This window comes from Nicotiana sylvestris, chromosome 2 (assembly GCF_000393655.2).
Source record: "Nicotiana sylvestris chromosome 2, ASM39365v2, whole genome shotgun sequence".
NCBI lineage: Eukaryota > Viridiplantae > Streptophyta > Magnoliopsida > Solanales > Solanaceae > Nicotiana > Nicotiana sylvestris.
Window position 1 is genome coordinate 165,862,035 of NC_091058.1, and position 72,089 is coordinate 165,934,123.

At 40.8% G+C, this 72,089-nt stretch overlaps 1 protein-coding gene and 2 long non-coding RNA genes across 3 annotated transcripts; 1 reads left to right on the forward strand and 2 right to left on the reverse strand.

The window, feature by feature from the left end:
• Positions 1–8,243: 8,243 nt before the first annotated feature.
• On the forward strand, positions 8,244–8,819 carry LOC138885928 (uncharacterized). Its single transcript, XM_070166932.1, has one exon. The coding sequence runs from the start codon at positions 8,244–8,246 to the stop codon at positions 8,817–8,819; it is 576 nt and encodes a 191-aa protein (XP_070023033.1).
• Positions 8,820–28,664: 19,845 nt separating this feature from the next.
• LOC138886543 (uncharacterized) lies at positions 28,665–30,788 on the reverse strand. Its single transcript, XR_011405530.1, has 2 exons — positions 30,272–30,788; positions 28,665–29,310 (listed from the first exon to the last, which is right to left on the reverse strand). It is a non-coding gene; the product is annotated as an uncharacterized lncRNA (long non-coding RNA).
• Positions 30,789–37,175: 6,387 nt separating this feature from the next.
• Positions 37,176–40,470, reverse strand: LOC138886544 (uncharacterized). Its single transcript, XR_011405531.1, has 2 exons — positions 39,964–40,470; positions 37,176–37,464 (listed from the first exon to the last, which is right to left on the reverse strand). It is a non-coding gene; the product is annotated as an uncharacterized lncRNA (long non-coding RNA).
• Between the last annotated feature and the right edge of the window lie 31,619 nt (positions 40,471–72,089).

A 72,089-nucleotide genomic window follows, 5' to 3' on the forward strand; every position in this document is an offset into this window, starting at 1 on the left:
TACTCAAGTTGAGTTGATCACAACTTTCCACCCTCAGACGGACGGGCAGTCCGAGCGCACCATTCAGATATTGGAGGACATGTTCCATGCTTGTGTCATTGATTTTGGAGGGTCATGGGATTAGTTTCTACTGCTCGTGGAGTTTGCTTACAACAACAGCTATCAGTCGAGTATTTAGATGGCTCCATATGAGGCTTTATGTGGGAGACGGTGTAGATCTCCAGTTGGTTGGTTTGATCCAGGTAAGGCTAGGCTTTTGGGTACAGACTTGGTGCAGGATGCCTTGGACAAGGTAAAGGTGATTCGTGAGTGACTTCGTACAATGCAGTCGAGACAAAAGAGTTATGCTGACATGAAGGTCCGTGATGTGTCTTACATGGTTGGGGAGAAAGTTCTACTGAAGGTTTCACCCATGAAGGGTGTTATGAGATTTGGGAAAAAGGGTAAATTGAGTCCTCGATTTATTGGGCCTTTTGAGGTGCTTCAGAGGATTGGGGAGGTGGCTTATGAGCTTGCTTTTCCACCCAGCTTGTCGAGTGTGCAATCGATATTTCATGTTTCTATGCTCCGGAAGTATATTGGCGATCCGTCTCATGTTTTGGATTTCAGCACGGTTCAGTTAGATGATGATTTGACTTATGATGTTGAGCCAGTGGCTATTTTGGAGCGTCGGCTTCGGAAGTTGAGATCAAAGGATATAGCTTCAGTGAAAGTGCAGTGGAGAGGTCGGTCTATGGAGGAGGCTAACTGGGAGACCGAGCGGGAGATGCAGAAAAAATATCCTCACCTATTTGAGGCTTCAGGTATGTTTCTTGACTCGTTCGAGGACGAATATTTGTTTAAGAGGGGAGGATGTAATGACCCGGTCAGTCATTTCATGAGTTACCGCTCCGTTTCCCCCATTTTTGCTTCTTTATGTCTTGTTCAGCTATATTATGTGTTGTTATATTGGTTAGTTTGGGTCCGGAGTGGTTTAGTAGAGGAATGAGATACTTAGTCTCTTATGTTGGCCTTTTGTTAGAAAAGTCAACCGAAAGATGACTTGTGAGTACACGACCTCGGAATTTGATGTTCATGATTCAGATAGCTTCAGAAGGTGATCTGGGACTTAGGATCATGATCAGAATGTATTTTAGAGGTCCATGGTAGATTTAGGCTTGAATTGGCAAAATTGATATTTTAGCACTTTCCGGTTGGTAGTGGAAATTTTGATATAGGGATCGGAATGGAATTCCGGAAATTAGAGTAGGTCCGATGTGTCATTTGTGACGTGTGTGCAAACTTTCAGGTCTTTCGGACAAGGTTTGATAGACGTTTTGATCAAAAGCAGAATTTGGAAATCTTAGAAACCTTAGGCTTGAATCCGAGGGTGCTTTGATGATTCGATGTTGTTTTGAGTGTTCCAAAGGTTGGTGTAAGTTTGAATAGTATTATGTGACTTGTTCATACTTTTGGTTGAGGTCCGGGGGGCCTCGGGATGAATTCGGAAGATTTTTGAAAAGTTTGGCTTAGGAAATGAGCAGCCGAAGTTGTTGTCCCTATCATAACCGCACCTGTGGATTGGGGATCGCAGGTGCGTGATCGCAAAAGCGTTGGGGAAGCCGCAGAAGAGGCCAAGGTCTAGAGGACCAGAAGTCGCAGGTGCAAAAGCTTGAGCGCACCTGCGAGACCGCAGGTGCGGAAGGAGAGGCGCAGATGCGATCCCTGGAACTTAAGTGAAAACCGAAGAAGCGGTTGGTTTGACCGCAAAAGCAGTATCGCAAGAGCGGAAAGTGGACCGCAGGTGCGAAATCCCTAGTTCAGAAAGTATATAAGTTCGCCTTAGCGAATTTTGAGTTGTTGTCACCATTTTCATCTGGGGTTGGAACTTTTTGGGAGATTTGAAGTGGGAATTCAAGCGAACTTTGTGGAGGTAAGATTTTTGGAACTAACACTCGTTCTATGTTGATATTTGCTGATTAGATATGGAATCTATTGAGGTTAGTGGTTAAAATTGGGGGTTTAGGGTTTGAAATTGGAGACTTTTATTTGAGGATTTAAGGAGTCGTTTGTGGTCAGATTTTGATGTATTTGGTATGTATGAACTCGTGAGAGTGTAAGGATTCTAGTTTTGTGTTTTCTATCGGAATCCGAGACGTGGGCCCGGGGGTCGGGTTTTGCAAATTTCAGGATTTTTATGTAATTTGAATATTTTCTCATGGGCTTCATTCCTTTAGCGTATATTGATGTTATAATTCTGTTTTTGGATAGATTCGACGCGAGTTGAGGCCGAGTTGAAGGCAAGGGCGCCGCGGAGTAGTATTTCATTCGGTTTAAGGTAAGTAACTATTGTAAATCTAGACGTGAGGGTATGAAGCCCCAGAATTTCGTACTGTTTTGATAAATGTGGTGACACACATGCTAGGTGACGGGCGTGTGAGCGTGCACCCGTAGGGATTGTGACTTGGTCCATCCCGTGACGACTATATTGTTGATATTTTGATATATATTGTATATAATATCCATGTGTTTAGAAATTGGTTTATTAATTTGGGCTAAATGCCATGTTTGGGGCCTTTGTGCCAACCTGTTTAGACCCTTAGGGGTATTTTTACTACTTTCCTCACTCTATTGGATTTGAAAGCATATCCTCAGTCATGTTTTGCATGTTTATTGTTTAAATTCGGTTTCATCACTCTATTTCTTAATATATGAAAACTATTGGGCTGAGTTTCCCTAATTTTCACTGATATGCCCGAGTGGTCGTGAGGTTAATGACTGAGAGAGGTTAAGGACCTAATGGTGAGGATTATATATATATGTTATAGATCGAGCTGCATGCCACGACGATATTATATATATGGATCGGGCTACACGCCGCAACGATATACATATGGATCGGGCTGTATGCCGCAGCGATATATTTGGATCGGGTTGCACGCCGCAATAATATGACACTTACGCTGTAGGAGCCCCTCCGGAGTATGCACACCCCTAGTGAGCGCAACCGACTATAAACTATGGATCGGGCTGCATGCCGCAACGATTATTATTGTTATTATGGGATATCCATTGAGCTAGAGTGCTGAGTGTAAGTACTGATTGATGAGAACTGAGTCACGAGTGACTGAGAGGCTATACTCATGAGTGATACCTTGCGCGAGAGGCTTGTCTGTGACATTTTGATGTTTTCACTCTTCTTTTACACTGAGCCTCTTCTAAAAAATGTTGAATAAATGTTTTCAAAGGATTTGAATAGAAACTGGAGTTTTACTAGATAATGGGCTATTAAATTGCAGAATTTGACTTGATATTTCTGTTGAGACTTCTTATGTGATTTTAAATACTCGTCACTGCACTCAGACTCTATTTACTTTAGTTACTTACTGAGTTGGCATACTCACATTACTCCTTGCACCTTGTGTGCAGATCCAGGTGCCCGAGCATCAGAGTGAGAGCTTCCAGCACTCTTAGAGTTTTTCGGAGATTGCAAGGTAGCTGCACGACGTTCGCAGCTCTGCCTTCCTCCTTCCTATCTTAGTATTTTGTTATTTCAAACTATTTGTATTATTAGGACAGTATTTGGTTGTACTTAGAGGCTCATGACTAGTAACACCGGATTCGGGCTGTGTTCTTATATTTTATACTGATTTTCGCACATTTCTGTTGAGTTATATATTACATATTAAGATTTGAGACTTAATCGATTTTAGAAAATGATTTTTATAAAAAGAATTTGATGGGGTAAATGTTGGTTTAGCTTGCCTAGTACTGTGATAGGCGCCATCATGACCGGGGTATTTGGGGTCGTGACATCGATTTTACGTGCACAGTATGAGTCTTTTCCAGAAAGTTTTTATGTAAAAATTTGAAGAAAATAAAAGTTTTGGCTTTAAAAATAACTTGAGTTGACTACGGTCAACATTTTGTTTAAACGATCCCGGATTGGTATTCTGACAGTCCCGGTGGGTTCGTATCGTAATTTTGGACCTAGGGGTATGTCCGGAATTGAACTCGGAGGTCCCTAGGTTAATTTAACTTGTTTTGCAAAAAGTTAGTAACTAGAAGGTTTAGAAATTTCTTCGGTTTGACCGTAGGTTGACTTTATGGATACCGAATTCAGATTTTGATTTTTGGACTTGGTATATGTCCATTTTGCTATTTGAAAATTGTCTGCAAAATTTGGTGCAAATCGAAGTTGGTTTGATAGGATTCAGCATTCGGTTGTGCTTTTGGAAGTTCTTGAGTTTTCTTTGAAATTTCATGCATTTTAGTGTCAGATTCGTAGTTCTAGGTTTTATTTTGGAATTTTGAAGAAGAGAGCGAGTTCATATGATATTACACTTACGTGCATGTTCGGTTTGGAGCCCGAGGGACTCGGGTGAGTTTCGGATAGGCTATAGACCATTTTGGACTTAGAAGTTGTTGGTTTTAGCTTTTTTCTGATATCTGGTATTTTGTGCTTTGCGATCGTGAGGGGGAAATTGGGTTGGGGTAGAAATTCTTCTTCGCGAACACGGAGACATGGTCGCGAATCCGAATTAGTGGGGTGTTTACCTTCGCGAAGGCAACCTTCCTCTCGCGAACGTGACACACTGATCACCAATGTAGAGGCCAGGATGAGGATCTCTTCTCGAACGCGAGAAGGAGTTTGCAATCGTGATGGCCAGTTGGCTAGTGTTCTTCGTGAACGCGTTAGATGCTTTGCGATCGCAAAGGGCATCTGATGCCCAAGTATTATAACATTCCAAAAATCGGGATTTCACCATTTTTCACCATTTCCAAGTTAGAGCCCGGCCTAGAGGCTATTTTGAAGAGGATTTTCATGCCAACTTCATTGGTTAGTAGACTTTAACTTGTTTTATTACATTTTTCATAAGCACCCATTGATTTTAACCTTTAATCTAGAATTTTTCGTGGTAGAAAGCAGGAATTTAGGTAAAAATTAAGGATTTTGAGAAATTGAGATTTAGAACTCAAATTAAGGTCGGATTTCGAAAATATCACATAATCGGGCTCGGGCTGAATGGATAATTGGATTTTGATCTGAATCTCGAATTTTGACCAAGCGAGCCTGGGGTTGACTCTTGTTGGGTTTTTCCGAAGTCATTATTGATTGAACCTTTTTCACTGGGTAGTTTCTAAAGCCTAATTTGAATTATTTGAACTATATTTTGTTAGATTTGATTGGTTTGGAGGCTAATTCAAAAGGAAAAGCCACGGTTGTGCCTTGATTTGGTTGCGAAGTGAGGTAAGTGTTGTGATTAATCTTGACATGAGAGATTAGGACTTGTTGGTCTATTTGCTTCGTGTATTATGTGTGGGGATAATGTATATGTGAAGTGACGAGTTAAAGAATATTTCTTTGTATTGGAATGTGTCGTTGACTATGTTTTCATGCTTTGGTTAGATTACTACTTCTTTAATTATTCATCTTGTATTTATTGTTTATTTCAAAGATGTTGAAAATTTTGAAAGTTGAGTTTGTTATCATGACATTATAATTGAAGTGAATTTGCTTCCGGCCTCGCATTGTTAATTCGGATTTGTATTGTTGCTTGGTGAGGTAGAGTGAAAAGCACGAACGGTATTGCCATGCCTTATTTGCATATATTATTATCTATTGAGAGGTTGTGAGGATTAAAGCATGAAGGGTGATGCCGTACATTTGATTGCCTATCATTATTATCATATCATGTGAGGTTGAGAGTAAAAGCACGATGAGTGACATCGTGCTATTTTATTTATGATATTATAAGGCGAGGACGAGAGTAAACACACGAAGGATAAGGCCGTGCCATCTTTATTGTATTGTTTTATTTAATTCCCGGATTAGTGATTTACTTATTTACAATGTTGTTCATTTCGGAATAATATTATTTGGTCATTTCATACTTGTCGTTCTTATGATATTCCCCTTTCGCATGCCCCCCAGTTAATATTTTAATTGTTCTACTTGTTATTTTATTGCTTCATATATATATATATATATAGGAATTTACATAGGTGTTTTGTTATAGCCTATCTCATCAAGGTTAGGCTCGACACTTACGGAGTACATTGGGTTGGTTGTACTCATGTTACATTTCTGTACTTCTTGTGCAGATACTGGTTCTGGTCCTAGCAGCGTCTAGAGGTATTCTACTCGGACTCAGCTACATTCGCAGGCTTGAGGTATAGCTGCGCGAGGTCTACATCCCTCAAATCCCTTTCTTTATCTATTGTACTGTTTATCTAGTCTCAAATAGCTGTATTTGCTTCAGACCTTATGTGTAGTACTCTAGTTGCTCATGCATTCAAAACTCCGGATTCTGGGAGATGTTTAGATATTATCATTAGTATTCTATTGTTCCATTTCAGACAATTTCAAATTATTTTTTTAATGTTTTATTTTAAATGTAAAAATTGGCTAAGAAATCTAGCTAATGTTGGCTTGCCTAGCAAGTAAAATATTAGGCGTTATCACGGTCTCGAAGGTGGGATTCTGGGCAATGACAAGTTGCTATTAGAGAACTAGGTTGCTTAGGGCTCAGAGTCATGAACAAGCTTAGTAGAGTTTGGAGGATCGGTATGGAGACGTCTATACTTATCTCCTAGAGGCTATAGAGCTTTCGGAAAATTTCACTTATTATTTCTCTATCGCGCGGTTTAATTCAATTATTGATGTTTGAATTATTTCATTCTTGTTTTCTCATAGATGGTAAGAACTCGCACAACATCTACAGCCGGAAAGGAGCTGGAGCCTCTATTGCAACCACTACCAGAGGTAGGAGCGGAGCTGAGATAGGGGAGACAGAGGTAGAGCTCAGCCTAGATAATGTGAAGCAAGTCCAGACCACACCAGTCAGACCCGCTGAGGTCCGGAGGGATTTATAGCCAATCCCGTACTTCAGGATGCTCTAGTCCACTTAGTTGGTCTTATGGAGAGCGTGGCCCAAACTAGAGCATTACCAGTGGCACTTACTGTCTCTTAGGTCAGGGGACGAGCAAAGACTCCCACTACTCACACTTCGAAGTAGATGACTCCCATATATCAAACTCCAGCAGTTCCGCTAGTTGGGGTAGTTCAGCCTATTATTGCTACACAGACCGGGGAGAGGCCCACGATATCTTCTGAGGGATTGATGAGGTTGGATAAGTTCACAAAGCTCTTCCATATTCATTTCAGTGGTGAATCTTTTGAGGACCCACAAGATTATTTGGAATATTGCCACGAGGTGTTGCGCAACATCGGTATTATTGAGACTAATAGGGTTGACTTTGCAATGTTCCAGATGATCGCTATTCTACCAATATGTGGTGGCTGGATTTTGAGCGGGTAGGCCAGCAGGTTCACCACCCCTCACATGGGATTAGTTTTCTCAGCGATTTCTGGAGACATTTATTCCTTTCACTTTGAGAGGGGAGTAGCGCATATAGTTATCCTACTCCCTACTGAGAGGGGGAGAGTGAGTAGATTCATTGATGGACTTACTTTCGACATCAGGCTACCTATGGACAAGGAGACTGGAGATGATATTTCCTTCTAAAGGGGCGTAGAGAGTTCTAGAAGGATCGAGATGATTTGTAGTAAGGGTAGAGAGACGGTGTCTGAGAAAAGGCCTCGTCATTTCAGTGGTTCCTCATCCGGAGGTAGAGGTTCTTTAAGTAGAGGCCACCCTCCTAGGCCGATTCAATCAGCTCTCCAAGCATCCCACGATGCTTAAGGAAGTCGTGGTTTATATGGGAATAATTTGGAGCATCCAACCTACAGTCCAACTTTAGCTCCCATCCGTGCATCACCGGGTAAGAGCTATCACAATGAGTATTGGGGGTCGTCAGGGTCAGTTTTAGCTTCAGCAGCCATAACAGCCTAGGGCTTGCTATACATGTGGATATCTAAGGCATGTTGCTAGATTTTTCCCTAGGTCACAGGACGACATGCCACAATAGAATTCTTGTGCCATGATTCTGGCACCGATTTCTCCACTGCCCGCTCAACCAGCTAGAGGCATAGGTCAGGCTGCTAGAGGTGGAGTTTAGCTGTCTAGAGTTGGTGGTCAGGTCATTAGAGGTGTATTCCAACCAGTTAGAGGTCCCCCGAGGGGCGAAGGTTAGAGTGGTGTTGCTCAACCCCGTTTTTATGCATTCCCAGCCAGACTCGAGGTAAATTCATCTGATGCCATCATCACAGGTAATTGTTTTGTTTGCTATAGAGATGCCTCAATTCAATTTTATCCGGGATCTACTTATTCATACGTGTCATCCTATTTTTCTTCATAGTTATGCCTTGTGATTCTTTGAGTGCTCATGTCTATGTGTCCACACCTGTGGGAGATCTTCTAGTTATAGATCGTGTCTATCGCTCATGTGTGGTCTCCATAGGGAGCTATGAGACTAGTGTAGACCTTTTGCTTCTTGACATGGTAGACTTTGATGTTATATTGGGTATGGATTGGCTGTCACCTTATTATGCTATTTTGGATTATCACGCCAAGACAGTGACATTAGCCATGTGGGGGTTGCCTCAATTAGAGTGGAGAGAGACTCCTGGCCATTCTACTAGCAGGGTTATTTCTTATGTGAAGGGTCGGTGTATGGTCAAGAAGGGTTGTCTAGCATATTTGGCCTATATCCGTGATTTTAGTGCGCAGGTTCCTTCCATGAATTCAGTGCCAATTGTGCGCGAGTTTCTAGATATGTTTCCTACAGATTTGTCGGGGATGCCACCCGACAAAGATATCAACTTCTGTATTGACTTGACTCTGGGAGCTCAGCCTATTTCTAATCCACCATATTGTATAGACCCAGTTGAGTTTAAGGAATTGAAGGAGAAATTGCAGGATTTGCTTGACAAATGATTTATTAGACCTAGTGTCTCACCTTGGGGTGCACCAGTGTTGTTTGTGAAAAAGAATGATGGAATGATGAGGATGTGTACTGACTATCGGTAGTTGAACAAAGTCATTATTAAGAACAAATATTCTTTGTCGAGGATTGATGACTTATTTGATCAGCTTCAGGGTGCTAAAGTATTTTTGAAGATTTATTAGAGATCTGTCTACTATCAGTTGAAGATTAGGGCTTCAGATGTCCCTAAAACAGCTTTTTGGACTCGGTACGGTCACTATGAGTTCCTAGTGATGCCATTTGGCTTGATAAATTCCCAACAACATTTATGGATTTGATGAACTAGGGGTTCAAATCCTACTTGGATTCTTTTGTGATCATTTTCATTGATGATATCCTGGTTTACTCTCGCAGTCGAGAGGAGCACAAGTAGCATCTTCAGGTTGTACTTCACACCTTGAGGGATAGTCATCTATATGCTAAGTTTTCAAAGTGTGAGTTCTGGTTGGACTCGGTTGCCTTTTTGGGCTATGTGGTATCTTCCGAGGGCATTAAGGTGGATCCTAAGAAGATTGAGGCAATTCACAACTAGCCTAGACCCACTTCATCTATAGAGATTTAGAGCTTCTTGTGTTTGGCAAGTTATTATCGCCGCCTCATGGAGAGGTTTTCATCTATCTTAGTCCCAATGACTAAGTTGGCCCAAGAGGGTGCTTTACTCAAATGGTATAACGAGTGTGGGTTGAGCATTTAGAAGCTTAAGACTACTTTGACTATAGCCCCAGTATTGGTGTTGCCTACAGGTTTAGGATCTTACACCGTATATTGCAATACATCGAGTATTAGGCTTAGTGTAGTATTGATACAGGATGGCAGGGTGATTGCTTACGCGTCTCGGCAGTTGAAAGTTTCATAAGAAGAATTACCTTGTTCATGAATTAGAGTTGGCAGCCATTGTTCACGCGCTAAAGATTTGGAGGCACTATTTGTATGGCGTTCATTGTGAGGTGAATACCGACCATCGGAGTCTCTAGCACCTGTTCAAGTAGAAAGATCTTAATTTGTGGCAAAGAATATGGTTAGAGTTGTTAAAAACTATGATATCACCATATTGTATCATTCGGGAAAATCCATTATGGTGGCTGATGCATTGAGTTGAATAACGGAGAGTATGGGCAGTTTGACATATTTACTAGTATCAGAAAGGCCACTAGCCATGGTTGTTTAGGCTTTAGCCAACTGGTTTGTGAGATTAGATGTTTCATATCCCAATCGTATTCTAGCTTGTATGGTGGCACAATCTTTGTTATTGGAGCGTATTAAGGCTTGCCAATTTGATGATCCTCACTTGTTGGTATTGAAGGATACAATGAAGCAGGATGGTTCCAAGGATGTTGTGATTGGTGATGATGGTGTTATGGGGTTTCAAGGCCGGATTTTTGTTCCAAATGTTGATGGGTTGAGAGAATTGATTCTTGAGGAGGTGCACAATTCATGCTATTCTATTAACCCAGGTGTCACAAAGATGTACCGTGACTTGAAACAATACTATTGGTGGTGGAGAATGAAGAAAGACATCATTGCTTATGTATCTTAGTTCTTGAATTGTCAACAAGTGAAGTATGAACATCAAAAACTGGGTGGACTGACTCAAAGATTAGAGATACTAGAGTGGTAGTGGGAGCGCATCACTATGGATTTCGTGGTAGGCTAGCCACAAACCTTGAAGAAGTATGATGCAGTCTAGGTTATTGTGGATCGGTTGACTAAGCCACACTTTATTCTGGTGGCAGCCACCTATTCTTCAGAGAGGTTAGCTCAGATTTACATTCAAGGATTATTCTCCTACACAACGTGCCCATTCCATCATTTTTGACTGGGCACGCTATTCACATCGCATTTTTGGAGAGCCATGTAGCGTGAGTTGGGCACGCGGGTTGAGCCGAGCACAATATTTCATCCTCAAATGGATGTAGAGTTCGAGCGCACCATTTAGATCTTGGTGGACATGTTGCGTGATTGTCTTATGGATTTCGGAGGTTCATAGGACCAGTTCTTTCCTCTTGCAGAGTTCGCCTACAACAACAACAACTACCAATCGATTATTCAAATGATGCCATATTAGGCCTTATATTGGAGGCGATGTCGTTTGTCGATTGGTTGGTTTAAGCCCAAAGAGGCTAGGTTGTTGGGCACTGATTTGGTTCGTGATGATATGAAGAAGGTTAAGTTGATTCAGGATCGACTTCGTACAACTCAGTCTAGGCAGAAGATTTATGCGGATTGGAAGGTTCGGGATGTCACTTATATGGTGGGAGAGAGGGTTTTATTCAGATTTTGGCCTATGTAAGGCATGAATCGGTTTGGGAAGAAGCGCAAGTTTAGCCCTAGGTATATTGGGCCATTTGAGATTTTATAGAGTGTTGGGGAGGTTGCCTACAAGCTTGCATTGCCTCTTAGCCTAACTGCAGTACATCCTGTATTCCATGTTTCCATGCTTCAGAAGTATCATGAGGACAAGTCGCACGTTTTGGACTTTAGCACGATTCAACTTGACGAGAATTTAGCATACGAGGAGGATCCGGTAGCTATTCTAGCCTCGCAAGTCCGATAGTTCTAAGAGATTTCCTTCAGTGAAAGTGCAATGGAGGAGTCAGTCGATTGAGGCAGCTATATGGGAGTCCGAATTTGATATGCAGATTATATTACCCACATCATTTCACCAGTCCAAGTACTTTTCTACGTCCGTTCGAGGATGAACGTTTCTTTTAGAAGTGGAGAATATAATGACTGATAGGTCATTTTGAATACTGGCCTATATTTTCATGTTTCGAGACCTTTATTAGCTCTGTTTGATGTTTCTCGATTTTCATGCATAGCCCGAGTCTTTTTTCAAAAGGTTTTTACGTAAATATTTGAAGAAAATATAATTTTTGGCTTTAAAAACAACTTGAATTGACTACAATCAACATTTTGTGTAAACGACCTTGAATCAATATTTTAACGATCCTAGTGAGTCTGTATCGTAATTTTGGATTTGGGCGTATGCCCGGAATTTAATTCGGAGGTCCCTAGGTTAATTTAACTTGTTTTATAGAAAGCTAATAACTTGAAGGTCTAAAGGTTTTCTAGGTTTGACCGTAGGTTGACTTTATGGCTACCGGATTCGAATTTTGATTTTGGGAATTGGTATGGGTCCATTTTGCTATTTGAAATTTTGATGCAAAATTTGGTGCAAATCAGAGTTGGTTTGATAGGATTCAGACGCTCGATTGTAATTTTAAAAGTTCTTGAGTTTTCTTCAAAATTTCATATATTTTGATTTCTGATTTGTAGTTCTAGGTATTCTGGTATTTTGATCGCATGCGTAAGTTAGTATAATGTTCTTACATTTATGTGCATTTAATTTGGAGCCTGAGGGGCTTGGGTGAATTTTGGATAGGCCACAGACTATTTTAAACTTAGAAGTTGATGGTTTAGGCTATTTTATGATGTCTGGTGTTTTGTGCTTCATGATCGCGAAGCTACTCTCGCGATCGTGAAGCAGAAATTGGTTTGGGGCAGAAATTCTTCTTCGTAAATGGGGGAAAATGGTCGCGAACGCGAAGTAGTGGGGGGTTTACCCTTCGTGAATGCGACCGTCCTCTCGCGAACACGATGGGTGGTGAGATCTGGGGGCAGGCATTGGAATCCTTCTACGTGAATGCGACACACTGGTCATGAACGCGGAGGCCAGACTGAGGATCTTTTTGCGAACATGATGGCCAGTTGGCCAGTGTTCTTCTCGAACGCATTAGGTGCTTCGCGTTCACGAAGAGCATCTGATGCCCAGGTATTAAAACATTCCCAAAAATCGAGATTTCACCATTTTTCGCCTATGAAATGCACGAAGGGTGTTGTCGTGCCTTATTTGCATATGTTGTAATCTATTGAGAAGTTGTAAGGATTAAAGCACAAAGGGCAATGTCGTGCATTTAATTGCGTATCATTATTATCATATAATTTATGGTTGAGAGTAAAAGCATGAAGGGTGATGCCGTGCTATTTTGTTTACGATATTATATGATAAGGATGAGAGTAAAAGCATTAAAGATATTATCGTGCTATCTCTATTACATTGCCTTATTTAATTCCGGAATTGGTGATTTACTTGGTTAAAATTTTGCCCATTTCAGGAAGATATTATTTGGTGATTTCATACATGTCGTTCTTATGATATTCCTTTTTCTCATGTCCCCAATTAATAGTTTAATTGTTCTACTTATTATTTTGTTGCTTATATGTACATGATTTTACGTAGGTGTCTTGTCATAGCCTCGTTACTACCTCATCGAGATTATGCTCGATACTTACTGAGTACATTGGGTCGGTTATACTTATGATATACTTTTGCACTTCTTGTGCAGATATTGGTGTTGATCCTAGCGGCGTCTAGAGGTGTTATGCTCGGACTTGCTTGAGGTATAGCTGCATGGAGTCTGCCACTCTAAAGTCTTCTTCTTTATCTATTCTTCTGTTTATCTAGTCTCAAATAGTTGTATTTGCTTCAGACCTATTGTGTAGTACTCTAGTTGTTCATGTATTCGTGACTCCGGATTCTGGAAGATGTTTAGATATCGTCATTGGTATTTTATTGTTCCATTTCAGAAAATTTCAGTTATTTCTATTAATGTTTTATTTTGAATTGTTAAAATTGATTAAGAAATCTAGCTAATGTTGACTTGCCTAGCAAGTGAAATATTAGGCGTCATCACGGTCCCGATGGTGGGATTCGGATCGTGACAATGTAAAGTCTTTAAATTTCTATTATATTTAGCTTTGAATATTTTTATCAATTGTCTTACTTAGTTACTTCATAGCTTGAAATTATATCAAATAAATTGCTAGTCTTTTATATTTACTAAAGTATTTTGCTACAAATTTCTTAATATTTCATAATTTTTTACTTAGCTTCTTTATAAATTATTAAGTTTAAGTTTATTGAAAAACTAGTCATTGTCAACTTTAAAGATATTGTTAATTTAAAAACTTATTATAATCTTAAGTGCTTTAATATTTAAATTAATAAAAATCTTTTAAAAAATCCCACTAAGGGCCTGCGATCTGTTCCGCCCCGTCCATTTAGTTAGTGGAACAATCAGGCCTAATGGGTCATCTCATTTATTCTGGTTCAGATAGAGCCCAGTCTCTCTTATCCGTTTAAGTTTTTGCCCCGCCTGGTCCGCTGAAATCGTCCCATCCTGCTAAAATTGTTCCGTCCCATCCCGTCTCGTCCCATCCCGTCCTGATGGACATCCTTAAGAAAAATAGAAAGAGGTTAACTTGCAGAGTTTGAAACAAGTTATATTCATTTATATGATTATAAATCAAATCATTAAGGGTGAATGAGAATTTTAAAGAAAAATTATTTTTAAATATATAATGTGCCATTATTTTTTGGGATAGACTAACGAAGCAATTATTTCACATAAATTAAAGTTAATGAGTAAATCATATTAAGCGTAAAGCTGGAAGTATGAGGCACCAGGTAATTCAAATGCATTCAAGAATACATTCTTAGGAAGTTGGAACTTTTGATCCTAGTGTAATTTTACTTTGTAGCAATACTAGAAGTTACTCAGATGTGCTAAAGTTTCAGTAATAGACTTGGAAATGATATTATTTTGCTATTATCTTGGAATTAGAAAAATATAACGACCCGACCGATCATTTTGAGAATTTACGCCCCGATTCCATATTAACTACTTTTCTGTGCCTTTTCCTGCTATTGTGATTTGCCGGGATGGTGCATCTTGAGTTTGGGAGTGTTTTGGGACACTTACTCCCTAAATGTGAGTTTAAGTCTTAGAATTTGGGCCGTAGTCAGAGCAGTATGAAGAAGGCTCCGGAATGGAATTTCGTCAATTGCGTTAGCTCCGTTGGGTGATTTTGGGATTAGGGGTGTCACACCTCCTTTTTACCTACACCTCCGGGAAGGGAGTATAAGAGAGTTTTTTTCAACTTAAAGTGACAATCGAAACGAGATTTATTTGTTTAAGAATTAGAGTCACCACTTGGGATAATTTATGGTGTCCCAAGTCACTAGTTTTAAATCCTGAATCGAGGAAAGATAAACTCTGTATTACAGTCCGCGAACACAGAAATCCGGGTAAGGAATTCTGTTAACCCGGAAAAAGGTGTTAGGCATTCCCAAGTTCTGTAGTTCTAGCACGGTCTCTCAATTGTTATTCTTGGCCTATTATCTGATTTTAATACGTGTTTTAGCCTATGGTATATTTTAATTTGTTAACCGCTTTTAATCATTTTTAAGAAAGATTCAACATTATTTAAAACACGCCTTGAACCACGCCACATGAAATGCACTCGCGGTCCACGACATATTTTATTTAACGTTGTTGAGAATTAGATCACATGAAATGCACACCCGAGTTTAGGAAGGAGAAATATTAAAATAACGTGCTGATCGCAGCGGACTCAACCTAAGGAAGAGTGGACGCTAATACTTTTACCCAATAGCGGTATCGGGGTCAATTTTCCACAGGGAGCTTCAATTTGGAGTTGAGTGTTTGTATGACCTAGAACTATGTTTTAGCTCCTAATTGATCTTCTAACATTTTTGGTTTTCTTTTGATTATCAACTACAATTTATCAACTACAAGTTTAAAGCTAAGTTAGGCTAAGATATAGATTCTAAGTTGTATGCAATATAGAGAAAGGCACTAGGGTCATGGCATGTACCTAGGTGGTCAACTAACGGGTAAAGATTCCTAATGCAAGAATGATGAATATGGGACTTATGCTATAACCGTTGCACTTTTGTACCCACTCTCACACCTCTCGGTAGAGAGAGTGATTTTGTCCAATTGCCTCTCTCGAGACCAATTGGGTAGGCCAATTTGCCCAAGCAACTTATGGTTCAAGTTGGGTAATTACTCTCTCGAGGTTTAACCCGTTAATTGGGACTACCATTCTCATGGTGTCCATCCCAATTCCTTGTTGGAATTAATCTTGGGGTCATAGACTCTCTTTCTCAAGAAGAGTCAAAACTCACTAAGCTAGACTTAGTGTTTGCAACCACCAAATCTTAATGAAAACATAAGATTAATCCAAATAACAAATACCCAACATCATTCATGCACTAAACAATCACACCCATTAATTACCCACACTAGGGTTGAGCCACAACCCTAGCTAATGGGTTTAGCTAGCCATAATAGAAACAGAAATTGAAGAAATAGTAGATGAAATTGACATAATAATTAACTACAATGTTAATCTACTCAAATCCACGTTAATACTAGAAGAAATTGCCCAAAATGGACTAAAACTATGAAGTCTCGAGTTCAGCTGCTATCTGATAAAAAACCAAAACTGAAAAAAACTCCACCTAAAAAGTAAAATGTTCTATTTATACTACACAGGAAAAACCGGACAAAAATACCCCTAAGGGTCTGGCGCGGACTGCGCACAAATGACGCGCGGCCGCGTAGGGGTTTGGGTCTTCATATCTTGCTTCTGACACTTGGGGACGCGGATCGCGCAAATGCGACGCGCGGCCGCGTAGGGCGTTTCCACGTGGACCGCACTGATTAGGTGTGCGGCCGCGTAGGCTTTTCCCTTGAATGACCGAGTCTTTGACACTCTTGGGCGCGGACCGCGTGGAAAGGAGCGCGGACCGCGCATCTTGACTTGAAAATTGCATGGTCTCTGAACTATCCTGCGTGGCCGCGTGGCAAAGCAGTGCGGACCGCGCAGGTTGACTTGGAAATTGCCCAGCCTCTGAACTCTCTTGTGCGGCCGCGTGGCAAATCAGTGCGGACCGCATAGGTCATTTTGTTCCCCACTTCAGTTGTCTTTTGACACTTGGCATATTTCACTCCTTTTTGAGCCGATCTTTGGTATTTGTCATCTTGTCGCTCAAACCTGCAATCAAGCGCAACTTGTAAGCATTTTGGGACTAATTTATGGCAGTTAATGCACAAATCTTAGGTAAGAATGGGTATAAAATATGTAGAAATCACAGTTATCAACTCTCCCAAACTTAAACTTTTGCTTGTCCTCAAGCAAATAAAATGAGACATATCCCTCAATGGAAAACACCCAAGTAATTCCTGTTTATCCTAAAGTAACCTCAACAAGCATCAATTGGGACTAACAATTGCCCTCAATGCGAATGCATCATTAACACATTTAAACTTTGAAAACTTGTGGATCAAGTGTGACATAAGAGCATCAAGAGTTGACACATTTCATTAAGGAACCTTCTCAATTTCTTTGGTCATTGTGGAACCCAAACTCACACATCCTCGACTTTCCCTAAGTGGACCTCATCTTTTTAGAGTATTTGCACACAAATCGAGGTGAATGGACTTCTCTCTCATCTCTCACAAAGAAAAGGCCCTAAGTCCGACTCTAAGTACCATATGCTTGCCCCTTATGTAAGTATCTACTAATGTAGGCTTCTCTCAACTCAAGATCATATAGGGCTTTTGAGGAGTCATTGTGAAAGCTTTGGGTAAAGGTAGGACATGTTTTTGTTCAAATGGGTTTAATCTTCCCTTAAACGCTTCTTTTGATTTATTTTGGCACACTTTCTTAACTCAATTGAGTAATTCACTTCTTTCAAGGGGTTAGAGAGACACATTGTCACTCTTTCTTTTGCAATTCAAACATTTTTTCCTTTTTACCACTTTTCCACACCTTTTTCACTTTTTTGTTGTCCTTGGATTCCCTTTTTGGTTCTTATTCATTTTGGTCTTTCTTTTTGTCTTTTTCTCTTTTTCATTGCCTTCCTTTTATTTTGCATTTGCGCCTTTTTACCACATTGATGCCTTTCTTATCTATCCCCCCCAAACATAGACATTTGTCATTTACTCAAGGGAAGATTTGGGTTCCAAGAGAGGGCCTCATTAAGAACGGATATAGGCTTGTAGCTTGGTTTATGAAAGAAAAAGGTTTAAGGCTCAAAAGGGGTGAACTAGAGATTATTTCATTGGTAGGTCATGGAAATTGTTCAAGTTTTGCATTTTGGATCAAGGAGAGCCTATAATCACGTCTCAAGTCAAGTTCCACCTATGATTTCGCCTCAACAAACCTTCAGGGAAAGTTCTAGACCATCGGCTCGGTACTTGGGCTCACGAGTCGAATTCTCACTACACACACTCAAGGATTGCCAAAGACGGAGTCGAGGGCCCACAACGACCTTAGATATGATTCAAGCGCACAATGGACCAAAATGACCACATGATGATTGTTTGGTCAACACAAGAGTCTCAAGGCCACAACTTTCACCATCCTAAACACAACATAATGTCTTTGACCATAGGATCAAAGACAAATGTGCTAGGCCCAAGTGAAGCTTTGCCTGAGGTACCCTTAACTACAAAAACTTGAAAATCAAAAAGAAAAATCACAAACGGACTCAAACCCTTAACAAGGTTGTCACGCCATCTATCATTGGGAAGAGCCACCCGGTTCGCACAACACTCTACCCTTGGAAAGAACCGTGGCATTAAGAAAAACAAGGGCTTATTGCAAACGCCAAAACAAAACAAAAAGGCTACGAGCCTGACTTTGCAACTAAAACGAAATATTTTAACGAAAAATAGAAAACCAAAATGAAAAACGAATGAAAATGTACAAAAGGGGAGTAAAATATACAACCAGGGGGAATGAATATATACATAGAGTTTAAGAGCATCTAGAATGAACAGTTATATACAAGCCATCTACAACTACGAATGTGCTGAAAGTAAAAGAATATATACAGTAATCCAACAGTCAATCAAAATAGTAGGGCCACACCCCCACGAATAAAAGCTAGCATTGTCCCCAATGCTAACTATCAAAATAAGCACCAAAATGAAAGAAAGGATATAGAAAGTCCCCTCAAGCCTCATCCGTCACCCTGTGCTGGTCAGTGGCTCCTAAGTCCTCTGTACTGGCGGGGACCTCAGATTGGTCCCCGGCCTGCTGCTGCTGTGCTGCTGGGATAGGTGTCTGCTCAAGAACTGGCTCATCAACTGGTGGGGCAGTGGAGTGACTCTCCTGAACCGGTGCTACCTCAATCACAACTCCCTTAGTTCTAGGGAGTTTCCTCTTCTTTCTCGGCCTCTGCTCCTCATCCTGTGCTTGTGCTACTGCTGGCTCTACAGCTAGATCCCCAAATAGTAGGTCAATTAGCAACTGATCCGCCATGAGCTTGTCTACGTCCACTCTCAACTGTGTCACTGACTCCTTGGAAGCCTTCTGCTTCCTTAGCTTCTTGTGCTCCCGAGCCAATTTCTCCAATGCTTTGCTATGTGCCCCAACCGCCTTAGTCAAGGCATCCTGAGTCACCATCATCTTTTCCTGGTTGGCCAGGATCTTCTTCAGTGCATCCTCAATGGAGGAAGGAATCTCAACAGTAACTGGTGCTCCCTGTGCCTGTACAACAGTGGTCAATGTAGACAACTTGGAGTCGCAGTTGACATCCAGTTGTTCAAACTGGCAAGGGAATGGGTGAGCTGGTTTACGGTGAACCGGTGAGTCCTTGATAAAGGGACTACCAGGTCAGCTGCAATAGAAGGACCAGCTGCTGACGACGGACCTGGAGGCAATGCCTCATCAGTAGCAGGAATGGTGGAAGGCTCACTGGGCTGCTCAATGACCGCTGGATCCTCAGACTGGCCAGGTGCTGTGGAAGTGGATGCCACATTCTTCTTGCCGCTCTTCGGGTTGTCTGGACCCAACTGACTATACCATGAGTACGGGGCCACCGGAGGTACCTTGACATCATATTTCTTTTTCTTCACTTTCAATTCTCTGAAGTACAAAGAGAGTGTGTTTGGGAAGGGGTAGTTTGTTTGGGTCTCATTACCAACTGTAGAAATCACTCTCGACATAATATTACCCACATTCAGAGGGAAACTCGCCATGATAGATTCTACCAAGACAGCACGAGGAAGGGGAATGGAGTGATCATGTGTAGACGGGTCAAGTCGACTACACACGAAAGTCAACCACCCTTTGGCTTCAAAGTTCAGGGTGTTCCTAAAGATCTTTTCTTGTGCTTTCAACTAGACTAGGACTGTACCCGAGGCTGCCAAGTACTCGGCCAACCAAGGACAAACCTCCTCTTTCATTGCTAGCTTTTCTAAATATTGTGATTCATCCTCTTCTTCGAACCCCAGGAATTCATTCAATGATTTTCCATCAAACACAACTGTCTTGTCCCTCACTTTAGTTGCTTTTGAGTCCCGAACTACATGGTGAACATTGCTGTAGAACTCCTTCACCATATGCTCATTCGCCATCTCAACACGTTCTTTGAAGAAGCTCCAACCCTCTCTAGTACAGAATTGTGCTTGCACATGAGGGTTGAGAGGGACAAGATCAGCATCTATGAACTTCCTCTCCGGAATCAGTTTCCTTTTAGGCTACCACTCCCGGAATCTGTGGAAAGCAACCTCACTAACAAACCTATCTTCCCATGCCTTCGGTTTTCTAGTACGCTCTATCCCCCCGACCTGTGGCTCACCTCCCTCAGCATACCCTCCACTCTCCCCTGATAATGAAGTTGTGGGAGATGTGGAGTATTGCTTTTCTTCTCTTGCTACGGACTCATCAGACAAGTCCGAGATGACATTAACCGGCTTCTTGGAGGAGGCTACATTACCATGATCCGGGGAAATGGAATCATGGAGCTGAAATAAAGTGGACATGTGGGTGGGGGCAAACTCTGAGGAAATGCTCCGTGAAGGTGCATACTTACTCCCTGTGGAATGAGATGCAGCTCTATCAGCTTCCCGGATTATATTCCGGGTTTTCTTTATCAATTCCCTAGTTTTTGGAGTGAGTTTCACAATCCTCTTGCTTTTCCCCCCTCGGGAGGAACCACCTCTCCCGGGTTGTTTTTCTTTGCCCGCTCGTTTTTAAACCATTGTCTGCAAGGAATACATGTCTAACATTGTTAGTAGAAGCACATAAGGTGAAGTAGACAGTTCAGTTGAATGCAAAAAATGCAGACACAGTGACACAGACAGAGGGGCACGGACCGCACCAAAAGGCACGCGGTCCGCGCAGTATACTGACACCCATACATACCTTTCTGAATAAACCGACGCGGACCGCACAAAAATGGTACGCGACCGCGTTGGTTGAGTGCGGACCACACAGAAATGGTACGCGGTCCGCGCAGGTGAACTACCCAAATGTTGACCTCTCTGAACTCTTCACACGCGGTCCGCACTGTTTTGGATCGCGGCCGCGCTGGGCTCACGCGGACCGCACATAAATGGCACGCGGACCGCGTAGAGAGGTTCATCATCTCTTACCAGAGTCACGCGGACCGCGCACAAATGTTGCGCGGCCGCGTAGGGCTAATTTAACTGAGCCGGGTGTTTGTTCAATTAAATCCAATTTTTGTTCACCTTTGTGGGTCCTAAGTGTCCCTACTCAGTTATTTAACAAGATTCCATGCCCATGATTAAACAAAAACACACAAAAATCTAAGCTAACAGTTAAACTAAGAAGAAAAAGACGAAAGTAAGAAGTTACACTAGTAAAAAGCAATTAAACAAAACAAAAATTAGACTATGATTGAAATGAATGAGAGTTGTTACCAGGGATTAATGAGATTTCAACTATGTGCACAATTAGTCTTGATGAACAATGAAAATAATAGCTCAGGTGTAAATTTGGCGAAAAGGTTAAAATGATGCCCAAGGCCTCTATTTATAGAAAAGCCCTAGGACTCAGTACCTACCTACCAGCGCGGCCGCACAAAAAGGGACGCGAACCGCGCTGGATTTTGCATCCTACACATTAGTTGTTCAATCCACACGGACAACACTATTTTGGTGCGCGGCCGCATGGAAGTCTTCAGAGACTTGATACTTTCAGCCATCCCAGCACGGACCACACTGCTTTGGTGCGCGGCCGCGTGGAAACTTTGTCAGAGAGCATGTAATTTTGGGTCCTCCAGCGCGGACCGCACAGAAATGTTACGCGGCCGCGCTGGGTCTTCTGGGCCTTAACCCTTCAGCTGCTCAAACCTATGCGGACCGCACTGTTTTGCTGCGCGGCCGCGTAGGCAATATTCAGAGACTGACCATTTTGCACTTTTGCCCTGCACTGGTTCAACATTATCCCTGCAACACTTCACAAACTATCAGCTCAAAAATCCTACTCTACAACAGAAAAACAAAGAAAAAGAAAAAGACATGGGTTGCCTCCCAAGAAGCGCCTGATTTAACATCGCGGCACGACACATGTTACCATCACAGTCATTTCAAATGAATGAGTGCCACCACGTGGCTGTCATCAATCTTGCCCAAATAGTGCTTGACACGATGCCCATTGACCCGAAAACTTCACCATTCTTATTTTTGAGATCAATGGCACCAAAAGGAGTTACACCAACCACTTCAAATGGGCCGCTCCACTTAGACTTCAGCTTTCCCGAAAATAACCTCAACCGGGAGTTGAAAAGAAGAACCATGTCACCAACTTTGAATTCCTTCCCTCGGGCATACTTGTCGTGAAGGTACTTCATCTTGTCCTTATACAAGGACGAGCTGGAGTAAGCATGAAACCTAAACTCATCAAGTTCATTCAATTGCTCAACCCGGAGATTTGCAGCGACATCCCATTCTAAGTTCAACTTTTTCAGGGCCCACATAGCCTTATGTTCCAATTCTACCGGAAGATGACAAGCCTTCCCAAACACCAACCGATACGGCGACATACCAATCGGAGTCTTGAAAGCTGTACGATAAGCCCAAAGAGCATCATCCAATTTCTTCGACCAGTCGGTCCTATTTGCATTGACAGTCTTGGATAAAATACTCTTGATTTCACGGTTTGACACCTCAACTTGGACACTCGCTTGAGGATGATAAGGAGTGGTCACCTTGTGATTTACCCCATACTTGGCTAGCAACGAGTCAAAAGCTCGGTTGCAAAAATGAGAACCCCTGTCACTAATGATAGCACGTGGAGTCCCAAACCTCGTGAAGATACTCCTTTTCAAGAACGCCACCACACTTCGAGCTTCATTATTTGGCAAAGCTATGGCCTCAACCCATTTCGACACATAATCAACCGCTACCAAGATGTAGGTGTTGCCACAAAAACTTACGAATGGTCCCATAAAGTCTATCCCCCAAACATCAAAAATGTCAACCTCTAGAATCGTGTTAAGGGGCATCTCATCTTTCTTCGAAATCCCTCCGGCACGTTGGCATTCATCACATCTTTTCACAAAGTCACCGGCATCCTTGAACAAAGAAGACCAATAGAAACCACAACTCAACACTTTAGACGCCGTTCTTGCCCCACCATGATGGCTAGCATAGGGCGAAGAGTGACAAGCTTCCACAATACTCAATTTCTCTTCTTCGGGAACACACCGGCGAATTACACCATCGGTGCAAATTTTGAAAAGATACAGCTCATCCCAATAGTAGTCCAAACAATCCCGCTTGAGCTTCTTCCTTTGGTTAGAAGAGAGCTCATACGGAACCACACCAGTAACAAGATAATTGGCAATGTCGGCAAACCATGGCATGTCTAGCATTGAAACCGAGAGGAGTTGTTCATCCGGAAAAGCATCATTTATCTCAAGGCCGTCCAAAGGCCTCCCTTCCTCCTCCAATCGAGACAAGTGGTCCGCCACTTGATTTTCATTACCCTTTCTATCAACAATCTCCAAATCAAATTCTTGAAGAAGAAGCACCCGTCTCATTAACCTCGCTTTTGAATCTTTTTTCGTCATCAAGTACCTAAGGGCGGCGTGATCGGTATGAATAATCACTTTTGCCCCCATAAGGTATGGGCGAAACTTCTCCATGGCAAAAACAATAGCAAGCAATTCCTTTTCGGTGACCGTGTAGTTCCTTTGAGCTTCATTCATTGTCTTACTTGAGTAGTACACCAGATGGAACATTTTGTTGATTCTTTGGCCCAAGACCGCCCCCACCGCAACATCACTAGCATCGCACATGAGCTCAAAGGGCAAGCTCCAATTTGGTGCGGTAATGATGGGGGTAGTCGTCAACTTTTGCTTTAGAAGCTCGAAAGCCTCCATACATCTCTCATCGAACACATATTTGGCATCTTTCTCTAGCAATTTACACAACGGGTTAACTACCTTAGAAAAGTCTTTGATGAATCTTCGGTAAAAACCCGTGTGTCCAAGAAAAATCCTCACCCCTTTGACAGAAGTAGGGGGAGGGAGCCTTGAGATAACCTCAATTTTCACCTTATCAACCTCAATCCCTCTTTTTGAAATTTTGTGACCCAACACAATTCCTTCTTCTACTATAAAATGGCATTAATCCCAATTGAGAACCAAGTTTGTGTCTTCGCATCGGGCCAACACACGATACAAGTTTTGCAAGCATTCACCAAATGAGTCCCCAACCACACTAAAATCATCCATGAAGACCTCCAATATGTCCTCCATCATTTCGGTGAAGATTTCCATCATACATCGTTGGAAGGTCGCCGGTGCATTACATAATCCAAATGGCATTCGAGAGAAGGCGAATGTGCCAAAAGGACATGTGAAGGTTGTCTTTTCTTGGTCTTCCGGGGCAATGAGAATTTGGTTATAGCCTGAATACCCATTCAAAAAATAATAGAAAGCTCGACCCGCAAGACGATCAAGCATTTGGTCCAAGAACGGCAATGGGAAATGATCCTTTCTAGTCACCTTGTTCAACTTCCGGTAATCCATGCATACCCTCCAACCCGTCACAGTACGAGTTGGAATAAGTTCATTGTTGTCATTGGTCACCACCGTCATTCCTCCCTTCTTTGGCACACATTGTACCGGAGAAATCCACGAACTGTCAGAAATTGGATACACCACACCGGCGTCAAGCCACTTGATGACTTCCTTTTTGACCACCTCTTCCATGGCCTCATTGAGTCTCCTTTGATGTTCAAGAGACGACCTAGAATCCTCCAATATTATCTTGTCCATGCAAAACGCGGGGCTAATACCCCGAATATCCGCCAAGGTCCATCCAATCACCCGCTTGAGCTTTTGAAGAATCGCCAAAGTGGCGTCAACCTGCACGTTAGTCAAGCAAGAAGAAAGAATAACTGGTAAAGTGAAATTAGGACCAAGAAATTCATACCTGAGGTGAGGAGGAAGTGGTTTCAACTCCAACATCGGTGGCTCCTCAATAGATGGCTTGGTGGGTGGAGTTTTGCGATTTTCAATATCAAGAGATAACTTCCTTGGTTCATAAGAATATGAGCCCATGCCATGTAATGCGTTCACACACTCCACCCTTCTAGCATCATCATCAACATCCATGTTCAATAGCACGGCCTCAAGTGGGTCCTCAACATTTGTCATTGCGCTTGTGTCATCCACTATCACCGCCGTGACAATGTCAACAAACGAACATACCTCGGTGCTATCCGGTTGCCTCATTGATTTGCACTCGTGGAACACCACCTTTTCATCTCCAACATGGAAGGTCAATTCTCCCGCTTCCACATCAACCAAGGCCTTCCCCGTAGCTAGGAAGGGCCTTCCAAGAATGATAGGCACCTCGAAATCCACTTCGCAATCTAAGATCACGAAATCGACCAACAATATGAACTTATCAACACGAACAAGGACATCATCAATAATCCCCAAAGGCCGCTTCATTGACCGGTCCGCCATTTGAAGCCTCATAGAAGTTGGACGAGGTTGTCCGATACGCAAGGTCTTGAAGACCGAATATGGCATGAGATTGATACTTGCCCCCAAGTCACATAGGCCTTTTGCGAAATCGGCACTTCCAATGGTACATGGTATTGTGAATGCTCTGGGATCCTCAAGTTTCGGAGCCATAGAATGCACAATTGCGCTCACTTGATGGGTCATCTTGATTGTCTCACACTCCATTGATCTCTTTTTTGTAACCAAATCTTTCATGAATTTTGCGTATCCCGGCATTTGCTCGAGTGCCTCCACCAAAGGCACGTTGATAGTCAAACTCTTCATCATTTCAATGAATTTCTTAAATTGGTTGTCACCCTTTTGCTTGGCCAACCTTTGAGGATATGGCGGAGGAGGTCTAGGCAAGGGTGCCTTGGCTTTTGGCACCACCGGTTCGGGCATATCAATGACGTGTTCTCTAGATGGGTTCACGACCTCTTGAGTCTCCTCCCTAACCTCATCAATTTCAATTCTCACATCATCACTTGCACTTTGTTCAACAACATCCTCAACTACCAATGGCATCTCATCATTTCATAACTCATCTTTATCTATCGTAACATGGTTTCCTCGTGAGGCATGCACATCACCGCCTCTTCCACTTCGCGTTGTCACTGCCATCACATGATTATTGTGCCCACCCTTGGGGTTTACTACCGTATCACTTGGTAGAGCACCCTTTGGGTGAGTATTTAAAGACTGAGAGATTTGGCCTAATTGCACTTCCAAGTTCCGGATAGATGTGTTATGCGAAGCTAATTGGGCTTCGAAATCTTGGTTCTTTTTCATCATCTGCTCGAACATGCTTTCAATTCTCCCCATCTCGCTTCCGGACGAACTCGGACCTTGAGAAGGAAAGGGGGTGGATTGTTCGGTTGTTGGTACATGGGGCCCCTTTAAAAACCTTGCCCCCGGTTGCCTTGGTTCCCGCCATTGTTCCACCCTCCTTGATTGTTGTTGTTGCCCCAATTATTGTTATTACCATGCCAATTTCCTTGGTTGCCTTGATTACCCCAATGTTGTTTTGGTTTTTGTTATTCCAATTACCTCCGTCTTGTTGTTGATTTCCCCAATTACCTTGAGGACGCCATTGTTGGTTTGAGGAGTTACCTCTATTCCCTTGATAGTTGTTGACATATTGGACCTCTTCGCTTTGATCCTCATAGCACTCATTTGAATAACCACCACCATCATTGTTGTTGTCATATTGTTCATAATTACCTTGAGGTTGTTTCCCTCTTTGCCTCCTTTTCAACATAGAAACACCTTCCATTGCGTTGACTTGACGCGGGTTTTGGACTTGTTGCAATTGCGCCTTTGCCAATTGATTCATAGTTGTTGTAAGCTCGGCTATATATTGGCCATGATCGTGCAATTTCTTGTGCAAATGGATGACCGTGGGGTCACCTTAGGGCACGTTTGCTCGGCTTTTCCATGCCAAAGAGGTGTCGGCCATTTCATCAAGTACATCACATGCCTCTTGGTAAGAAAGTTTCATAAAGTTCCCTCCGGCCAATTGGTTCACAATGCATTGATTTGTGGTGTTGATGCCCCGATAAAAGGTTTTGTTGAATCATAGCCTCGGTCATGTCATTATTAGGGCACTCTTTCACCATTGTTCTATATCTTTCCTATATCTCATGCAAAGGTTCCGTTGACTCTTGCTTGAAAGCTGGAATTTCATCCCGAAGAGCTGCCATATGACTTGGAGAGAAGAACTTGGCAATAAATTTGTCCTACAATTCATCCCATGTTGTAATAGAATGATTGAGGATCTTTTCTAACAAATCCAATGCTTTACCCTGAAGAGAAAACGGGAAAAGCCTCAATCTCAATGCATCCTCGGACACGTTTGTCTGCTTGCTACCCCAACATGTATCCACGAACCCCTTCAAGTGCTTGTAGGCATTTTGATCGGAGGCACCCGTGAAATAACCTCTTTGCTCGGGCAAGGTCAGCATAACATTTGTGATTTGAAAGTTCCCCACCCGAATTCGGGGAGGAACAATAGCACTGGCATATCCTTGATTTGGTAGAACTCTGGGAGCCACTCTCGGCGGTGCCGGAGGAGGGTCTGGAATGTTGTCGTTGTCATTTGCATTTATATTGACATGTCGGCCTCTCCGTGGAAGTTGAGGTAAGACCTCATATTGTTCTAGATCCTCTACCTCCTCCCCCGCTATCACATTGCCGAGAGGGTCATTTGCATTAAGAGCCATTGTACCTGATTGATCGACACAAACAAAGTTAGTAAATAAGAAGGAAAGAGAAGCAAAACACAATACTAGCTACACAAATAGTCAACACCGTAAAGTTCCCCGGCAACGGTGCCAAAAAGTGATCGCAGCGGACTCAACTTAAGGAAGAGTGGGCGCTAATACTTTTACCCAATAGCGGTATCGGGGTCAATTTTCCACAGGGAGCTTCAATTTGGAGTTGAGTGTTTGTATGGCCTAGGACTATGTTTTAGCTCCTAATTGATCTTCTAACATTTTTGGTTTTCTTTTGATTATCAACTACAATTTATCAACTACAAGTTTAAAGCTAAGTTAGGCTAAGATATAGATTCGAAGTTGTATGCGATATAGAGAAAGGCACTAGGGTCGTGGCATGTACCTAGGTGGTCAACTAATGGGTAGAGATTCCTAATGCAAGAATGATGAATATGGGACTTATGCTATAACCGTTGCACTTTTGTACCCACTCTCACACCTCTCGGTAAAGAGATTGATTTTATCCAATTGCCTCTCTCTCGACCAATTGGGTAGGCCAATTTTCCCAAGCAACTTATGGTTCAAGTTGGGTAATTACTCTCTCGAGGTTTAACCCGTTAATTGGGACTACCATTCTTATGGGTCCATCCCAATTCCTTGTTGGAATTAATCTTGGGGTCATAGACTGTCTTTCTCAAGAAGAGTCAAAACTCACTAAGCTAGACTTAGTGTTTGCAACCACCAAATCTTAATGAAAACATAAGATTAATCCAAATAACAAATACCCAACATCATTCTTGCACTAAACAATCACACCCATTAATTACCCACACTAGGGTTGAGCCACAACCCTAGCTAATAGGTTTATCTAGCCATAATAGAAACAGAAATTGAAGAAATAGTAGATGAAATTGACATAATAATTAACTACAATGTTAATCTACTCAAATCCACGTTAATACTAGAAGAAATTGCCCAAAATGGACTAAAACTATGAAGTTCCGAGTTCAGCTGCTATCTGGTAAAAAATCAAAACTGAAAAAAACTCCACCTAAAAAGTAAAATGTTCTATTTATACTACACAGGAAAACCCGAATAAAAATACCCCTGAGGGTCTGGCGCAGACCACGCACAAATGACGCGCGGCCGCGTAGGGGTTTGGGTCTTCATATCTTGCTTCTGACACTTGGGGACGCGGACCGCGTAAATGCGACGCGCGGCTGCGTAGGGCATTTCCACGCAGACCGCACTGATTAGGTGTGCGGCCGCGTGGGCTTTTGCCTTGAATGACGGAGTCTCTGACACTCTTGGGCGCGGACCACGTGGAAAGGAGCGCGGACCGTGCATCTTGACTTGAAAATTGCATGGTCTCTGAACTATCCTGCGCGGCCACGTGGCAAAGCAGTGCGGACCGCGCAGGTTGACCTGGAAATTGCCCAGCCTCTGAACTCTCCTATGCGGCCGCGTGACAAATCAGTGTGGACCGCACAGGTCATTTTGTTCCCCACTTCAGTTGTCTTTTGACACTTGGCAGATTTCACTCCTTTTTGAGCCGATCTTTGGTATTTGTCATCTTGTCGCTCAAACCTGCAATCAAGCGCAACTTGTAAGCATTTTGGGACTAATTTATGGCAGTTAATGCACAAAGCTTAGGTAAGAATGGGTATAAAACATGTAGAAATCACAGTTATCATGAGCCTAAAGCAACTACGCGTTCATAATTAGTGAAGATGGGCTAGCTTATGAATTTTATTACCATGGGCCATAGTACTTAAAGTATCCAATCCAAAGATTCCTAAAGGCCTGATTTTCTAATTTTAAAGTCAGAAAACTCCATGGCCCGTTCTTCCTTAACATCAAAATTGTTTCATGGCACATAAAGGTTCGTATGGCCCAATTCCCTTGTACATTACTGCCTTTTGCACCTTGAGTTATTCTAACATGAATTTTTCCTTCTTTAAATTGTTTTAAGCAAATAATGACAGTGAGAGATTCATGTCTTGATAATTCATGGAACTAACTTTCCTATAAAACTACACCACTAAATATAATTAAATTATTTTAAGAAAACTAGCCAAGAGAAGGAAAACTATTGTTGTTTATGGATTAAAAAGAAACAAACAAGTTCTTGCCAGAACTTTAAACCAACAAAAGATGACAAATTAATGAACAAAAATAAAGAAAAACTTGCTCGAACATTAATGAAATATAACCATAATTCTCATAACTTTTTACGTTGTGAACTGCTGAGCTCTGTCTTCCAAATTACAGAGCATTTGCACATTTGATACTTATCTTCTCGATTTTGAAGAAAGTAATCTTTATAACACAATACAAAATATTGAAGCAAAGAGCAAATTTGGCACTAAATACATGACGCTTAGATTTAGAGTTTATATAATAACCAAATTATAAAAATATCCACTTCCAAATTCTGTTGAAATTGCGGTAAAACGAACATGAGACAACACCAAACAAAACATAAGATACTCAAGTATAATTAAGCTAACTGCAAATGAATTACACAAAGCAAAAGGAAAATATTTACAAGAAAATTAAACCAAAATGGTTCTGAAATTTATTAAACAAGAATTCCAATCACGAACAGAAGTTTAGAACAACAAACTCGACTGAATATGAACCTCGAACCGAAAACCTCAAGTCGACACCGGCAAACTCGAAAATGAAAATCGCAACCTCGACCTTTTGGAGTGTGCTCGACGGACTATTTTGGGTGATTTTGTGCAGTTGTGTTTTCTGCGATTTCCAGTTGGTTTGAGCAGCTTTTAGCTCATGTTTTATGCCTGGTTTAGAGCAGCTTCAATGGTGGGTTTGAGCTGAAGAAGATGGGGATCGTTTCAGCTGATTATCTATGGCTTTTTGGAGCTCTTTTGGGTTGTTTTCATGGAGAAGAAGAATCGTGGGGGGAAGTCTATTTCGGCTGGTTTCAGCTCTTAGCTTCTAGGCCTTTAAAGATAATGAAGAAGAAGAAGCGTGGGGGAAGGGGGCCCTTGGTGAATTGCGGCTGCTGTCAGCTTTTCTCAGGCGCCTTTTCTTTTTCTAGATCTTTTAGGCGTTCCCCCCTCTTCTAGTTGATAGGTGTTACCCCTATTATATAGGTCTAGGTCTAAATGTGTATTTTTGTGCTAATTGCTCTTAGGTTCTTAGGGTTAGCTTAATGAGTATTGGGTATTGGACTTAAGGAATGGGCCAGAAACTTGGGCCTTTATGACTAGCTATGCTTAAAATTAGCTTAATTAACTAAACGTATTATCAAAAATATTAATTATCTCTATTTAAGTAAAAATAATTATTAAAATAAGACTGACCGTTAAAACAAAATTATTATTTTTTTGGTATTTTTTTTAAGATTAAAAATGACTACAAAACATTAATGAACTTATTTTTTGTAATTTTCGTTTTCTTGTAATAAAATAAAAGTAAAAGAGTAAAAATGAGTTGAAATAGCTATATTAGGCCTAAATTAAATATTGACGTGCTAAAATATGAAAATTCTTGGGGAGGGTCAAAAATCACATGTCTACAACTGCCTCTCTTTGACTGGAACGACGAAGTATTTTCAGACAAAGAACGACTAGATAGGTTTTTCTACCCGACCCTTATTTGGAGAGACTAAAACTAAGAGAGAGGGGAATGTGACCGAGCCTTGGTATCTGAGCTGCCTACATATCCTTGGCTATGAAGGAATCAGGCCACGTGTAGTTCAGAGGTGAGTGAGATGATGGAGTATACCGAGGTGGAGAGCCGATCGAGGTGCCATTCCGCCGACGTTCCGGTCCACGGTCTTGATGTTACATCAAAAATCAAAACATAAAAAAAACTAGCTTAGCCTAATAACTACAGGTTACAAGATTCCTATCTATATCTTCAAGCTTGATCTTGTGATTCCTGTTGCCTTGTTGACTTGTATTCTCCAGGTGAAATCCCTTTATTGCTGACTTGAATTGTAATCTGAGATGCTTTCCCTTTTCTTCAGGCGGGCGCCTAATTGCTAAACTTGAACCGTCTTCCTTCGAATATTGTTGCTTTCCCTTCGTTCTCTAGATAGGCTCCTGATTACCAATACTTTGAGTTGCTTTGTTCTCCAGGTGGGCTCCTGATTACCGACACTTAAATTGTTTCCCTTCCTTAAAACTGGTGTTGTTCTCCCTTGCTCTCTAGGTGGGCGCCTGATTTCCAAAACTTTAACTGTATTCCCTTGCTTTCCAGGTGGGCGCCTAATTACCGAAACTTGAACTATATTCCCTTGCTCTCCAGGTAGGCGCCTGATTGCCAAAACTTGAACTGTATTCATGTGCTCTCCAGGTCGGCGCTTGATTGTCAAAACATTGAACTATATTCTCATGCTCTCCAGGTGGGTGCCTGATTTCTGAACTTGAACTGTATTCCCATGCTCTCCAGGTGGGCGCCTGATTGCCAAAACTTGAACTGTATTCCCGTGCTCTCCAGGTGGGCACCTGACTGCCAAAACATTGAACTATATTCCTGTGCTCTCCAGGTGGGCGCCTGATTGCTGAACTTGAATTGTATTCTCGTGCTCTCTAGGTGGGCGCCTGATTGCCAAAATATTGAACTATATTACCGTGCTTTCCAGGTGGATGCCTGATTCCTGAACTTGAACTGTATTCCCGTGCTCTCCAGGTGGGTGCCTGATTGCTGAACTTGAACTGTATTCCTATGCTCTCCAGGTGGGCGCCTGATTACCAAACTTAAACTATATTCCCGTGCTCTCCAGGTGGGCGCCTGATTACTGAACTTTAACTGTATTCCCGTGCTCTCTAGGTGGGTGCCTGATTGCCAAAACTTTAATTGTATTCCCATGCTCTCCAGGTGGGAGCCTGATTACCAAACTTAAACTGTATTCCCATGCTTTCCAGGTGGGCACCTAATTACTGAACTTCAACTGTATTCTCGTGCTTCTAGGTGGGCGCCTGATTACCAAAACTTTAACTGTATTCTCGTGCTTTTCAGGTGGGCGCCTGATTGTTGAACTTGAATTGTATTCTCGTGCTCTCCAGGTGGGTGCCTGATTACTGAATTTTAACTGTATTCCCGTGCTCTCCAGGTGGGCGCCTGATTGATGAACTTGAACTGCTCCTCCAAACTGCTGCCTTTGAACCTGATTACAACAAAACAAACAAAATAAAAGAAATTTTTCTGCCCCAGTTTGGTGTTGGGCACATCTGTGAGTGTTAATTGAATCATATTACCAAATATCTCTATGAATTTGAAAGCTAAATCCCATTATCCATGAGGGTACTGACAACTCCCAGTTAAATGACAGTTTTAAAAGCTGAATTATGTTTTCTAAAGGTATGACTTCTGCTAAAGCCGGTTATCTACGAAGGTCTTAAAACTACATCTCATTGTCCAGGCGGGTCCTGAAAGTCAAAAATCAAGTATTATCCTAAGAGTGACAATTTTTACGGCTGAGTTACACTACCCTACAACAGAGCTTACGCTAAATCTTGTTATCTAATAGAAGTCTTAAAGTTAAGTCCCATTATCCAGGAGGGTCCTGAAAACTTCTAATTGAATCCTATCTTAAACATGCAAACTTTGAAACCACCTTATGTTCCTTTGGGGTACATTTATGCCAGGTTTTACTACTCATGATTGTTTTGATTTTTAAACTAGGTCCCATTTTCCAGGAGGGTCCTGAGAATTTACTGTCAAACCTGTTTGGTGCTTGCCTTTCCTTACGAAGGGTTCCTCCGAAACAATCAAAATTTTCTGCCCCTGTTTCAAATCAAAGAAAAATCTTGTCAGTTTAAAAATATGGTGGTTGGTTTGTAGCCTTAACTTTGAGGGCGATTGCTCCTTCACTTCCCATGATAACTTTGATTTCCACTCGAAGACCTTGCTTGTTTATTGACTAACCACTTTCTCTGTCACCCTTATCACAGAAAATACCTCTTCTCCGTTCAGACCCAATACTCTCTATCTGTTGCATTGCTTATGAACTAACATTTACCAAACCTTTATGTCTCACAAGAATTCCAAAGCACGTCAATTCCCACCCACTCAGTGCGTATACTTTTCTCTCTTGACTTAAACCACTGGCCTTGGCCTTGAGGTCTATTGCTCCTTCACTTGCCATGATAACTTTGATTTCTGCTTGGAAGACCTTGCTTGTCCCTGGTTAACCACTTTCTTTGTCAATCTTATCACAAAAAAATACCTTTGAATCGTTCACCCAACACCCCCATCTATTGCATTGTTCATGAATTGATATATACCAAACCTTTGTATTTCACATGGATCCCAAGGCATGTCGATTGTTACCAACTCGGCGCGCTTGTTGTTCTTTCCTGACTTATGACACTTTGATGTGCTAGCCAGATCCCATTTTGTGCAATTGGAAAGCTGGTGGCAAATTTGAAGTCATTTCTCACTTGTTCTGACCAAACAGACTCAGGAAGAGGAAGTAAACAAGACAAAAGGAACAAAGTAAAGGATAATGGAAAGAGATGATTCCTAACAAGAAAACTACAAAGTAGAAACCTATCAGATGTGGATACCAACTCTAATGACCATGACATGCACATGTTGATTAAGTGGCCTAATCTGTCAAACAAGTCTGATGTTCAACTCTTGTTGTACCTCTGAAGCGTGAAACTGGGCTTCAATGCACCGATTATCCAATCTGATTCACGATCTTTATTCGACTTGTGGTGTCTGATTCACGATCTTTAGTCTGATGTTCACGTTCTTTTTCTCAACTCACCATCACCTGATTTCTCAACTGGCCCTCCGAGGATCTCAGAATAGTTCTCATATTCCTTTTCCACACAAATCATGTCCTCCATATGCGTCTCAGGCAATGGACTTTGGCTAGTATCTGCTGCATTTGGATTTTGCGCGGTAATGTCACCTGCATCAATAAGCTTCTGGACTGCTCCTTTCAGATGCCAACATTTTTCTATGTCATGCCCCGGGGCATCTGAGCAACATGCGCACCTTTGAGAAAAATCAAACTTCTTTGGAAGCGGGTTTGGAATTTTTATCTGAATCGGCTTCAACATGTCCAATTGCCTCAACCTCTGGAACAGACTGGCATACGATTCTCCAATAGGGGTGAAAGCCCTTTCTTTTTCAGTAGTCTTTTCATTTTATACTCTGGCCTCGGTTGGAACCTTTTGCGGGCAGGTGGCTGATATGCCTGAGGGGGCGGGTAAGACATTTGTGGAAGTGGTGCGGGCCATCGTGAGCCTCGTGGATGTGGAGCATATAGTGGCGCATTGTGGACGGGGGTATCGGGAAAGTGATGTACGATTTTGGGGGTTCTGTGGAGAGAAATAGTAGTGGGGAGGATTACAAGAATATCCACGGGGTCGACATTAAGGCTGAAAGCGTTTAGCAAGAACGACCACTGGACCCTGTCGTCGGCGGGGCTCAACAACATCTTTTTTGTCAATGGGAGGACTATCTCGAGAAACTTGTTCGTTCCATATGAGCCAAAAATCTCTAAAACTTTCCTTGAGATTTTATTCCATCTGAGATAGGGAGGAGCGGTCTGGGATAATGTCTACATTGTACTGAAAGTGTCGCACAAAATCTTGAGCCATGTCGCCCAATGTATGCCACTTACCGACATCTTAATGATTATGCCATTCCAAAGTTGCCCCAGTCAAGCTCTCACTGAAATACACCATCAACAAATCATCTTTCTCGCCAACACTTCTCATTTCACCGCAATAATCCCTCAAGTGGGCTACCGGATCTCCACACCCATCATACAAGTTAAACTTTGGTACTTTAAACTCTGCGGGCAGGCGAACGTCAGGGAACATACACAACTCTTTGTAAGACATGCTAACCTGGTTTCTCATCCCTTGCATGTTCTTTAAAGACTGTTCTATACTTTTCAGCTTCCCGGGTATCTCATCTCGCCCTTCTTTTCCTATAACCTTTTCATTTTCAGCATGAAGCTCTTCCCGAAGGCTCTTCTTGTATGAGTCAGGAACCTTGTGGGCAACCTTTGAGGGGTAATATTGGCCATCATGAGCTTTGAGTGGGTATTCATTGTTGGAAAGGACGGATATGATAGGAGGACAATATTGGGGAGAGGTAATTGGAGGATGAGTGATGGGGCTACTAGGGTAGTTGGGAAAGCTGTGATAAATGGGTGGATCTGGAGAGTATGGAGGATCATCTGGCACTATGACCGAAGTTTGGGTAAGGGTAGCATCTAAGAAGCTAGGTGGTGGCGGGGGTGGTGCCTTCCCAGTCATCCAGACCTGATACATGTCCGTCATGTGTTGTCTTAACATCCTTACCTCATCAGCCAAACCAGTGTCCTGTTCAACCAACTACTTTCGGGCACCGGTATCAACCGACCCAATTTTGTTATTGTACGCCATTGCCTTTTGACTTTATGTTGTGGAGAGGAGTTACTACTTCGAGAACCACAAACCAACCACCTTTCTGCTATGAAGATATCAAAAGGAACAAAAGGGAGTCATCCTATTAGCGTTAGGGCATTTAACAGCAAAATACCACATTGCGTACAATGCACCTAGCAACAATTAATGGTTCTAGAATGACTTCGAGGGTCATAAGGTCACTTGGCATCATCCTAATTTGCCCACTTCAATCTTCTCTTTTCTGGCACTTCTTGGTTTGCTCATTTTCCTTTCTCTTTTTTTCTAATTATCGCTCTTTTCTTTCCTCTCATTTCTCATGTCCCACGACTTCGCCCTCTTTTTTCTTTTCTTTTTTTTTATTGTTTTTTATTTTTTTTTCTCTCTTTTTTTCTTTTAATAAATAAAAAAAATGATTCGATCGAACCCTATGTAGGTTGCCTACGTAGCATGATGCCGCATGAATAAGATATTTGCGTAGTTCTGGAAGATCAGGAATAAAGGAAACAAACTGACGTTCTTTTTTTTTTTCTTTTCTTTTTACCTTAATGACTACTCTGATGAGAAAAGAGAAATAAAAGAACCAAATCTTTTTTTTTCTAGACTCAATGTTCTATAACCTATCCTAAACTCAAGCTTAACGAGCATATATTTTTTCTCTTCTTTTTTTTTTGAAACAAATACTCTATGGGAAATTATTAAGGAAAAATCCTACAAGAAAAAAATATTTTTTGATTCTTTTTTTTCTGAAATGAAGTCCAAACAATAAACCAAAGAAAAATATTTCGAATTTTCATTTGATATCCCTGAAGAAAGACTTCGAAACGAGAAATGAACAAAATAAAAATATTTTTTTGGATTTCGATTTTTGATTACCTAAGAAAGAAACTTTAAATATAAAGATAAAGTATGTTTTTTTTTTCTATGCACAATGTCCTAAAGTTCTTGGGAAAATACAAGAATATATTTTTTTATTTTTCATTAGTTTCTCAAAGAATAACCTCAAAAGAAAATCTTTTTAGATTTTTAGAATTAATATCTTTAAGAAAACTTTTAAATAGGTACTACAAGAAAACTTATAACGGAAATACAAAAACGTAATTTTTTTTTTTTGATTTTTGACTTGTAACACATTTCCAAATACAAAATAAAAAATACAATAACAAAAGACTTGACAAACTTAACTAGACTATTACGAACTCTAACATCACCTAAAAGACTGGATACTACTATACAGGACTAGAAAGTAAAACATGAACAATTGACTCAAAAACATAAAATGGCTCCTCGAGCAGCTCCTGAATGCAGTGATCCTGAGGTATCTGTTATGCTCAAACTTCGGTATATAGATCCACACCTGTATGAGAAAACTTAAACCAACACTATGTGAGATAATAACATTCCCTACTAGACACATGCAAGACATGATTGAGGCTATTTGTAAAATGGCTTATTTGGCCAAAAGGTGGCTAGAAGTGCAAAATTTGGCTAAGACCCCACAAAGCCAAGAACCTATGATTTACTAGAAAGACCGAACCCTATGTGGGTTGCCTACGTATCACGCCCCGAAAGACGAAAATCAGGTTTGCGTAGTTCGGGCAGATTGGATACGGGCGAGAATTAAAAAAACACTAATTTGAAATTATTTTTTTTATATTTTTTTTTTTGAAAAATGATGGAACATGTAAACTCTTTTTGGATTTTTTTTTGATTTCCTGATTTTTGGAAAATGATGAAAGTGTGCAAAATCTTTTTTTGAATTTTCAAGCTCTTTTTCCTTAACAAAAAATGTGACAGAAAACATAATTGAGCCTCACTCTCTTCACACTTCACCCTCTCTCTTTTTTTTCTTTTTTTCATTTGCCCTCAACTATCATTGGTCCGCCAAATGACCCTTTTACCCTTGAAGAAATGCAACATGTAGCACATAGGATGCATCAAGATGGTCTGTTATTTTGGGTACACCTGTCCTAGACGGACCCAACCCCTGTGTTGACTCCCCAAAGTCAAATGCACATGATGCAACAAACGTTCCTACTAGGGATCCGACATGAGGCTATGTTATACTATGTTTAAAAACCCGAGTTTATTTGTTCTAGACCTGGATTACCCGAGCGGACAACTCAAGCCGGGGGAGGGGGGGAGGCAGCGTACCGGGAATACAGAAGCTTCACCGGCTTTGCAACTTGTCCGAACCTCATTCTAAAATGGGATAAGACTCTAGACAGAAGAGAATCACACAAAGTGCACACTTCCCAGATGATTTAGAAGACTCAGAGAGAAGAGGGTTTCGTAATAATTTATATACAGTCCAAACAATATCGAAGCGGTAAAAAGAAACATTTAGCACATTAGGCCCAAACATGTAATAAAACCAGATAATAAATAAAGCCAAATATAACAATTATTCCAAGCTCGAATTCTTAAACCCTGAACCAGAGATTCTGGGTTCGATCCCCAACAGAGTCGCCAGAGTTGTCACACCTCCTTTTTACCTACACCCCCGGGAAGGGAGTATAAGAGAGTTTTTTTCAACTTAAAGTGACCATCGAAACGGAATTTATTTGTTTAAGAATTAGAGTCGCCACTTGGGATAATTTATGGTCTCCCAATTCACCGGTTTTAAATCCCGAATCGAGGAAAGATTGACTCCGTATTACAGTCCGCGAACACAGAAATCCGGATAAGGAATTCTGTTAACCCGGGAAAAGGTGTTAGACATTCCCGAGTTCCGTGGTTCTAGCACGGTCGCTCAACTGTTATTCTTGGCCTATTATCTGATTTTAATACGTGTTTTAGCCTATGGTATATTTTAACTTATTAACCGCTTTTAATCATTTTTAAGAAAGATTCAACATTATTTAAAACACGCCTTGAACCACGCCACATGAAATGCACCCGCGGTCCACGACATATTTTATTTAACGTTGTTGTAAATTAAATTTGGGTCACATGAAATGCACACCCGAGTTTAGGAAGATGAATTATTAAAATAACGCGCCTAAAGCAACTACGCGTTCATAATTAGTGAAGATGGGCTAGCTTATAAATTTTATTACCATGGGCCATAGTACTTAAAATATCCAATCCAAAGATCCCTAAAGGCCCGATTTTCTAATTTTAAAGTCAGAAAACTCCATGACCCGTTCTTCCTTAACACCAAAATTGTTTCATGGCACATAAAGGTTCGTATGGCCCAATTCCCTTATACATTACTGCCTTTTGCACCTTGAGTTACTCTAACATGGATTTTTCCTTCTTTAAATTGTATTAAGCAAATAATGACAGTGAGAGATTCATGTCTTGATAATTCATGGAACTAACTTTCCTATAAAACTACACCGCTAAATATAATTATTTTAAGAAAACTAGCCAAGAGAAAGAAAACTATTATTGTTTATGGATTAAAAAGAAACAAACAAGTTCTTGCCAGAACTTTAAACCATCAAAAGATGACAAACTAATGAACAAAAATAAAGAAAAACCTACTCAAACAGTAATGAAATATAACCATAATTCTCATAACTTTTCACGTTGTGAACTGCTGAGCTCCGACTTCCAAATTACAGAGCATTTGCACATTTGATACTTATCTTCTCGATTAAAGAAAGTATTCTTTATAACACAATACAAAATGTTGAAGCAAAGAGAAAATTTGGCACTAAATATTTGACGCTTAGATTTAGAGTTTATATAATAATCAAATTATAAAAATATCCACTTCCAAATTCTGTTGAAATTGCAGTAAAATGAACATGAGACAACACCATACCAGACATAAGACACTCAAGTATAATTAAGCTAACTGCAAATGAAATACATGAAGCAAAAGGAAAATATTTACAAGAAAACTAACCCAAAATGATTCTGAAATTGATTAAACAAGAATTCCAATCACGAATAGAAGATTAGAACAACAAACTTGACTGAATGATGAACTTCGAACCGAAAACCTCAAGTCGACTCCGGCAAACTCGAAAATGAAAATCGCAACCTCGACCTTTTGGAGTGTGCTCGACGGACTATTTTGGGCGATGTTGTGCAGCTGTGTTTGCTGCAATTTTCCAGTTGGTTTGACCAGCTTTTAGCTCATGTTTTATGGCTTGTTTGGAGCAGCTTCAAATGTGGGTTTAAGCTGAAGAAGATAGGGGTCGTTTCAGCTGATTATCTGTCGCTTATTGGAGCTCTTTTGGGCTGTTTTCATGGAGAAGAAGAATCGTGGGGGGAAGTCTATTTTGGCTGGTTTCAGCTCTTAGCTTCTAGGCCTTTAAAGGCAATAAAGAAGAAGAAGTGTGGGGGAAGGGGGCCCTTGGTGAATTGCGGCTGCTGTCAGCTTTTCTCAGGCGCCTTTTCTTTTTCTAGATCTTTTAGGCGTTCCCCCCTCTTAGCTGATAGGTGTTACCCCTATTATATAAGTCTAGGTCTAAATGTGTATTTTTGTGCTAATTGCTCTTAGGTCCTTAGGGTTAGCTTAATGGGTATTGGGTATTGGACTTAAGGAATGAGCCAGAAACTTGGGTCTTTATGACTAGCTATGCTTAAAATTAGCTTAATTAACTAAACGTATTATCAATAATATTAATTAGCTCTATTTAAGTAAAAAATATTATTAAAATAAGACTATTTTTTTGGTGTTTTTTTCAAGATTAAAAATGACTACAAAACATTAATGAACCTATTTTTTATAATTTTCATTTTCTTGTAATAAAATAAAAGTAAAAGAGTAAAAATGAGTTGAAAAAGCTATATTAGGCCTAAATTAAATATTTACGTGCTAAAATATGAAAAATCTTGGGGAGGGTCAAAAATCACATGTCTACAAGGGGCATGTCCATATTGTGTTTTGGAGGTCCATAGATCATTTAGGCTTGAAAGGTGAAAGTTGATTTTTTGGAATTTCGGACCGATAGTGGAAATTTTGATACCAGGGTCGGAATCCGATTCCAGAAGTGGAAATAGGTCTGTAGTGTTGAATATGACTTGTCTGCTAAATTTAGGGTCAATCGGACGTGATTTGGTTGGTTTCGGCATCAGATGTAGAACTTTGGAAATTCAAGTTCATTAGTTTTGGATTGGAGGGTGATTCGTGGTTTTAGCGTTATTTGATATGATTTGAGAGTTCAACTAAGTTTGAACAATATCATGGGATGTGTTGGTATATTTGGTTAAGGTTCTGAGGGCCTCGGGTGAGTTTCAAGTAGTTATCGGATGGGTATAGCTGTTGAAAACAACTGTTGATGTTGCTGGTGTCCAGATGTTGGTATCTGAAGTTGGGAGTGAGGACCGCGGTGGAATCTCGCGGTCAACGGAGAAGGTCACGGGGGTGGCAGAAATTCTGCGGTTAGCGGGTAAGGCTGGCGCAGACAGCGATAGAAGGGACACGATGGGAATTCCGGGGACCGCGGAGAGAGAGGCGTGGCGGCATTGGTTTTTGGCAGTCAACGAGATTTGAATCCAAGGGGTGCACTATAAATATGAGATTCAAGGTTTTATTTCATAATTTGACCTAGAGAGCTCGGGTTTTGGCGATGTTTTGAAGGCTTTTCAAGAAATTTATCGGTGTAAGTGATTCTAACTGAGTTTTGGCTAAAACACACGGATATATCGTTAGATTAGAAAATTGGGATGAAAAATAAGGGAAAATTGTAGAAACTTCATAAAATGGATTTTTGAGTTTTTAATGTTGAATCGAAGTCGAATTTGAGTGAAACTGATCCGGTTAGTCTCGTAATCGAATGGGTTGTCGGATTTTGTGACCTCGTCGAATTTTGAGACGTGGGCACGGGGAGGATTTTTGGGCGTTTCCTATTTTCTTGCCTTAGCTTTTATTTTATTAGCTAAATTAGTTGCTTGTAGCTATATTTATGTTATGTAATTGATTTGATTAGAGTTGGGCCACTCGGAGTTGGATACTCGTGGCAAGAGCGTGATATCAGATTGATTTGAGCTTGGTTCGAGGTAAGTGGCTTGCCTAACCTTGTGTGGGGGAACTATCCTTAGGATTTTGGTATTGTTGTTATATGAATACCGTGTACGTGAGGTGACGAGTGCATACACGTGCTAATTGTTGACAAACCCCGTTGTCATTAAGTAAATATCTATATTTTCTCCTAATTGAGCAAATTCTAGTTTGTGAAGCCTCCTGTTTAGTTTAGGAAAGCATGCTTATGTGACTTAACTGTCTTATATGTTTTAACTGCTTACTTTGATTCTGTGTAGCATGTTTAGAGTAGGAATTACCGGCCTTTTGATACGAACTTGAATAGAACTGTAGATCTTCTTGCTGAGACTGCTTTGTATTTACATTGGGATTACGGAATGGTATTCCGGGAGATCCTCCTGGTTGTTTACTTTGGGACTACGGAACGGTATTCCAAGAGATCCCCCTGCATATTTATATTTGGGACTACGGGACGGTAGCCTAGGAGATCCCCATATACTGGATATTTACTTTGGGACTACGAAACGGTATTCCGGAAGATCCCCCTGCGCATTTACGTTTGGGACTACGGGACGGTATCCTGGGAGATCCCCTGTTGCAAATTCTGTGTTCTGAGTTATTCTTCCTGTGATTTCATTTAATAGATTGTTAGAAATTACTTTCTTTGCCATATTTCATATTATTTTTATCTTTATATATATATATATATATATATATATATCTAGTAGGGCCCTGACCTGATCTCATCACTACTCGACCGAGGTTAGGCTTGGCACTTTTTGGGTAACGTTGTTGTCATGGCCCTACAAAACAGACCCGGTCGTGATAGCGCCTATCATGAAACTAGGCCAACCGACACAAATCCCAAACCAACCAAACAATTATAATCATACATTTAAAGTCATTAATAAGCTAAAAATCCCAAAATGTAAGGTAGAATAGAACAGTGCGGAAACAAAATATAGCCCGACATCGGGGTGTCACCAACCATAAGCAACTACAACTCGTCTAGAAATATAAAAAAATAACATAGTCTGAAACAGCTAATACAAAGCGGAATAAAGATAGGAAGGAGAAGCACTGGGCTGCGGACGCGAAGCAGCTACCTCGCCGACTCTGTAGCTTGCTGGATGACAAATCAGCATTCGCTCGTGTGACCCGAAACTCCTGGATATGCATACAGGGTGCAAGGAGTAATGTGAGTACGCCAACTCAGTAAGTAATAAAAGTAAAGGCAGCTGAGCAGTATGAAAATATGTAAAACACAGTATAATGCTACAACAAAATAGTATAAATCCGGAACAATGCAGTAAAGCAATAAAACTCATAAAAACATCCCAGTTCAGTAAAAAACCTTTTTAAAACAACTTTCAGTAGTTTAAGCAAGTGATGAAAATAGTGAGAAAAGGATAGAAACATGAATGATCCCCTCGGGCAAAACAAGTACCATAACTGCCCCTCGGGCTACCTCACAATCACTCGTACCAGCCCCTCGGGCAACATCACATCTCATGAAACAACAATAGCCCCTCGGGCAACATCACATCTCACACTGGGTACCCGCGCTCACTGGGGGTGTCCAGACCCCGGAGGGGCTCCTACAACCCAAGCGCAATAACAAGCCATCTCGTGGCATAATCAAACAAGCCCCCGGCCTCAAACAAGCCGCCTCATGGCATAACAAATCAGGCCCTTGGCCTCAAAATTATGAATCAATACAACACTGCTGCGGTGCACAGCCCCATCCCATAGTATCCTCAAAACACAGGCCCTCGGCCTCACTCAGTCAAAAATCTCTCAAGCCACTCGGGCAATAGTAAAACATGATGCTCAGCCCAAAATATTATTTAAAATATCAAAACGAGTAAACATGGCTGAGTTATGAAAACAGTAGAATACAACATGACTGAGTACAAATATGAAGTCAAACAGTGAGGAATACTAGTAAAAATCCCCTAAGGGTTCAAAACAGTTGGCACGAGGCCCGAATTTGGCATTCAACACAAAACATGCTAATAATTTCCGAAACACAATGATATCAAACAGTTTTCAATCAAATACACGACTTAACAGTCGTACAGGACGGACTAAGTCACAATCCCCAACGGTGCACGACCCCACACTCGTCATCTAGCATGTGCGTCACCTCAAAGTAGCACAACGATGTGAAATCCTGGGTTTCATACCCTCATGACAGCATTTACAATTATTACTTACCTCAATCCGGTCCAAATTCTAGCCCGCAATGTCCTTGCCTCTCGAATCGGCCTACGGATGCTCCAAATCTAACCAAAACAGATTCAAACCATCAAAAATATGCTAAGGGAACAAAGCCCACTTAAAATAACCAATTTACATCAAAATCCCAAAATTGGCCAAACCCGACCCTCGGGCCCACGTCTTGAATTCCGATAAATTTCACAAAACTAGAATCCTTACACTCTCACGAGTTCATACATACCATATATACCAAACTCCAACTACAAATGACCCCTCAAATTCCTAAATTTAGGTCTCAAATTCCCAAGCCCTAAACCCCCAATTTGCTACTGATTTTCCATAGATTTCAAGCTTACCAATGTTAAAATTCATCATAGAAACAAGTTTATGTTCCAAAAACCTTACCTCCACGAAACCCTCTTCAATTTGCTCTCCAAAGCTTTCTCCCGAATGAAATATGGTGAAAAACCACTCAAAACTGCGAAGGGCTAAATATATATGTTCTGCCCCAGCTAAACCGCTTCTGCGGTACAAAACCTCGCACCTGCGGTCCCAGGTGTGCATCTGCGCAAATCACTTAAGCGCCCCAGACCGCTCATGCGATTAAACTCCCGCACCTACGCTACCGCAGGTGCGCTCAATCTTCCGCATCTGCGGTTCCAGCGCCTCTTGCCCATGTTCGCATCTGCAACCCTAATTGCGCTTCTGTGGGCCCGCACTTGCGGTCCCCAAGACGCAGGTGCGGTTATGACAGAACTTCAGTAGCCTCAGCTGCAAATTTCCCAACTCCAACTTCCCATCAACCATTCGAAATCACCCCGAGGCCCTCGGGACCCCAACCAAAAGAACGAACAAGTCATATTCCACTATCCAAACTTACACCAATCTTCGAAATACCTAAAACAACATCGCACTTTAGAATCAACCACGGATTCAAGCCTAAGAACTCTAAAAAACTTCCAAATTCCGCTTTCGATCAAGAAGTCTATCAAACCTCGTCCGAATGACCTGAAATTTTGCACACATGTCACAAATGACAAAATGGACCTACTCCAACTTCCAGAATTCCATTCCGACCCCTATATCAAAATCTCCCCTATCAACCGAAAAATGCCAAATTTCCAATTTCGCCAATTCAAGACTAAATCTACTCCGGACCTTCAAAACACACTCAGATCACCCTCCTAAGTCCCAAACCACCTCCCGAAGCTATCTAAATCATAAAAAGCAAATTCCGAGATCGAATGCTCACAAGACAACTTTCGGTTGACTTTCCAACTCAAAGGTCAACTTTAGAGACTAAGTGTCTCAAACCTTACCAAAATCATTCTGGATTCAAACCGACTAACCCAATACCATATAACACAGATGAACAATGCATAAAAAAGCAGAAATGGGGAAAATAGAGCGGTAACTCATGAAACGACCGGCTGGGTCGTTACATCCTCCCTTTCTTAAACAAACGTTCGTCCTCGAACGGGTCAAGAAACATACCTGAAGTCCCAAATAGGTGAGGATATCTCCTCTGCATCTCTCACTTAGTCTCCTAGGTAGCCTCCTCCACGGGCCAACCTCTCCATTGCACTTTCACTGAAGCTATATCCTTTGACCTCAACTTTTGAACCTGACGCTCCAAAATAGCTATTGACTCCACATTATAAGTCAAATCATCATTTAACTGGACCGTGCTGAAATCTAGAACATGAGAAGGATCGCCAATATACTTTCGGAGCATAAAAACATGAATCTCCCCAGTCCTCCGAAGCACCTCAAAAGGCCCAATGAATTGAGGACTCAATTTCCCCTTCTTCCCAAATCTTATAACACCCTTCATGGGTGAAACCTTCAATAGAACCTTTTCACCAACCATGTAGGACACATCACGAACCTTCCTATCAGCATAACTCTTTTGTCTCGACTGCGCGGTACGAAGCTGCTCCTGAATCACCTTCACTTTATCGAAAGCATCCTACATCAAGTCTATACCCAATAGCCAGGCCTCATCCGGCTCAAACCAACCAACTGGAGATCTACACCGTCTCCCATACAAAGCCTCATATGGAGCCATCTGAATACTCGACTGATAACTGTTGTTATAAGCAAACTCCGCGAGCGGTAGAAACTGATCCCATGACCCTCCAAAATCAATGACACAAGCACGCAATATGTCCTCCAATATCTGAATAGTGCGCTCGGACTGCCCATCCGTCTGAGGGTGAAAAGTTGTGCTCAACTTTACCTGAGTACACAACTCTCTCTGCACGGCTCTCCAAAACTACAAAGTAAACTGAGTACCTTTATCTGAAATGATGGAAACTAGGACACCATGCAAACGAACAATCTCTTAAATATATATCTCTGCCAACCACTCTTAAGAATAGGTAATACACAGGAATAAAGTGCGCGGACTTGGTCAGCCGATCCAAATCACCCAAATAGCATCGCACTTCTTCAAAGTTCGTGGGAGCCCAACTACAAAGTCCATGGTGATCCGCTCCCACTTCCACTCTAGAATATCCATCTGCTGAAGCATGCCACCCGGTTTTTAATGCTCATATTTCACCTGCTGACAATTGAGACACCGAGCTACATATCCTACAATGTCCTTCTTCATTCTCCTTCACCGATAATTATGTCTCAGATCCTGATACATCTTAGTGGCACCCGGATGAATGGAATACCGCGAGCTATGGGCCTCCCCTAGAACAACTCCTGAAGTCCAACTATATTGGGAACACATATTCGGACCTACATCCCCAACACACCATCATCACCAATAGTCACATCTCTGGCATCGTCGTGCTGAACTCTATCCTTAAGGACAAGAAAATGAGGATCATCATACTGGCGCTCTCTTATGCGATCAAATAAGGAAGACCGAGAAATCACACAAGCCAATACCCGACTAGACTCCGAAATATCTAACCTCACGAACTGATTGGCCAAGGCCTATACATCAACTGTAAGAGGTCTCTCCCCAACAAGAATATACGCCCAACTCCCTATACTCACCGCGTTCCTACTCAAGGCATCGGGCACCACATTGGCCTTCCATGGATGGTACAAAATAGTAATATCATAATCCTTTAGCAGCTCCAACCATCTCCGCTGCTTCAAATTGGGATCCGTCTATTTGAATAAGTGCTGGAGGCTACGATGATCAGTAAACACCTCACAAAATACGCCATACAAATAATGCCTCCAAATCTTCAACGCGTGAACAATGGCAGCCAACTTCAAATCATGAATAGGGTAGTTCTTCTTATGGGGTTCAACTGACGAGAAGCATAAGCAATAACTCTATCCTCCTGCATCAACACACACCTCATACTAACTCTTGAAGCATCACAATACAATGTATATGAACCTAAAGCAGATGGAAAAACTAACACTGGAGTTGTAGTCAAGACAGTCTTGAGTTTTTGAAAGCTCGCCTCATACTCATCCGACCACATGAAAGGAGCACCCTTTTGAGTCAACTTGGTCAAAAATGATGCAATAGATGAAAATGCCTGGACAAACTGACGGTAATAACCCGCCAAAATAAGAAAGCTACGAATCTTCGTGGCTGAGGATGGTCTGGGCCAACTCTAAACTGCCTCTATCTTCTTCGAATCAACCTGAATACCCTCACTGGACACCACGTGCCCAAAGAAAACCACTGAACTAAGCCAAAACTCATACTTGGAGAACTTTGCATAAAGCTTCTCCTCACTCAATCTCTGCAACACGACTCTCAAATGCTCCACGTGCTCCTCTTGACTTCGCGAGTATACCAGAATATCATCAATAAAAACAATCACGAACGAGTCGAGATAAGGCCGAAATATAATGTTCATCAAATGCATGAACGCTGCTGGGGCATTGGTGATGAGTGGTGATTTTACCACTCAATCTGGTCTCTTTTAATTAGCTTTTATTTCCTTTAACTATAATATGAGGTCGTTGATGGTGTGTATTGTTAGATTTTCAGGTAAATGATGCTATGAAGTTTTTTGAATTAGAGGGTGAAAATAATGCAAAAAAAAACCCTGTGATTCCGCATCTGCGAAAGGATGGTCACAGAAGCGACCCCGCTTCTGCGTGAGAAGATCCGCTTCTGCGGTGGAGTTTGGGCTTGGAAGAAATTGCATCTGCGAGTCACATTCCTCTTATGCGGTAGAGCATCTGCCCTTTCCGCTTCGTGATAAGGTATCCGTATCTGTGGAACCACATCTGCGAGAATTCATCCGCAGATGCAGTCAAGGGCATCAAATCTGGGCAAATTAGGCATTTCACATTTTCTCATTCCCAAACCATTTTTATACTCATCCAAACAGATTTTTTGGGGATCTTTGGCTTATTTTCAGTTCTTAGGGCTAGAGAGAACAAGTTTTGGAAGCTAGGGCTTTGCACACACACTTTGGTCTTGAAGATTTGAAGCTTTTAGTTAAGATTTTCTGTCACGACCCAAACTGGAGGGTCATGACTAGCACCCGACCACACTTGCTGAGCACCAACGTACATTTCATCTAACCTTCATTATTATCGTTTAGGGCTGACGAGATCAATATAAATGGTAGACCTGGATCATGGACAACCAGCAATAAAATATGACGACATGAACATACATAGCAGGGGATGACCAGACAATCAAGAAACTACATATAAGGTATGGGCTACCACGCTACTATGAAAGACTATACAACAAAAACTAGCCGACAAGGCATACCAAACTATACATGAGTCGACACCTGTCTATGAGCCTCTAAAGGAACATAAGTGCTGCAACATAGCCGGAACAGGGCCCCGACATACCCATAATGTCTATAACAAAAATGCATACCAAGACCAAGGCAAGTCCGGAGAAGGGATCTCGCCAATCACCGCTGAACTGGACAGCCTACTGTGGTGGGGGAGCTACACCTGTCTATCTATCAGGACCTGCAGCACGACATGCAGCGTCCACAAATAAAAGGACGTCAGTACGAATAAAGTACTGAGTATGTAAGGCAAGGAACCATAAATACGATCAGTAATGTAAGCAAGGATAGAGAATATACAACTTGTAACATCTTAGTACCTCTGAGGGCTACTTACATGAAATGCATGATACATATGTATAAATACATAAACCCTTAAAACATTCGCCTCTGTGGGCATCATCATCATATCGTACCCGGCCATAATAGGCTCGGTAAAAAAATGTACCCGGCCATCATAAGGCTCGGTAGAATCGTACCCGGCCACGTGGAGCTCGGTAAAACCCAACTGATCAGTGGTTGCACAATAGGTGCCGTACCCGGCCAACTATAGCGTGGCTCGGTAGAGTAAAATAGATACATATATATAATGCATGCTCGACTCATGGAATCACATTCTAAACCTTTCGGAGTGACGTAAGGTCGGTATCCTCTGTACACGTTATTAGGACTAACTCTTCACTATGAACCTTATAAGAATCAGGAAGTACCAATAACATTGATAACATAAGAATAAGAGAAGCAACATTAACATCAATCGTTCCATAAGAGGGAAAACAATGTAAGTACTACTAGCTTCTAAGAGTAGAGTATCTTGGAAGCTCGTTCATTACATTATGTACAATCGGAGTCGTGCAAAAGAAGGAAAGGGATAGCCTCACATACCTTGTATATACTGCCCCAATCTCAAGCTATGCAATTGTCAAAACTCCTTAGTCTACAATAAGAGAAACGATACTATCGTTATCATTTAAGCGTCATAACTATTATGTATCGACCACAACCTATTTTACGATGAAACGGACAGCACCTCCCCTATATATATGACCTCACACCATTCAAAACAGTCACCAAACAGCCCAAACAACATCAATAATAAACATATTGAGCCTCCCAAAATAGTCCACACACAGCCTAATCACTCCATACATACGACGACCACCGTAGTCGTGTCAAACAACCTGGAAATGTTACGAATAACTATCAGCCCATAACCCTACATATATATGGTGTTTCTCCACACCCTTCCTCCTCCAAAACTCCACAAGATAGTAGTAAAATACGCAGTCCAACAGCAACGCAAAACAGTCCACAAAACAATAACATTACTACCAAGCCTTTCGATATATATTTCACAAGTTCTAGCTTCAATGGCTTAGCCGCAACTTGGATAATCTTAAATACATATAGAGTAAGAGGTTCATTACCTTTATACAGAAATAACAACTCCAATTTGACCTTAAATTTCCATGAAATATCCCTCCAATGCTGCCACAACAACAAAAAAGCGAAACTAGCGATCAATTAGTGTTTTTCGGCACTAGAATCACTTTAGAAGGCTTGAAATCACCTAGGATTGATATTAAGAACATGAGGGAGTATTTACAGAACATAAACCCTTTAAAACAACCTCCCACACGAGCTGTAACGACACAAAAATGAGCAACAACAAGAAGAACAAGAGACTTACTAGCGCCACGGAATTCCCGACACTTGATTTGTGTTGTTTGCCCTTTTTTTGGGTCTTGAATCTTGAGAGAACCTTGAGAGGATGTTCCTAGGGTTCTAAGGTCTGAAAATAGTGAGAAGAAATGACTTAAAACGGGTTGGAGGCATCCTATATAGGTCCAAATATCTTAAACCGCCTTAGTGGGCCCCATAGAGAGGTGCTTGAAGCAGTCTCGCGAAAACGTGAATATCTCTCTACTCCGAGATCGTATCGATAAACGGTTTAATGCGTTGGAAACTAGACTCATAGATATTTAATTTTGTTGGTATATCACCCTGTAATTCCTTGTAAATTAGGAGAAAAGATTAGAAACATTTGACCTAATGTTTAAGTAAAATTATGAACCTAAGTTGCGACAACTTTTGTCGACTTTTGTTTCATAACTCGTTTGACTTCAAGAATTATGATACAGATATTATATGATTAAAATACCTTAATAAATGAACTCTTGAGTGTATTAAGCACCGCTATATTACTTGAAAATACGAGTTACAACATCCTTGATTCATTTAACTTCTAATACTTGTTAATCACCCTTATACACTCTTGTATCACTTAAGACCAATAGGATTGACTTCTTATCATCTCAAAGATAATTCCTTCTTGGATTTATGTTAACTAATATATGGAATGAACTAACACATGTGGATATGGGTTGTAACATTTTCTTACACATTTATGTTTATTTATTCATTTCCTTGCTTTGTATTGTATATCTAAGTGTGTAGTATTTTATTCAACACTTGAATCTTGTTTATTTAAATATTCTTGTTCTTTAATATTTACAAAGGGATTAGCTAACCCTAGGACTCGCCCATTAACTCCGAATTAATTTTGGAAAAGATAATTTGGGGTTGGGAAAGATTAATTAACAAGAACTTGAGGTTTTAACCTTCATTTTATAGATTCTACCTAGGGATAGGATTGAACTACATGTAGCTATTCCGGGTGTGCTTAATCTCCTAATTGTTTAGGGATGATTCAATTAGGAAGTCTTGTTAGTCTTCGGGAGAAGCTAATTAAGAATTATTATCCGTGGCTAATTAACATAAACTCGCTCATATTTGTAAAATCGTGAAATACATTGGATCGTTACTTGAGTGTAATTCCCAATGCAATCTTACTTATAGCCATTGATCATTTCACTTACTTTCTAAGTTAGTTTACATTTCCGCATTTAGATATAAAACATTTTCCAAACCAAATTCTTAGTGTTTGGCATTGCGCGATAAGTGATAATTCTGTTACATTCCTAATCGCCTAGATATTGTTCTCTGTGGGATTCGACCCTGACTCATAGTTGGGTAAATTATATTGCATGTGACTGTGTCCATTTACTTTTTAGTAGTGGATTTGGATGTCATCAAAATTGGCACCATTGCCGGGGAACAATTTGGCGTAATTTAGGTTGTTTGAGAAATAAGCATAAGTGCTTTGGTCCAAACTTGTGAATATTTGTGTAATTATTTTTCTTACCTTGGTCTATTTTTATTGTTGTTTCTTGTTTATTTTCTTAATTTTGAAAAATGGCATCATATAATGAAAATTGGTCGGATGGTAGTTGCTCATACTTTGATGACCCTTGTCCTTATTGTGGAGGACCACACTCGTGGAAAAATTGTTTAAATTCTCCCGGGGGTGGATTGTGTGCACAATCTCAAACCCATGAGTGGAGTATTTATGATAAGTGTGGTTTTCAAAATTGTCATTGGGATGATTGTGCTTATTTGTCCTTCCCTTCCCCAAGTCCCCCGCTATGATGATTCTATTGTTTTTGATGAAAATGATAGAGCTATGGAAATGGAAGAAGTTGAGCATGGCCGAAATGGAGAGTTCAAGCTCATGTTGGAGTGGCTACTTGAAGGAGGAAACAAAGAACAAAGTGCCTTGGAGGAGCTTTTGGAGAATAGTCTCCAAAATGACTTGGCACTTGAGAGGTTGCACTCGCAAATGGGAGAAATGCTTGAAGCTTTAGAGGTCCAAAAAGCCTCGGAACTTAATGAGAGCCAAGAATTTTCCTTAGATGAGGAAGCCGAAAATCCTTCCTTGGCGCTTGATCAAAACCAAGAAGAACTCTCAAATGCTCAAGATGAGAAGATGATGCTCATGTTGGAGACCATTCTTGAAAATGAGGAGAAGCACAACTTTCCACTCGAGGATTTAAAACAAGGCTTGTCTTACAATGATGAACATATCCACACTTTGGAAGAGCAAATGAAAATATTGGTTGAGGCTCACTATGCCCATCAACTTGAGAGTGTGGAATAAAGCCAAGAAGAGTCAAATTCCGAGGAAGAAATTGAGCTTTATTTTGAGGATTTAAGAATTGAACATCCGCCAATCGACTCCATGAGTGTTAATGATGCCAAGAAAAATATGAAATTAGAGTCATCCTGTGTAAAGGAAAAATTGGTTAAAATTGACTCTAGTTCGGGGGAAAAAAGGATGTCAAAATCTAAGAAAAATTGCAAGTTGGAGGTTTGAAATCACATTCCAAGCATTTTTCAACATTAGAATTGTGTAGTGATATGGAAGTTGAACTACACGAATCAATGAAGGACTGCGAGGAGGAAAAACTCATACCATACATCCTATAGTTTGAGGGAACAAGAAAGCAAAATGGCATTCCTCACATGAGAGCCAAGAACTGCAAAATGAAGAATTTAAGTCTTGGCTTGATCATCGACTTACCACCCCCTATCGCACGTGGTCACAAGCTTGATTCCAAGGTAGGTGTCCAGTTCATATCATCCAAGTGGTGAGAAAAGTGGTAAAGTTGAGTTGCGTCGTGCCACGACGTTAAATGCGGTGCTTGGTGGGAGGGAACCCATCGTTTTTCAAAAGTTTTTAGTCATTTTTGAAATTTAATTTTTTAAAATAGCTTAGAATATTATTTGTGACTAATATGCCAAGTTTTAGATTTTTTGGAGTTGATTTGGGCAGGTCGAAGTGGTCCGGAGGGCAAAAACCAGTAGCTGCAAAATCTGTGCATCAATCTTCCGGTATAACCACATCTGCAGATTTTTGGTCGCAGATGCGGTCAAGCGCTTTAGATACCGCAGAAAGGGAAATTTTCGCAGAAGCATTCCTTTTGCCGCATATGCGGCTTCACAGAAGCGGAAATATACCGCAGATGCGGAAGTCGAGCAGGTTTTAAAAAAAATATAGACCTTATTTCATCAGGTACTCTCAGCATATTGCTCTTCGCCCAAAACCCCAAACTCCCCCATATCTCACACTCACTGATCTCATTCTCCTGCTCTTGCACAAGACAACACAGGTATCTTCCATCTACTCCTCTCTTCTATTTCTTTTTTCTTTTCTTTTCTTTTCTTTTCTTTCTTTCTCTCTTCTTCTTTATTGCAGCAAACCCATTTTTTTATTTGATGCTTCCATTTTCGATTTAATTGTTGTTAGTTTTAGGAAGTGAGGGAAATTGATTGAGAGATTCATGTGTGTGTGCTGTTAGTATTGAATCAAATTTGTGGGAAATTTGAGTACCCAAATTGTGTGAAGAAGAGGTTTTTTTACACTGCTTGCAAGGTGTTTGACAAAAAGTTTTAAAAAAAATCTCTTGCTAAGTACCACAAAGTCCGTCTCATTAGAATCAGAGTTTCATGTATTGCACTAATTTAGAAGTCTTGAGTATAAATTAGGTACCAAAATCGGGTTTAAAATTGAAAAATGACAGAAATTCTGGGCAGTTGCACAATATGACGAATACCATAGATGCGGTCAATTGTCCGTAGAAGCGGTTTCGCACCTGCATCGAATGTTCTGCAGGTGCGATTTCTGGAAACTTGGGCAAAACCACAGATACGGTGAAATTTTCGTAGAAGTGGAACCGCTCCTGCAGTTACTGTTCTGCAGATGCGAAAACTGGGCAGATTGCACAATTCCAGTAGCTTTGCAACAGAGCCTTTCCAGTCCCATTCAACCTGATTCTTTGGCCTGATTGCAGTGTTTTGAATTGCTTAACATGATTCTATTGCCCGACTGACTTTGTTTTGATTTTATGAAGGTACTTTGAGCTAAAATGGACCCGAACATGAGCGGACAACAACATGAAATTGAGGAGGAGGCTGAGTAACCGTATGATGAATCACGCTTCATGTCAGCTGACTGTCAGCGTAGATATTTGGACGACCTCGTTGACAAAAGGATAGTGCTTGACAAGGGGATCAATGAAGAAAAATTGGCCGAGAAGCTCCCAGATTTCTATGCCCGTCTCCATGCATCCGGATGGTCATGCTTCATTGCCACTCCATGCAAAGGTAATGAGGAGTGGGTTCGCGAATTCTATGCTAACCTTAAGCGCACAGATTTTTCCAGCCCACAAATCGTCATCAGAGGAAAATTGGTAAGGTTTGGGATAGAACAGATAAATGACACTCTTGGGATTCACAACTATCCAATTGAGCCGGTGCAAGAGAAAGATCAGTATGACAATGGGGAATGGCTTATCTCCAAACTCTACCATCCTAGCCTAAGAGCAAAATGGGGAAACAGGAGAAAAGGTTTGCGGTCAATTGACTTCACAGCTGAGGCAAAAATATGGTTGTACATCATATGCAACAGGGTGTCTCCTTGCGGAAATGTCTCAGATGTCTCCTACACCAGGGCATTGATTATTGCATGCATCCTGGACGACATTCCTGTGAATGGCGGGTACTATATCCCGTGGGAGATGAGGGAGTATTTGCGGGACAGGGATGCAGGGATGATGTTCCCTTCATTGATCTCACAGCTATGCACGAGAGCAGAGGTTGAGGTGCGTAGCACCGATCGATGGCTACCAACTGATAAACCTTTTCATCCACTGAGAGTAACAGGAGAGGGTAGTGCAGTCAAAACCAAGAAAAGGAAAGTCACCACCACGGCTGCTGGTTCAGAGTCATCTTCACAGGCAGCTGCACTTGAGGGACCATTTGGGGTGCTAAACTCCGAGCTTGCATCGATTCGGGAGTTAGTGTCACAGTTTCCAAGTGGGCCTTCATCCTTCCAGCCTAGGCCTTCATACTTCTCCAGGGACGAAATGAAAAGTTACTTAGATGCGCAGAAGAGTCAGAAAGATTCTCATGAGAAGATGGCAGCATCTATGGCACTTTGGCCAAGGCGCATGCAGATCTCCAGTCAGACTTCGAGAAGGAGAAGAAGAAGAACAAGAAGAAAAGAAAATTCATGATAAAAATGTGGAGAGGCATAAAGGCCATCTTCAAATGGGGAAACCCAGGCAAGAAGATACCAGTGGCGGACAAAGATGATAGCGAGGAGTATTCCTTCATGTCAGAGACTGCTGGTGATGGTGGTGATGATGATGAGGAGGAGACTGATGATGATGAGTCCACGAGCGATGCACAGCATTGATCAGTCGTCCTCCCACAGTCTTCTAGTCTGATAGAGACCTCAGGGAGACCCTCAAACTATTTATGCTTTATATTTGATATTGTGCAGTGAGGACACTACAATGTTTTTAGTTGGGGTGGCTGTAAGAGTATATTGTATTCATGTTATGATATTGTGTGCCCTTGCCAGGCTTATTTTGTTGTTATGGATACTATGTGCCCTTGTCGGGCTTATTGTGTTGTTGTGGATATTGTGTGCCCTTGCCAGGCTATTTTGTGTAGCAGGTGCTCTTGCTGAGCTTGGTGTGATTAGCCTATTTTTATTTGTATTTTGTTATTTATTTTATTTAGTAGCTTGTTATTATTAGTATTAGTCACTTTTATTTTAGTATCCTTTTTAGTAGTGTTGTTTTCTTTCATTTTTATTTCCTTAAGTATATTTCCTTGGGTTTTCTTCATGCTACGGTTCTTTCCCAGGGAACATTTTTAAAGTGAACCGGGTGACTTTTCCCTATGATAGATGGCGTGACAACTTTCTTAAGGAAATTAGTCTTATTTTGCTAGGAGGAGACTTTTGGATTATTTGGTACTAATAAAATTAGTCTCTTGTATGTGAAATGTGAATTAAGAATACCCCTTCGAATTTTGGCTTTGAACTAAAACAAGTAAGTTGCATGGTGAAGAATAATTTTTGTGACAAATTTTTGGCTCTTTTAGTGACTCTTTGCCCACTAGTTTGAATAATATTACTCTAGATGCTATTATTAGAAAATGAAATTGAACCATCTTGATTAATTCATGTGCCATGTGTATTAGGGTTTGTACAAATAAATCTTGTGTTTACTTCTATCATCTAGAACTTGCCCGGTTGGTATTTTAACGCTAATGATAGTATGTTTGATTGGAGGGATGATCTTAGACATTCTTTATTTTATTTGCAAAACCTCTTTAGCCTTTCAAGCCTACCATTGCATAAATAATATCACTAGTACCCTATTTGAGCCTTTAACCTTTTCTTTGGCCACCTCATTACAAACTTTTCCCCTTTTGTAAAATAACTCCCTCTTTTGAACCCGTCCCTCCTTGAACATTGAGAATAAGGCTAAAAGCCTAAGTTGGGGGTGCGGTGTCAAAGTGGAAATTGGTAAGGTCGTACATTGAGTGTATGAGCATATACCTCAAAGTGTTCATATAAATTATTCAAGCTCCAAAACAAAAATGTGTATAAAAAGAAAAATATTTGTATGTACATAAATATGGAGTCGTGAAGAAAATTGAGAGGTATTTAAGGTGGTTCTATTTGGTAACTAGATGCCAATGAGGCTATGTGGTTTGAAAAGAAACAAAGTGCAAAAAGAAAGACAAATGTGAGTAGTGTTCAAGGAGGGTGAAGTCACTTGTATCCAAATACTTATCCGACCTTTCCCTAAAACTACATTACAAACTTAAAAATTCCTTATGGGACCTCCAACCGAACATTCTTGAATAGGCGATGAATTAAAATAAGGGACTTTCTTTCTTGTGAGGGCACATGAATTAGGAAGGATTGGTGAAATTGAGTAAGTTGAGCATATGTAGTGGACTAGTGCTTTTGAGTCACTTTTTGAGGCTTATTCTTGTCACTTGATTATTTTAAAACTCCCTTACACACTCTTGAAGTTGTTTTTAAATTAGGGAGTTATTCGGGAAAGATACACATACTTGAGCCTAATTATTAGTACCAACCAAGTCCATAAGTATGGTACTTATATGGAGAATGTGAATTGTAAATAATAGCAATATCGCTTGTGTTTTAAATGGTAAATCCTCATTGAAGTGTTGGTTTTGATTTGCTTCAGGACAAGCAAAAGCTTTAAGTTGGGGGTGTTGATGAGTGGTGATTTTACCACTCAATCTAGTCTCTTTTCCTTAGCTTTTATGTCCTTTAACTATAATATGAAGTCGTTTATGGTGTGTATTGTTAGATTTTTAGGTAAATGATGCTATGAAGTTATTTGAATTGAATTGAAGTGGAATTGATCAAAAGAGGGTGAAAATAATGCAAAACCCCCCCTGTGATTCCGCATCTACGGAAGGATGGTCGCAGAAGTGTCCCCGCTTCTGCGTGAGAAGATCAACTTCTGCAGTGGAGCCTGGGCTTGGAAGAAATCACATCTACGAGTCATTTTCTGCTTCTGCGGTAGCGCATCTGTGCTTTTGGGGTCCGCATCTACGGTGGCAAGCATGTTTCAACATTCCGCTTCTGCGATAAGGTATCTGCATTTGCGGAACTGCGTCTGCAAGAATTCATCTGCAGATGCGGTCAATGGGCATCAAATATGGGCAAATTAGGCATTTCACATTTTCTCATTCCCAAACCATTTTTATACTTGTTCGAACAGATTTTTTGGAGATCTTTGGCTTATTTTCAGTTCTTAGGGCTAGAGAGAACAAGTTTTGGAAGCTAGGGCTTTGCACACACACTTTGGTCTTGAAGATTTGAAGTTTTTAGTTAAGATTTTCTTACCCATATATGTTTATTTATTCATTTCCTTGCTTTCTATTGTATATCTAAGTGTGTAATATTTTATTCAACACTGAATCTTGTTTATGGAAATATTCATGTTAAAAGGTTGGATTAAATACCTTGTTGTGCTTATGTATTGAATGATTTTTATCTTTTTATGAAGTGAGTTGTTGTTTCTTTAATTATTCTTGTTCTTTAATGTTTCCAAAGGGATTAGCTAACCCTAGGACTCGCCCATTAACTCCGAATTAATTTTGAAAAAGATAATTTGGGGTTGGGAAAGATTAATTAACAAGAACTTGAGGTTTTAACCCTCATTTTATAGATTCTACCTAGGGATAGGATTGAACTACTTGTATCCATTCCGGGTGTGCTTAATCTCCTAATTGTTTAGGGATAATTCAATTAGGAAGTCTTGTTAGTCTTCGGGAGAAGCTAATTAAGAATTATCATCTCTGGCTAGTTAACATAAACTCGCTCATATTTGTAAAATCGTGAAATACATTGGATCGTTACTTGAGCGTAATTCCCGATGCATCCATACTTGTAGCCATTGATCATTTTACATGCTTTCTAGGTTAGTTTACATTTCCGCATTTAGATATAAAACATTTTCCAAACCAACTTCTTAGTGTTTGGCATTGCGCGATAAGTGATAATTCTCTTACATTCCTAATCGCCTACATATTGTTCTCTGTGGGATTCGACCCCGACTCATAGTTGAGTAAATTATATTGCATGTGACCGTGTCCATTTACTTTTTAGTAGTGGATTTGGACATCATCAATTGGTCAGCCCAAAAGATATCACCAGAAACTCATAATGACCATATCGGGTCCTAAAAGCTGTCTTAAGAATATCTGAGTCCCTGATCTTCAGCTGGTGACACTCTGAACGAAGATCAATCTTGGAGAACACTCTCGCTCCCTGAAGATGGTCAAATAAATCAACGATACGAGGCAAAGGATCATTGATCTTGACTGTTACTTTGTTCAACTGCATGTAATCAATGCACATCCTCATCGAGCCATCCTTCTTTTTCACAAATAGAACAGGCGCACCCCAAGGCAATACACTAGGCCGAATAAACCCCTTATCAAGGAGTTGCTGAAACCGCTCCTTCAACTCCACTGGTGCCATACGATATGGTGGAATAGAAATGGGCTGAGTGCCCAGCACCAGATCAATACACATATCAATATCCCTGTCCGGTGGCATGCCCGGCAGGTCTGCAGTAAACACATTGAAAAAATCCCTCACTACAGAAATAGAATCAATACTGGGAGTCTCTACACTGACATCCCTCACAAAGGCTAAGTATGAAAGACAACCCTTCCCAACCATATGCTAGGCTTTCAAGAATGAAATTACCCTACTGGAGACATAATCAGTCGATCCTTGCCACTCAATTCGTGGCACACCCAGTATAGCCAATGTCACTGTCTTAACATGATTGTCCAAAATAGCATGACACGGAGATAGACAATCCATGCCAATATCACATCGAAGTCCACCATACAAAGCAATAACAGGTCCACTCGGGTCTCCAGGCCCCCAATGGTCACCACACATGACCGGTACACATGGTCCACAACAATAGTATCGCCCACCGGAGGAGATACATGAATATATGAAACAAGAGACTTATTAGGCATATCCAAATAATAAGAAAAATATGATGACACATATGAAAAAGTAGAATCGGGATCAAATAACATATAGGCATCTCTATGGCAGACTAAGACAATACCTGTAATCACATCATCGGAAGCAATGGCACCAGGCCTAGTTGAGAGTGCATAGAAACGGGCCTAACCACCACTTGATCGACCTCCCCCTCTGGGGCGACCCCTAGCTGACTGTCTTCCACCCCTAGCTGGGCGGGTGGGTGGTGGTAAAGTAACTGGCACTAAAGCTGATGGTTGACTCCTCTGCTGAAAATGAATCCCCAAGACGACAAGGACACTACCTCCACATGTGACCCAACTCTCCACACTCATAACAACTCCCTGGTGCTGGAGACGGGGACTGAAGGGAACCCTTAGCACCGGAATGACTAGCAGATGCACCTACCATAGAAGAGCCCTGAATTGATGGAGCACGAAACAAACTCTAGGCTGGAAGGGCACTGAGTGATGAATGGCCCTGATGAGAACTGTGAGAACCATGACACGATGATTCCCCACGATAACCTGGGCAAGCTGACTGAGCATGCTAGATTGGATGGCCTCTATCGTGCTAAAACTGACCTCTCGAAGGAGCACCACCAAAACTACCAGATCCCTGAGGCCTCTTGGCCTCCCTCTCATCTCGCTCCTGGCGATGAACTGACTTAATCTCGCGAGCAATGTCAATAACCTCCTCAAAAGTAACACCAGACACCCTCTCTTTGTTCATGAGAATCCGAAGCTAATATGTGAGGCCATCAACGAACCTCCTGATCCTCTCTCTATCCATAGGAACCAACCAAACAACATGATGAGCTAACTCCGAGAACCTCATCTCATACTGCATCATATTCATATCTCCTTGACGCAACTGCTCGAACTACCTGCGCAGGTCCTCTCTACGAGACTGTGGCACATACTTCTCCAAAAAGAGAACGGAGAACTGCTGCCAGTTAAGGGGCGTTGCACCAACAGGCCTACACCTCTCATAAGCCTCCCAACAAGTAAAGGCAGCTCTAGAAAACTGAAACATAGTAAATGCTACCCCGCTGGTTTCTAGAATACCCGCAGTACGAAGAATCCTCTGACATTTGTTCAAGAAACCCTAGGCATCCTCGCCCTCTATACGACTGAAAGTCGGAGGCTGAACTCTACCAAACCTCTCCAACCTGCGCTGCTCGTCCTCTAGCATAACAAAGGCTACATAGTCCTGAGCAGCTACAACCGGTTGGGCTGGAGGTGCCCTCGGTGTCTGAAGTCCCTGCACGACCTGCTCAGGTGTGCGAGCGATGGGAGTCTGAGTGCCTCCCCCGGCCTAAGAAGTAGTTGCGATTGTAGTAACTGAGACCGCCTGAGCTAGGCCAGTGCACACTGATAAATCTGGGCCAAGTCCTCCTGAAGGCCTGGAATCACATTAGGCACAGCCGGTGCCTGAGCTGGTGCTACTAGAGCATCCATAACTAGGACCTGATCATGAACTGGGGCGGCTAGTAGATCTGCAGGTGCTGCCCTAGCTGCTGTGCGGGCTACATCCCTGCCCCTACCATAGCCTCGACCGCGTCCTCGGCCTCTAGTGGCCCCAGCTGGTGGTGCTGGTGGTCGTCCATCCTGAGCAGTAGCATGTGTCCTCACCATCTGTGAGAGAATAGAATAACAGAAGTTTAGTACTCGGATCAATAGATTTGCACGACAAGAATTCAAGAATATGAAGTTTTTTCTAAAGGTTCTGTAGCCTCCCGAGGATAAATACAGACGTCTCCGTACCGATCCACGAGACTCTACTAAAATTTATCATGACTCGTGAGACCTATGTAATCTAGGCTCTAATACCAACTTGTCACGACCCTAAAAAACGGACCCAGTCATGATGGCGCATATCGTGAAACTAGGCTAGCTGACACAAACCCCAAACCAACCAAACAATTATAATCAGACATTTAAAGTCATTACTAAGCTAAAACTCCCAAAATGTAAGGTAGAATAGAACAGTGCGAAAATAAAACACAGCCCGACATCGGGGTGTCACCAGTCATGAGCAACTACAACTCGTCTAGAAATATGAAAAGACAACATAGTCTGAAACAGCTAATACAAAGCGGAATAAAGATATGAAGGAGAAGCACTGGGCTGTGTACGCTAAGCAGCTACCTAGTCGACTCCAAAGCTTGCTGGATGACAAATCAGCACTCGCTAGCATGGCCCGAAACTCTTGGATTTGCACATAGGGTGCAAGGAGGAATGTGAGTACGCCAACCCAGTAAGTAATAAAAGTAAAGGCAGTTGAGCAGTAAGAAAATACGTAAAATATAGCATAATGCTACAACAAAATAGTATAAATCCGGAACAATGCAGTAAAGCAGTAAAACTCGTAAAAACATCCCAGTTCAGTAAAAAACCTTTTTAAAACAACTTTTAGTAGTTCAAGCAAGTGATGAAAATAGTGAGAAAAGGATAGACACATGAATTAGCCCCTCGGGCAAAACAAGTACCATAACTGCCCCTCGGGCTACCTTATAATCACTCGTATCAGCCCCTTGGGCAGTAACATGAAACAACAATAGCCCCTCAGGTAATATCACATCTCATACTAGGTACCCGTGCTCACTGGGGAGTGTGGAGACTCTGGAGGGGCTCCTACTGCCCAAGCGCAATAACAAGCTATCTCGTGGCATAATCAAACATGCCCTCTTCCTCAGAACAAGCTACCCCGTGGCATAACAAATTAGGCCCTCAACCTCAAAATCATGAATCAATACAACATTGTTGTGGCACGCAGCCCGATCCCATAGTATCCTCACAACACAGGCCCTCGGCCTCACTCAGTCAGAAATCTCTCAAGCCACTCAAGAACAGTAAAACATGATGCTCAGCCTAAAATATCATTTAAAATATCAAAACGAGCAAACATGGTTGAGTTATAAAAACAATAGAATACAGCAGGACTGAGTACAAATATGAAGTCAAACAGTGAGGAATAGTAGTAAAAATCCCCTAAGGTTCCAAAATAGTTGGCACGAGGCCTAAATATGGCAGTCAGCCTAAAACACTATAATAATTTCCAAAACACAATGATATCAAACAGGTTTCAATCAAATACGTGACTTAACAGTCATACGGGACGAACTAAGTCACAATCCCCAACAGTGCATGACCCCACGCTTGTCATCTAGCGTGTGTGTCACCTCAAAGTAGCACAACAATGTGAAATCCAGGGTTTCATACCCTCAGGACAACATTTACAATCATTACTTACCTCAATCCGGTCCAAATTCTAGCCTGTAATGCCCTTGCCTCTCGAATCGACCTCCGAATGCTCCAAATCTAACCAAAATAGATTCATACCATCAAAAATATGCTAAGGGAACAAAGCCCACTCAAAAATAACCAATATACATCAAAATCCCAAAATTGGCCAAACCCGACCCCCGGGCCCACGTCTTGGATTCCGATAAATTTCACAAAACTGGCATCCTTACACTCTCTTGAGTTCATACATACCAAATATACCAAAATCCAACTACAAATGACCCCTCAAATCCCTAAATTTAGGTCTCAAATTCCCAAGCCTTAAACCCCCAATTTGCTACTAATTTTCCATAGATTTCAAGCTTACCAATGTTAAAATTCATCATAAAAACAAGTTTAGGGTCCAAAAACCTTACCTCCATGAAACCCTCTTGAATCCCCTCTTCAATTTGCTCTCCAAAGCTTTCTCCCGAATGAAATACGGTGAAAAACCACTCAAAATCGCAAATGGCCAAATATATATGTTCTGCCCCAGCTAAACCACTTCTACATACAACATCTCGCACCTACGGTCCCAGGTGCGCATCTGTGCAAATCACTTAAGCACCCCAGACCGCTCCTGCAATCAAACTCCCGCACATGCGCTACCACAGGTGCGCTCAATCTTCCGCATCTGCAGTTCCAGTGCCTCTTACCCATTTCCACAGCTGCAACCCTAATTGTGCTTCTACGGTCCCGCACCTGCAGTCCCCAAGCCGCAGGTGCGGTTATGACAGAACTTCAGCAGTTTCAGCTGCAAATTTTCTAACTTCAACTTCCCGTCAACCATCCGAAATCACTTCAAGGCCCGCGGGACCCCAATGAAAAGCATGAACAAGTCATATTCCACTATCCAAACTTATACCAATCTTCGAAATATCTAAAATAACATCGCAACATCGAATCAACCATGGATTAAAGCCTAAGAACTCTAAAAACTTCTAAATTTCGCTTTCGATCAAGAAGTCTATCAAACCTCGTCCGAATGACCTGAAATTTTGCACACACATTATAAATGTCGCAACAGACCTACTCTAACTTCGTAATTCCATTCCGACCCCTATATCAAAATCTCCCCTATCAACCGGAAAACACCAAAATTCTAATTTCGCCAATTCAAGCCTAAATCTGCTCCGGACTTTCAAACCACATTCCGATCACGCTCCTAAGTCCCAAATCAACTTTCGAAGCTATCTGAATCGTAAAAACAAAATTCCAAGATTGAATGCTCACAAGTCAACTTCCGATTGACTTTCCAACTCAAAAGCTAACTTTAGAGACTAAGTATCTCAAACCTTACCAAAACCATTACGGATTCGAACCGACTAACCCGATACCATATAAAACAGATGAACAAGGCATAAAGAAGCAGAAATGGGAAAAATGGAGCGATAACTCATGAAAGATCGGTTGGGTCGTTACAGCTATGGTGTACTCATGCCCGTTCCTTCACATGTTTTTTGTGTGCAGATCCAGGTTCTTCTACTCATCTATATTATCTGTGAGGTGAGGCAATCCAGAGACTTCGAGGTATATCTACCACGTCCGCAGACCTAGAAGTCCCTCTCTATTCTCCCTTCAGTTATAGACTTTTTATATTTTCCCTTTGTTTAGACTTTTGGAGTTAGAACACTAAGTATTTCTTTAGCTTGTGATTCATGAGATTCCGAATTTTGGGAGTACTATGTTCAGTCGAGAGTGTTATTATTCTATATGCCGAGCGGCACTTTAAACTATTTTATCATATTTACCTGTTAGTTGGCTATTGTATCTTTAATTCATTTTCTGCAATTGGTTAGGCTTACCTAGTCGTAGAGACTAGGTGCCATCACGACAGTTCACGGAGGGAGAACTTGGGTCGTGACAAAAAACTGCTTTTCTCCTTCTTTTAAATTCCTAATCTGCATTAACTGAGTTGTTGGAGGAAAGTAGATTTTGGTTCAAATGCGTTTCGGTGAATTCAATGTAGTTGATATACCTAGATTTTAGCTAATGCCTCGAACCATCGAGGATTCACCCATCATATTCTCACAGTGACGGATTAGTGACATAATTAATTTTATAGCTAAGTTAGGCATAAAAATGTTGTGCTAATGGTTAATGACAGATGGGAAATACATTTCTAAAATCTTATTTATGGCTATATATGTTATCCACAGATAAGTTCGTCACTAATTCAATTTAGCAATGGATTTTAGTACTCCTTAGTAAAATCTGTCGATAGATCCATTTCTTTTAGTGTATGTATGTAAAGAAAGGTATAACATAATTAGATGTAAGGGTAAAATAGTCATTTTAATTAGTTTTCTCTCATTTATTTATCTGGATAAATCCCAAGTATCAGCTCATGGTATCAGAGCAGCAAGCTACTACAGCTTAAAACTCGATCATACAAATTTTTGCAATCTAGTTCAAGAAACAATCTTCACAATTTAATAGCCTATTGAAGATTCTATGGAATGGCGATTGAAGAACAACCTACACCAATCAATCCAGTCAATTCTACTATGAATCAATATAAAAGTTCTAGTCAAGGTGTTATGCCAGGTCTCGCACCAAATCTTGATTACACTCACCCCTTGTTCTTGAGCCTATCTGATGTGAGTAGAATTCAAATAATCTTGTTCCAACTAACAAGTATTGAAAACCTTTCTCTCTGATATAGATCTATGAGGATGGCCTTGTTAGGCAGAAATAAATGCTATTGTGTTATCACTGGGAACGAGTAAATGCTATTGTGTTATCTTGGCTAATGAATTATGTAACTAGTGGCCTTTTTGGAGGTATAATGAATGCCTCAAGTGCTCAAGTAGTGTGGAATGATTTACATGAGAGATTTGATAAAATAGATGGCTTTAGATCATATAATCTACATAAAAAAATAGCTACTCTAAGTCAAGGGACTACATCATTGTCTGTATATTTTTCAAAGCTTAAATATTTGTGGGAAAAATTGAAGCCTTATTTCCAGCACCGGGGTGTGATTGTCCAAAATCAAGAGACTTTATAGTTCATCTGCAAAAACTTAAGTTATTTCAATTCTTGATGAGACTTGATGACTCTTACAGTCAAGCAAGAAGCCAGATTCTACTAATGACCCATATGCCTGTGAGCACGTGATTTTTGTTTACGCGACAATCACTCCAAAAGAAATCAAAAAAATAAAACAAATAGTTTTGTTGTACAATTTTTGGATTTTATGTAGCACTTTCGGCAGTTATTTGTAGTTTTATTTATGATTGTTTAGTTTTGTCGAACAAAATACAAAAAAATATATGTCGCATGTGAGTTTAGGATGTCATTTTACTATTAGGAGTTAATCAAACTACAATTTGGTTTTAAAAGGAAAAATCATAAAAAATATACGTCTTTTATTCTATTTGTTGTCATTAAATAATTTTATTTTTAATTAAATGTTTAATGTGAGTGATAATTGTTATTTGAGTATTAATTAATATTTTTATGGTTTTTTTTTTATTTTACAATTTAGTTAGGAATTTTATTTAAATCAAAATAAGGAAAAAGAAATGAGTTAAATCGGAATTGGGCCATTAAATTGGACCCAGAATCAGGCCCAAAAACACTGTTGTGCCCGGTCCAGGTCAGTTGGCCTCAGGGGTATCCCAACGACGTCGTTTTGGTCATGCCTGATCTGGGAAGTTGATCTCAGAATGATCAACGGCCAAGATCACATCTCCATACCCACATTTAAACCCGACCCGTTCAACCCCGGACCAACCCAACCCCTTGCATTTGAAACGACACCGTTCCTCACCAGCTGAAAGATCCTGGCCCTTCATCTCGCTTCATCCAACGGCCAGGATCTGATCACTCACTAACTATATAAACCCAAAACCTTACCCCACGCCCCCATCCAAACACCCCCCCTTCATCGTCCCAAACACAGACCTTCCAAACCCTAGCCGCCCCTATGCACCTTCACCGTAAACCCGGCGGCAACGACGCCAGTGACCACCATCTTAACACCCTAGGACCCCCTCGACCCCCTGAACACAGATCCACTAGCCGTGGGTCTCGAATCTTCCCCCACCATCTCGAATCTTCATTTGAAGATTCGAGCCGGACCTCGATCTACACTGACCTACTTTAAATTCATACCAGGTATCCCCTTGACCTTCCTCGTGACCAAACCAAGCTTGGTTTGGTCCGAATCTACCCACAAATCCCAAAACCCCAAATCTGAAGATTCGAACCCTAGAACACAAGAATTTGTGGAGTCTGTTTAGATTTAAACGGAAGTTTGGGGTCTAGTAGACCCTAATCGAAGTGTTCTCGGTCGAGAACACCTCGGTTAGGATTTGTCCGACCTCAAATGGGCAAATCAAGCTCGGGCCTGGGTCATCTGTGTTTAAGCTTTTCTGGTTTGTTCACTGTTCCCTTTTGTTATCTATTTAGTTTAGATTAGTTTATCGGTATGTTTATTTAGTTTGTTTGTTTATTTTGGGATTTCTATTTGTCAGTTGTTCTCCATCTCCATAAGACCTTTTATTTGGGCGATTGTTTATTCTGTTATGTTGAATCCGTATAGTAGTATACATATTTCAATGTGATTAACATCGTCGAATCAATAATGCCTGGTTTTCCCCTGTATCGTGCAAAATCGTCGAGAACAGTTTTATGCCTTATTTTGTGTTGTTTGTTTGGTCGACTGCTTGTCCTGTGTTATAATTAGTATAGTCGAGTCGATATATGTCGTCAATTAGTTTCAGTTGGAATGATAGCAATTCGACTCATGCTATTTTGATTTACTGAAGCATTGTGAATCAGCTTAGTTTATTTATTGTCAATGTGTATTAGTCTGTTAGCTAAATCAGAAAACATTTAAGGATTGATTTATAGCTGCAGTCTAGGATAGGTCTCAGATTTTAGTTTAATTGATGGCATTGTTTACTCATTTTCAACCTTGGGCAGCATGTGCATTGCAGTGTAATGGGCAGCATGTGCTGTCAAGACATACTCCTGCTGCCCATACCTGTTTAAAATAATAAGAGATAAGTCCTTATAATAATGAGAAAGAGGCTGTCAGGAGAATCTCATGGGAAGGGTTTTATTTTATCTTTGAGTGGAAAAACAACAGGAGAACATGGGAGGGATTTGAGTCTGTTTAACAGGCTATTTTGAAGGGCTTGATGCTAGAATAAATAGAGCAGGGTTCCATTAGTTAAGAAGAAAGAGGAGACAGAGATAGAGACAGAAGCTAAAAACTGGACAGAAAACAGTCCTGAATTCGAAAGGAGAGGATTCAGAAATCAGGGAGGGATATAGGAAAAGGAATTTCTGCCGTTTGATTGAAACTAAAAACCTTGCCTTTCCTCACCATTTTCTGTTTCGAAATCAGCATTAAGCTGCCATTTGTTCTGTCAAGCTTAGGGTCCTTCCTTGAGTGTTTGAAAATTCAGAAAACTGCTTCCTTTATTGTGTCCGGATTCATCTATTTTTGTCTGTCTGAATGACATTGGTATCCCCTAGTCCTAACCGAGTCTACTGAGTGTGATTTGTTTGGTTACTGGGTATTGTTTCATTGGGTTGTTTCTGGTTTGTCCATCGGGGTTTGATTCTGCCATTCTTGTACCATTGCTTTGCTGCTGCCACTGCTGTTGTATTGGTTATTGGTTTTGCTAGTCCTGCTACACTGCTGCTTTGCTGACTTCTTTTCTATTCAATTGTAAACATTTCCAGGTACACACTTCTGAAACTATGGTTTGATGTAAGCTTGAACTGGAAGTTGAGTTGAAATAAACAAAGAAGCGAAACATCCACCTGTTTTTTTACAATATCTGTGTTTAAGATGTAGCAATAGGATAAAAATGATTCAATTAGTTCATATTTGTTTGGGCTCATGCTAATCGTGTTCGTTTTTGTGTTAAATTAGGGCGTGTTCGAACCAATATGGACTGTTAAGTAGTATGTTGTTATATTGATAGACGTATACCATGTATTTAGCAATTTGGTTTAACCTAGCTGACACAGGTGGTATAACGCATAATCTAATAGGTGTCATGTGTACCCTGTCGGACCTTTGGATTGTTTAAGTTTGCTATGGCCCGGTTTAGTTCGCTTTTAAGAAACATGCACCTCGCATAAATTTTCGTATTGTGTTAGTTAATACCAATTGTTTAGCAATATATGTCAACTCTCTTATTTGAATTCCCTGTTTCAATGTAGGTCTAATAGTGTAGATTAATGATTAATAGCATCGACTCACCACTTAAATGAAGCGGCTAGCAATTTTAGGGAATCGGTAGGCTTTACAGGTTTGGGAGTACGAATCAACGCTATAGGGTTGAGAGCATTAATCTAAAAGGCATGAATCTGGCAAGACGGTTTAACGTTTAGATCTAATAAACTTTCGGATAAGCACTAAGAATTAAGGTTAATGTTATTTTGAGTAGTTGTCACACCTCCTTTTTGCGCGCCCGGCCCCGAAGGGTTAAATGCGCGAGGGAGTTTTTCCAATTTAAGTGACAATATTCGAAATGAGATTATTTATTTAATTCAGAGTCGCCACTTGGGAAAGGTTTGGCTTTTGGTGTCCCAAGTCACCGGTTTATCTTGAATCCCAAATCGAGGAAAATATTCGACTTTTCCAAATGAAGTCTGCGAACCAGAAATTCTAAGTAAGGAATTCTGTTGACCCGAGGGAAGGTGTTAGGCACCCTCGAATCCCGTGGTTCTAGCACGGTCGCTTAAATTGTTATAATGGCTAAATATCTGATTTAAATATATGTTATGACTTACGTGCTTTTATTAAGTTTAAACCGCTTTTATTATTATCATTTATTTTTATAGAATTGCAACGTCGTGAAAATGCATCTCGAACCACGTCACAATCAATGCACCCGTGGTCGTCGACACATTTTGACTCCGTTGAGATTCGGATTTGGGTCACATCAATGTGCACCCGTGTTTAAGAAGGTTAAATTATTAAAGGTGCGCCTAAAGCAACTAGCGTATTGTTATTTTGGGAAGGCCGTAAAATTCGCTAAACGGCCTGTCCCGAATTCTAAGTATTTTAATATATACATTTAGAGGGCCCCGCAGCTTGTGCATTTTTGTTTGTCGAGGCTCGTCTCATTTTTATTTAAAAGGATAAACCTACAGTGACTATATTTTCTATTAAGTTCATCTCTAAAATAAAAGAAAATTTCTTAATTATTTACATGCTGAAAAACGTAACTTATTTATTAAGTTACGACTAATGTGAACGGAAAATTGCGATCGCGTTTGTACAAGGAAAAACTGCTTTAATTCTACATTCTATTATTTACTAATACTAGAGCATGAGATAGATACACAATAATATCAAAAACAGATTAATTCAACTAACATTATTAGATGAAGAAGTTATACATATGCAATCCATTACTTATTAATAAATCGACTACATTTTTATATAAAGAAAGGAAAATTATATTCAAACAACAAATCTAAACAGTTCGGATTCAACAGGAACAAAGCCTGATTAATATTTCATTTTTTGCTTCAAGCCGAGATTGTACAAATGTGTACCTGGAAACAGCAGTACAAGAACAAAAGAAGTAGGAGTCAGCGACAGTAATAACGCGGCAACAGCAGGTTCAGCAACACCGCAAAACCAGTAAAAACCAGTAGAATAACCCAGTAACAGATTGAAAACTCAGCAGTGCAAAAGTACAATCGCAGTCAAAGCAGAAGAGAGAAAAGATACGAGATGCAGTAGTTTCTGACTTTTGAATGACACTTGAAGAAAAGCAAACAGAATTGTTCGAGTGAAAGTTCAAATTGTCTTTCTCTTTTACTATCACAAACTCTCTCCCAGTATAAAAGTATGTCAACTCTCAAGTGTAAAAAGAAATCAGTCAACTCTCTCTAAAAATCCTCTCAATAATATTCAACTCTTTTTCTCTCCCCCCCCCCCAAAAAAAAATCTCTTCTTTTAATGTCAAGAATGACTCTATATATAGCAAGACAAGTCTTCAATTCCCAACCCCCAAATTATTCCCCCAATGGCATGCTTTGTCCCACTATCAAATGTCTTCTTTATTTTAAAACTTTGTCCCCCATGCCTACATTAAATAAATGCCACATTACCAACCCATTACAATATGTCCCCCATGCCTACATTAAACAAGTACAAGATTCCTCCCCATTATGTTTTGTCTTGTCCCCCATTATATTAAACAAGTACATCAAAAACCCCACCCCATTATATTTGTCCCCCATGCTTAACATAAAGAATCAAAATAATGTTCAATTACCAAATTACCCCTCCGACCTTATTGCAATTACAAATATACCCCCGAATGCAATGCAATTTACCAAATTACCCCCATCATCTCTAAACACTCAATTAATCATAACTTGACCAAAATATAGTCAAGATGACCAATTTCTCAACAATCTTCAACAACAATTATATGAACATGATGAACAACAACAACTCCGAATTAATGGAAATAAATTAACCATATCGGGAACCAATCCTGGTTAATTTAGACCATCAATGGATAAACAAAGAGACAACAATACAAACAACAATATGCATGA

What these genes read in the sequence shown, in the direction of transcription:
- LOC138885928 (XM_070166932.1), top strand. Translation starts at nt 8,244, where the DNA reads ATGCCTTGTGATTCTTTGAGTGCTCATGTCTATGTGTCCACACCTGTG.